Source organism: Lolium perenne, chromosome 1, assembly GCF_019359855.2.
Source record: "Lolium perenne isolate Kyuss_39 chromosome 1, Kyuss_2.0, whole genome shotgun sequence".
Classification (NCBI taxonomy): Eukaryota; Viridiplantae; Streptophyta; class Magnoliopsida; order Poales; family Poaceae; genus Lolium; species Lolium perenne.
Window position 1 is genome coordinate 175,891,956 of NC_067244.2, and position 72,089 is coordinate 175,964,044.

At 41.9% G+C, this 72,089-nt stretch overlaps 2 protein-coding genes and 2 long non-coding RNA genes across 6 annotated transcripts in view; all 4 read left to right on the top strand.

The window, feature by feature from the left end:
- Nucleotides 1-8,456: 8,456 nt before the first annotated feature.
- On the top strand, nucleotides 8,457-11,866 carry LOC127313695 (LOB domain-containing protein 6). 2 transcript variants are annotated; one of them, XM_051344182.2, is made up of 4 exons: nucleotides 8,457-8,700; nucleotides 9,288-9,726; nucleotides 9,851-10,236; nucleotides 11,484-11,866. In XM_051344182.2, the coding sequence occupies exons 2-3, from the start codon at nucleotides 9,307-9,309 to the stop codon at nucleotides 10,202-10,204; spliced, it is 774 nt and encodes a 257-aa protein (XP_051200142.1). In that variant the 5' UTR covers nucleotides 8,457-8,700; nucleotides 9,288-9,306; the 3' UTR covers nucleotides 10,205-10,236; nucleotides 11,484-11,866. The 2 variants fall into 2 exon arrangements, with proteins under 2 accessions (XP_051200142.1, XP_051200134.1); XM_051344174.2 differs by having other exon boundaries at nucleotides 8,458-8,700; nucleotides 11,487-11,866.
- A 9,498-nt stretch (nucleotides 11,867-21,364) lies between these two features.
- On the top strand, nucleotides 21,365-30,907 carry LOC139833369 (uncharacterized). Its single transcript, XR_011749021.1, has 3 exons — nucleotides 21,365-21,654; nucleotides 30,586-30,676; nucleotides 30,762-30,907. It is a non-coding gene; the product is annotated as an uncharacterized lncRNA (long non-coding RNA).
- On the top strand, nucleotides 22,911-25,691 carry LOC127335241 (beta-hexosaminidase 3-like). The gene is made up of 9 exons (XM_051361854.1): nucleotides 22,911-23,053; nucleotides 23,165-23,187; nucleotides 23,302-23,448; nucleotides 23,686-23,745; nucleotides 23,823-23,856; nucleotides 23,991-24,089; nucleotides 24,164-24,223; nucleotides 24,344-24,594; nucleotides 25,348-25,691. Exons 1-9 carry the CDS (start codon nucleotides 22,911-22,913, stop codon nucleotides 25,512-25,514), a joined length of 984 nt encoding a protein of 327 aa, XP_051217814.1. The 3' UTR covers nucleotides 25,515-25,691.
- A 38,154-nt stretch (nucleotides 30,908-69,061) lies between the features above and the next one.
- LOC127305344 (uncharacterized) overlaps nucleotides 69,062-72,089 on the top strand; it is a 3,191-nt gene continuing 163 nt past the window's right edge. The window contains exons 1-4 of one of the 2 annotated variants that reach the window (XR_007853923.1): nucleotides 69,062-69,318; nucleotides 69,427-69,905; nucleotides 70,164-70,278; nucleotides 71,965-72,089. The exon at nucleotides 71,965-72,089 is cut by the window's right edge and continues 163 nt beyond it. This is a non-coding gene — a long non-coding RNA (uncharacterized lncRNA). Of the gene's footprint in view, nucleotides 69,319-69,426; nucleotides 70,279-71,964 lie in introns of both variants that reach the window. The other variant, XR_007853881.1, reaches the window with a different exon arrangement.

Genomic DNA, 72,089 nt, shown 5'->3' on the forward strand with positions numbered 1-72,089 from the left:
AAAGCTTTCTCCCCTAGTTTTGCGATAAACCTGCTAAGTGCTGCCAATCGGCCTGCCAACTGCTGCACTTGGTGCAGATTCTTTGGCGGCTCCATGTCGAGAATGGCTTTGATCTTCAAGGGATTAGCCTCGATCCCTCTGGCTGATATGAAGTACCCGAGTACTTGCCCTCCTGGCACTCCAAAGAAACACTTCTTGGGATTTAGCTTAATTTTGTATCTGTCCAGATTGTCAAAGGTCTCCCGCAAGTCATCGATGAGTGTGGCTGCGTGCCTTGTTTTCACCACGATATCGTCGATGTAGACTTCGATGTTCCTTCCAATCTGCTCCGCGAGGCAAGCTTGCATGCAGCGTTGGTAGGTAGCTCCTGCATTTTTTAACCCGAAGGTCATGACGTTGTAACAGAAAACGCCGTGTGGAGTGATGAATGCGGTTAGCTCCTGGTCCTCCTTCTTCAGTTTGATCTGGTTGTACCCGGAGTACGCATCGAGGAAAGAGAGATGATCGCACCCGGCTGTAGAATCGACTATCTGATCTATTCGAGGCAGTGGGAAATGATCTTTCGGGCAGTGCTTGTTGAGGCTAGTGTAATCGATGCACATGCGGAGGGTGGTTGTGTCCTTCTTCGGCACCATGACTGGATTAGCCACCCACTCAGATTCCTTAAGCTCTCGGATAAATCCCGCCTTGCGGAGTCGATTAACTTCTTCGCCGATCGCTCTTCTTTTAGGTTCGGAGAATCGCCGCATCGACTGCTGTACTGGCTTGGCCGTCGGGTCAACATTTAGGGCGTGCTCAGCGAGTTCCCTGGGATACCTGGCATGTCGGATGGCTCCCATGCAAATATCTCCCAGCGCTCACGGAGGAACTCGATGAGCGCGCTTTCCTATGCGACATCTAGGTCAGCCGAGGTGTTGACCGTTTTCTTCGGATCAGTAGGGTGCACCTGCAGTTTCTTGGTTTCCTTTGCAGTATCGAACTCATCGGATCTTGCGTTTCGATTGTCGGCTGGTGGCTGTGTGTGATCTGTAATGGCGTCGATCGCGTTGAGTTCTTCCTTGGCTCCAAACTTCGAGGCGATCTTCTGAAATTCCCTGTCGCAGTTGTCTGACCGAGCGAAGCTGCCGTGAACGGTTATTGGGGTCCCGTTGTTGCATGGCATCTTTAGTTTCAGGTATGCATAATGAGGCACGGCCATGAATTTGGCAAACGCAGGTCTGCCGAGGATGGCGTGGTACTGAGATTCCCAGTCGACTACCTCGAACTCAACCCTTTCTTTCCTGAAATTACTGGGCGTGCCGAAGACTACGTCCAGCGATGTTTTACCCAGCGAGTAGGCGGGTCGAGTCGGTATAATGCCGTGGAACGCTGTGTCGGATTCTTTTAGCATGTCGACTGTTAAACCCATTGCCCTCATTGTGCTGGCGAATAACAGGTTCAAGCCGCTTCCACCGTCCATAAATACTTTGCCCATATTGTATCCTCCAATCTGTGCTTCCAGGACAAGGGCCGCGTGACCGGGCCTTGGGACGGCCTTCGGGTGATCCGCCCTGCTGAAGGTAATGCTCTGATCTGACCAATCGATAAAATCCGGCGTATCAACCATGGCAACTTCCGCGTATTTTACTTCTCGGGAGAACTTTTTGATTTCTCTTTTCGAAAAGCTGGTTTTGTGGATCATGTTGATCTGTCCACGCAGTGCTGGGTATGCCTCGACTGGTTCATATTCGTCTTTTTCCATTGGCTCGTATGGTTCTGGTACATATGGCTCTGGCTGATGACCATAGGACCTTGCTTTCTCTTCCATTATGCGGACTCTTGATGTGGCTTCAGCTCTAAGATCGTCGCAAAACTGCCGAATCTCTAGGAAGTGTCGGCAGTTCCTTAACAGATGGCTGGACTTCTCCCGACCATCTTTAGGATCGAAATAAGAGTGGAGATAACATGGCGCTTCAAGTTGCTCTGTAGCTGAGAGGCGTGGAGAACGGGTGCGTCCTCTGATTGATGACATGTCATAGCATCGAGAGTGGACTACTGTTCTGCCTTCCTCTTCACGGTGCGAACTCCTTCGTCTCTTTCTTTGTCCAGCTGCGGCGTCGAGATTTTCCCGGTTGCTCTCTTGCATGCTTCTGGGCGAAGCCTTTAAGGTTGCTGCCGAAGGGACACCCTCCTGAGGCACAACCTTTGAGTGGGACGCGCCGGTCCCGGGGAGGCGAAGAAAACCTCCGGAGTCGATGACGAAGTGGACGCCACCAAAAACAGCTTCCGTGTTGCGAGACGATGCCATAGAGTTCGGGTGAAGCTCTTCGCGGCACGGCACGAATTCGAAGGATCCGCAGCGGATCGGATCTCTTGACTTTGCTGGCGTCGGTGACTCGAGTAAGAACGCCGCAGACGTAACTGGTGCTGCCGATGACCTGCCTTGTGCCGACAGATTTCCCACAGACGGCGCCAATTGTCGAGGGTACTCCTCGCCAATGCCCTCCGATAGGGGCTTAGGGTTGATGGAATCCTGTAGGCTGACACGAGACATCGGTTCACAGACAAGCGGGGAGAGCGATTTACCCAGGTTCGGGGCCCTCGATGAGGTAAAACCATTACGTCCTGCCTGTCTGTTCTTTGATTATGATGACAATGGATTATAATGGGGTGCCGAATACTTCGGCTGGGATCTAGTCGAGATTTTTATTGCTAGGGTTACCTAGCTCTAAACTTTTCCGGGCTAAGATTGCTAAGATTGTTCGTAGTCCCTCGGCAGCCCCTCTCCTGGCCTTTATATAGGAGGCCAGGTCCCAAGAGGTCTAACCGAATACGACTAGATTTACAGTAATTTAGATCCAATCTTTCCTTGTTTGTTCGCTTCCTTGTCTTGCCCGTCAAGGAATCTTCTGGTGCGACGACCTAGTGGCCCATCTAGCCTTCGGGTGTCTTCATGGGCCTCCAGTTGGTCAATACAGGATAGGGCAATGTTGGTTACTTGAAGGGTAGTGCCCACGTCAGCGCACGGCAAAGGCGCCGTTACCGTAGGATTCGTTGCCGGCCATGTTTTGCCGTGAGTGCACGCACGGCAAAGGCTTTGCCGTGCATTTAGGCGCCTTTGCCGTGGAATTGGCCGCACGACAATGCCTCCTTTTCCCGTAGTGCATGGTCTTGTAATTAGCGAAGGGTTGAGGGTTTTTGAGTCGAACTAGTGCAACTTGGGCCTCATACATAAAAGCACCACATAAACAAATCTAGATGCAACAATGTGATTATAAAGTTTTTGATAGATCAATTGTGTCCTCGACAATAACAAGTGGTATTAGAGCGAGACCGCAAATGGGATCATGGACAAAAGACGGTGAGGTGATGTTCTCAAGGGAAAAAAACATGCTTTTGTCACAGAGGAGGCTGGATCCTAGCGAAGCGAGATCCAACATTTGGCATCGACAACTCCTCGAGAGGTCTCATCGCGGGACCTCCCCACGTCACCACACCCGCGTTGGAGGTCGGTTGAAACAGAGGAGAATCGTGAGATTGGAGATGACGACATAAACACATGATGTAGATGGTGTATGAATTAAGATGCTTGGCAAAACGTCGTGCATGGCTTTGCGGTCTTCAACATGTGATGGTGTGAGGTCGATTAAAGGCGGTGAATATTGAAGAGTCGACGGGCACGAGGGTGGGCTGATCATCTATAATAGAGTCATGTTGAAAATGAAGCTGGATTTTGATGGAAATTTGTCCTCTGCCGATGGAGGAGCTATGACGTAAGTCAGGCCCATTTCAATGGGATAAGCGAGATAACGTTTCTCGACCTAGAGCTCAATGGTCTGGAAAACGTGAACTGGACAAATTTCAGGTATGACTAGTGGTTTACTATGGTGGGGTTGAGGAGGTGTGGGTTCGCAACCCAAGAGACTCGTCTGAGATAGTAGATTAATGGTTCAAGTCCAAAGTATATGGAGTTTCGTTCATGGTTGCTTCAAGATGGCAAATGGAAAATTCGTTAAATATTTAGTTTTTGAGATATGTGTGAAATATTTGTATGAGTTGCGCTACATTGGAATAATAATTACCGGAGGGTTAGGTGTTTGAACATGTTCGGGGGTTACACTATTTTAAAATTTGGGGGTCTATGTAAGCACAAGCCCATCATTAAATATATGGTGTTTCTGAAGAGTGGTGTTTTGGCTCGCGAGCTCCTTTGACCCACCATGATAAATAGTAAAAACAAATCTGAAGTTTTTCTCAACAAACATGTTCGAGAGTTCTCTGTGCGTGCAAAGTTTCATGAAGAAATAACATTTGTGGTGATCTGAGCAAATAAAGCAAAATCGATGTTCTAAAAATGACTACTTTTAAGCCCCTTAGAGAATTGCCTTTTTTGCACATAGCACTCAGAATGGCATTTCGTCATGAATTTTTTGCACTTAAACTGAACAATCGAACAATATTAATTAAAAAATATTATTATTATTTCATATTTATTTTGAATTTACTGTTCATACATGTGCATATGAGCTTCGGAGCTGAGTTGAATTTCCAGGTGTTTCTCGACCTTTTTTTTTTACTTCTGAAACTACATTAATAGATATTATATATTGTGAATGCTTTCTGAGAACAGATATAATGAGAATATTCTTGTGGTTAAAATAAACAGTTTCAAAGATAGAGCCCACACACCTAGTCCCACGCGACTCATCTTTAGTGGCAAAACAACTATTTTTGCGACGACACTATGTTTTAGACTTCATTTATGAAATTAAAACTTTTGAAAATCCGATGACGATGTGCACATCTAGCTACTAGGTACATTGACTACTGACTAGAGAGTTTGTAATGGTGCGTGGTGACACATTCGGCCATGTTTGCATAAACTCGCATATGTCAAATTAACTCGTTCAGTACGCAGAGAGAAGGTAACATTGTCGACATTATGAGAGTGCCCGGCAACATGAGTTGTGACCATCACGGTATTGAATGTGAGAGGGGGCTGCGCAGGGCTGGGAAAAAGACACATATACATATAGGGCCCTCAATCATGTTATAATCTAGCTACTTGCATTAAATGGTATGATTTACATGTTATAGTAGGCTAGTTGTATTTTTACTTTTTGCTAGTGGTGTTTTTTTATTGGAAGATATGGAGTACTAGTGAAGATTGCTGGTACTCCCTCCGTCTCAGTTTACAGAGCTTGCATGTGTTTCTAGGTTGTTAATTAGGTCAACATAATATTAATTGTGCAATACAAAAATTATATTGCAGAAGTAGTAGAGCTTTTGATGCTTTGGCATGAGAACAAGAAAAAGAAGTTACTGAGACTTGAGAGACTGCACATGGTTAATGATTAGTACCCGTGGGCATGCGTTGTGTTGTAGTGGGATGTTACTTAGGAGTTTCTATTATGTACAAGCACATACATATGACCCTAGCTTTAATATAGTCACGTTCCTATGAGTCAATATGAATAATACACATTCTATAATCACTAGCCGACCACTGTAGCTTGTATTTGTTGAAGTAAACAACAATGAACGTATTGCATCTTTATCTTTATATAAGGTATGAACTGACTATTTGTCTTCATATAACTACGATTCAAATGGAAGGGACTTACGGGGCATGTAAACTCCTATGTTAATTAGTACAATATATCAGTATTTATAGCGACCGTATATTGTATAAGTGGCATTTCCCCAACATTAAGAAAAAAAGTTCTCACCAGAATTTAAATCATGTTAAAAAGTAACCACTACTTGTTTATGTCCATGATTCTTTGTCAAAACTTAAGCGCATAGGAAGCATGCTATGATTAAAAATAATGAATATTCCTAGAACACTAACTAATAACAATAATGTTATTCAGATATTTGGTCGTTATAAAACCCCTTGTGAACACCTTCTCACAGTTTTCCACTTGGACTCGACCCCTTGGTGCGTGGGAACATATTTGGAACGCTTCCAATGGCTTCCAATTATCATATTGTTGTCCATAAATGATATCTTTAATTGATTTGTTCTCGAACCTCTGTCCTGGATTCTGGTGAAACAAGCAAAATAGATGCACGCCAGCATGGGAAAATGGTAATATTGTACTACTACTTTGTAGAAACATTAGGAAAAAAATGCACTCATCAATCATATACATAGGAAGAAAAATGTGACAAATTTCCAATTGTTAGTTACACAAATGAAAGAAATTGAGCAAATAAGCAAAATAGGCATTCTTGGTTATGTCATTACCGCCATAATGGTTGTCAAAACATATACATGCCAATGCCTTTCGAAGACTCTAGCCATTCAACTCTGGAACTAGATTCCTGACAGCTCAATCATCAAAAACGATAGTCATCATCATCCATGTGACAATTTGGTAACAATATACTCTCAAATAAAACAATCTTGCGCAGAGCATAAAAACATCACAACATCGATGGCTTGGAAAAAGGTGTAAGCACCGTATCTCTAGTTCACCAAGATGTGGAGACAACAAATATCTGCCAACTCCCTAATGCAATGGGAAAAAATAAAGTGAGACAACTTCTGTTCCCAAGTGTGATAATCTACCATTTCGATGGTTTGTCCCATACCTCTTCGTTCTTGGTTACAGAACACTCGAGTGAGAGAGATTGAAGAGGTGGTGATACATGGGGGTGGGGTGTTGTGCGGGTCATGGGGATATATAAGCTCGTCTGCTAGGCTTATGTCTACTGGGCCGAATGGTCTAATTGGCATACCACTGGATTTTGGAAACCATGTCTAGTGCACCTCACACGTTTTCTTGGGCAAAACCGTGTGTGATTGCCACCGCAACACACATGCTTCGTCCGAATAGTGGGCAATGCATCACAAACAGCGGGGAATCGCGTGTGTCTATCACCACCAATGGTTCAAAAGGTGTACACATTTTAATTTCTTTAACATGCATGGTTGCGTATACCGAATGCGGTTTCTTCAATCCAAGTGAGATTAGGGGCGCATAAAAGCTGGGCCTATAAAATCGAGGATAATATTTTTGTAGAAAGACGCTAAATGTATGATAATATATATTGAATATCTTTCACAAAAAATTACCATTTGTGTGCACCATCCATCAACATGATGATCTGGGAAAATATCAAAGCCGACAAGCTGAACATTTCCTCCTATGTTTTTTTAACAAAGGTAATATATTAATATCACGAGGATACCAGTTACACCCAGTCTTTATAATAATGAAATGTCCTAAAGACATTACAGATGCACACAACCCTGCTATAAATAAGAAGAAGAAAAACAAAAGATCTCGATAAGGTGATCAAAACCTTGTAACTGTAACGCCCACTGCCACGACAACACCGGGAGTCCGCGTTCTAAAAACAAATACATTCAACAAGGCCATTATCAGACACAACCAATTAAAGCTAGACCTTGAATTTTCACCATGGAGAAAGTCTGCCCTCTCAAAACAATGCCTTTAACAAGGCCATTTCCAGGCACAACCAATTTAGGCCAGAACTTGGATTTTCACCCTGAAAGATAAAACTATGTACTCCCCTGTCGCTGCTGCAAGTCAAGAAACACCATGCAAACTCCTCTTCACCACGAAGAGTCAGTTCATAATTACTAGACCTTAGACTTAAGCCATTATACCATTTTCCGCAACTGTCTTCTCCATGGAAATCAAAAACCGACATGTTCCTTGATGGCAACCTATAGCAAAGCTTCGCGTCACTCCCTAGCGAAACCGTGGGTACGCACCACCGAACCTCATCCGATCCAGCATCTTTACGCATCAGCCACCCAATGGAGATCGTCGGCGGAGCCTTCCAGAACTCATCGCCGGCCATATCAATGAGGGCCGGCCTCAAGCAAAACACCGTTTTGAAACGTGAAGAATCCAAGGACCGCCTCCTTTATTTGGAAAATTGGTAGGCCCCCACATCGCCGTCCACCAGTTTCCAACATTATACCAGAGATCTCAACATGAACCGCCACCACCACCCACACCACGCAGAGACGAGGTGTTGAGCCCTACCAAGTACCCCGAACCAGGCGCATGCTGACCTTCCGGACACATCGATCGCCAAGGTCGACGAAGGAGTCTCGGGCCGCCACCCGGCGTGCATCTTTGTCGGACGAGCCTAGACGGCCATCGCGAAGCTCTGGCTGAAGATCCCACCATTCGAGGAGGAGGAGATCCCCGCCGCCGCCAGTGGTGCCCAGAGATGAGAGCCCACCACCGCTGTCAGCAGGGAGGGGCTTTGCACGCCGGCTTCATCCGGCGGCGGCGGGAAGATGCGGGGGAGGAGGGGTGGGGGTGGCTAGGGTTCGCCCGAGCCACCCCTGGGAGCGCCACGAGTGTTTTTCCGTCTAGTTATAAGCCAGGCTCCAACAATAATGAAGAAAGATACTTGTATCATTTCTTCTGAACCTTCCAACCCCGTACGTATCTTCCTCTCTGCAACATATACCACACGCAGTTCACACCATCTTTTGGTCGTCACTTTCATACTCTATTCTCTCTCCAAAACAAGCAGCTAAGTAGCTATAGCTAGAGAGAGTGGGAAATAAAAAGGCAAGTCGGAACAACGCAGGAGCTAGCCAGATAAATAGGAGGAGGAAGCCGCTTGCGGCAGGAGAAGGCCAGGGGAAGGAAAAGTAGGAGAGAGGTGATTCAGGTCAGCGCGCGGCAGCGGCACGAAGTGAGCAGAAAACTTCGTCCCACGGAAAGGGTGCGTACTCTACTCCACTATCTGGTGTTCACCGTACGTCGGCCTCCGATCCAATTGCTTCTTCCTTCTTTAATTTGCTTCTCGATCTCTTTTAGTACTACGTTCGTTCGTGTCTTCTGCCTCTCTTGGTTCTTTGATTACCTCGCGGGTGCCTCTTTCTTTGTCCCTGGCTTTTCACTAATTCCATGTCTTTGTGATCTTTTGATCCCAGCAAGCACATACATGTGCTTGCAATGTCTAGTGTCTCTTATTGTTGTTTTGATCAAACAGTAGTAACATAAACAAATCGAAGAACAATGAAGTTTTACTGATTAGTCTTGACCCTTTTTTATAGGAAATGTACAGATACGTTTTTTCTAATTTTGTAGAGGTATGGAAGAATAATCTGCACTTTCTTAGAATGGTTTCATGTCATCTGGGCAGTGTGTGCAGATATGGAAAGAATAAATTTATGATTCTTTCCCGTTCCCCATTTCCTTTTGGTGCTTCAATTTCCCATTTCTCATACCAAACTTTCCAGAAGAGAAACCGTCACCTGACCGCCTGTCTGCCCTTTCTTGCTTTGGTTTGGATCTCTCCTTCGCCAGGAAGCTAGGGTACCAATCGATGGCCTCCTCGTCGGCGTCTTCGCTGCCAGGCTCAGTCATCACCGTGGCCTCGTCGGCAGCGGCGCTCGGCGCCGCCAGCTCTGGGGCGGCCGTGACGGGCTCGCCGTGCGCGGCCTGCAAGTTCCTCCGTCGCAAGTGCCAGCCTGACTGCGTGTTCGCGCCCTACTTCCCGCCGGACAACCCTCAGAAGTTCGTTCACGTGCACCGCGTCTTCGGCGCCAGCAACGTCACCAAGCTCCTCAACGAGCTGAACCCGTACCAGCGGGAGGACGCCGTAAACTCGCTCGCATACGAGGCTGACATGCGCCTCCGCGATCCCGTCTACGGCTGCGTCGGCGTCATCTCCGTCCTCCAGCACCAGCTCCGCCAGCTCCAGCAGGACCTCACTCGCGCCCGCTACGAACTCTCAAAGTACCAGGTATATTATACCACGCATCTATATATACATGACCTAGCTAGATCGAAATGTGAACGACTCACTGTATTTGCAGTTATGTATGCTTCGAATTGGGAGTTTATATTGCGTCCCTGTCTGTGTCCAGGCAGCTGCGGCGGCGGCAGTTTCGGCGTGCAACGGGGCACCGGCGATGGCGGATTTCATAGGAAACGCGGTGCCCAACTGCACGCAGAACTTCATCAACATCAGCCACTCCACGGCGATCGGCGCGGGCGTTGGTGGCTTCGGGCACGACCAGTTCGCCGCCGTGCAGATGCTGGCGAGATACGAGGGGGAGGGCGCCATCGCCAGGCTCAGCGTCAACGGCGGGTACGACTTCGGGTACTCGTCGGCCATGGGAGCCGTCGGGCCGGTGTCCGGCCTCGGGCCGCTAGGAGGCGGGCCGTTCTTGAAACCTGGCACGGCCGGCGGGGACGAGCGGCACGCCGCCGGGCAGTAGCGGCGCATTCGATTCATCCATATCTTTCGCGGGTTAGGCTTCTCTTACCGCATATATGCATAATTGTTACTAGTTTGCAGTATTAATTCTTTGGCTCGCGATTGATGTTTATATATTCACTGTTCAAGATCTGCTATCTTACTTGGATCATTAATATATATCATACGGTATAGTATACAGTAGGATTTGCTTAGGAATAAACAGCACAAGCACTGCATGATCAGATGCATGCATGCAAGTCAAGTGGTTTAATTTGCCAATTCGGAACTACGCAATACTGTTTGTGATGCAAAATTATGCTCGCACTATCAAAAATATTTGGTTTGGTACCTTAGAGTCCACCATGCACAACTAAGTAAGTGACACATACTTAGGCTTGTACTTTCAACCCTCGGCTTAAACTAAATGTATCGGCTTTCTGATTGCTTACTAGCTACTGTTGAACAATCACTGTGAAGCTGCTGGCTAGTGGCTACATATATGTGTATACATTCTCTCCAGCAGTGAGCAATGTTTTTTATGCAATATGTGTGAGGATGCTGGATGCATGGCTTGTACATGCAAAAGACATGTAGGAAAATATTTATCGATATTTAATGTTGTTTAATTTTAAGCACCAAAACTAGATCTCTCTCTTATGGCCATAGTAATTAAAATTTATATACATGTCTCTGACAACAGATATCTTAACTTGCACATTACAATAATACTGGACGCAAAGAGTGTGTTCCCGTACTCTACATGCCTTAGGAGTTTGAACGCGTACACAAGTTGATATTTCATGTCGTACATGCATGCATGACTCCCCTTGAAATCAAAGAAAAGACTCATCATCAAAAACATGAGTACTAGTAAAAGGATCTGGCATGTTTGTCAGCATTGTGTACATGTGCTCACCTACAGCTAGCCGGGTCTGGTCGGCCTCTATATTGTGCTACCGTGTAGAAATCAATTTTAAACCGGTCATATTCTCGATCTCTGACAAGGATGAGTAAATTAATTCCGCTGATATGAAAATGCCAGGATGGAGATATTGAAAATAAAATCAAGGTTGTAGTGCTGATATGAAACTGTGTCATGTTTTACAAATATTTCGCCCACATTTGAATATACTCCGAAGACAAAAATAGTACTGTACTTTATTCTGTACCCTTACAACAGTTTATGAAATAGTGGAATTATTTTACCTGGTTTATTTAGAGGTCATTCATAAGTTTTTTGATATATCATGAACTGTTTTTTTTAATTTCACCCGCTAATTCAATTGTCAACATCCCAGCAGATAATATCATTTGAGGAGGGTACCACCAAGAACTGAAGACTAAACTGGTGAAACATCCTGAAGATCATTCATGCATGTCAATCTACTACTCTATCTTACTACGTGCAGAACAAAAGGAGTTCTTGAGTTAAATTAGCACCTTGTTTGATTTGTTTGGTGTCCTACTTTTCTCTTTTGTTCCATCCATAAAGTCGAACCATATATGTATCCTGATTCCCCAGCAGCTGGGATTTGTTTGTGTGTGTGTGTCAGTGTGTGTTGTTTGCTCCATAATATGTAATGCTTCTTTGTTTTCACAGATGGTGTCCATTACTTAATTTTATTAAGTGAGGAGTATTGTATATTACAAAGTTAGTGGATCATGAAACTGTTAACTGTCTGCTTGGCTTTACCTTGACACACTGACACGTATATATATGTGCATGCAATTTTTTGTTAGGGTGGTTATACTATCATGTACTACTCTAATTTATATATAGGCAAGTATACATGGAAGCCTTTGACTTTGACTTCTGATGACCTAGCTAGGCACTATAGAAGATGATGACTTCTGTAGAAACATGAATATGGAGAGACTGCAACTACACTTTGCTTCCTGCAGAGGCGTACATGCATGGATACTGATAGACTACTGCAGTAGCTAGCTAGGTAGCACCGGGACCTCTCTGCTTGGCTGCGTCCTAGGGCAAACGAGGCAATGAGTAGCTAGCATGCATCAGCGTCAGATAAGATCGGAACCACCAGGAAGAGTCATATCCTGATCAGATGCTGGCAAACACAGTCATAGTAATGGGCTAGCTAACATAGTTTCCCACAAAATACTACGGGCTTCTCTGAATCCAAAGAGTTCCATGGGATTGTTGGAGAGTGTGAATTATTGTAATTTTTCTCTATATTTGTGAATTCCGTTTAATTGCTACGTTTGGAGGAAAAGTTCATCCACTCAAATATCTTGTTATGTATACTCTTCCTTTGTTTTTCATGTGTCCTTCACATTTTTCAATGCTCAGTTTCCTAATCCAACGGGATCCATGCGCTTATTTTTATTGCTAGGTCACCTCGGAGTGATCTGTTCCAACTCTATCTGATTCAAAGGCAAAAATCATTCTAATGTTGAGTACACTTAGAGCATCTCCAACATATGATGTAAATTAGGAAACCAAAAAACTGTAATAGCGCTCCACTTTTTGGGTTTTAGGTCAAAAAATATAGGGCACCAGTCCAGATAATGTAAAATAGGTACAAGCAAAATTTCAGATGGTTTAAAATATGGCACTTAAATTTGTCTCTCATATTCATAATTGTGAATATATGTGACACAAAAAGTATCAAACTCATCTCCAAATGATTGTACACAAAAATAAAATACAAATAGTACTTAATTGTTACATCACACAAATAGTGTATCAATTATTACACAAATAGTTCATCAAGTAGAACACAAATCAACACATATACACTCAAAGATCATGACGTGCTACATAGAGTTCGTCTCAGATACTAGCGGTTTGTTGGCCAAACCGCGACCGCCACTGTTGTTGTGTGAATGGCGGGTACGCCATGGAGGGTTCCTCACCGCGCGTAGAGAGAGAAGTGTGTGCAAGGCATGGAGCTTCCGGGACGGTGAGACACGAGTTACCCAGCTTCGGATCTAGCAACGGTGGCGAAATTCTACGTGCTACTATAATTCACTATAAGGGCAACAAGTGCGTGATTACAATGAGAGGATTGATTCTGCCTCAAGGGCTCCCGAGATCCGGCTTATAAAGGCGCCAGGACCTAGGTTACAAGGAGTAGTCCAAGTCGGACTCTACTAGCTCTAACCTCGTGTACTTAATGATCCATCTATCCTATGTCGGTACGGATCTGGCTTGCCAAGTTAGCGACGGATTCGGGCAGGGCTTCTGGTAGGTCATACGCCCATCCACCATCTGTGGGCCACTCGGACTTGCCAGAATTGATCTACGTCATTGGCATACCCATGAAGTATATCCACAACAGTAGCCCCCATAATTTTTCGAGATTCTAGCGTTCCTTCGCTTAGCTCAGGTCACACCATTTCTCCGTCTTATATGTTCAATGGCGTGGCCTTGGAGACGACCGCCGGAGGGACGACGATTGGACGGAATCGACATGAAAGGGTCGAGTGGTGGATCGAGATTCACCGCGGTGGTGGGGCGGTGGTGTCCATCCCAAGCTAGCGGAGATGGTTGGTGAGGAGGGTCGGGGGATGACGGGGAGTGGCAACAAAGCAAATTGTAGGCGGGTTGGTCACCTCCAAGGGGCATGAAGCGTGGTAGGGCGGAGGTTGCGAGTGAATACTTTTAGCTTGGCAGTTGGCCTTCGTGCCACGCAGTGGATTTGTTTTGGAGCATGTGTTTCGTACTGCAAATTTGCAGCACAAGATGCAAAACTTTAGGTCCGAGTTCTTTTTTCTTCACCATGTAGGGACATGGCAACGGAGGAGTGCCCTAAAAATCAGTTTTTGGGCACCATATTTATTTTGCATCATGTGTTGGACATCCTCTTAGGATAGGTGGGTAAATATATTATGAGAGCCAATTTGGATCGTAGTAATTTCAGATGATTTTTGTAGGACTCCAATCATTATGATTTTTTTGGGGATCAAAGCTATGGTGCTACCTAAATTCCTATGGATTGGATTCCTATACCTCAATTCCATTGGAATTTGAACATCCACCCAACTTCTTTTTTAGACTCAAGCCCATAAAATCCATGCAGTGTTCCTGTGTTGTTCCTACGATTCCTCCAAGCGACAATTTGTTTCTCTATGTTTTACGATCCAGTTTTTTGCAAAAGAAAACCCGTGAGATTCTTGTGTTTTTCATATTTCCCTATTTTCCAATCATACGATCCAAAGAACCATTAGGGCTTCTACAACAGGAATATCATAGGATTACAATCTATAGAAATTCTTCCTATGGATTTCCTTCGGATCAAATAAATGGTGTTACCCAAATTCCAATGGACCGAATTCTTATGCCTCAATTTCATGGATCATGAACATCCATTCCCATGTATTTTTTAGACTCAAGTGCGTAGGATCGAGACACTTTTACTATGTTTTTCACACGTTTCACCCAAACTAACATTCATGTGGGTTTCATGAGTTTTAAATCCTTGTTTTGCACCATCAAACTGTGGGATTCCATTTTTTTTCTATTTTTGCGTTTCATCCAACCGACCATTTCTGCATTTTTTGTGTTTTACAATCCTCAGTTTCGCACAGGAAAATTTGTGAGATCTAAAGGGTATGATTTACACTCTGGGAGACTAGGAAAACTTTAGGCCATGTATGGAACACATGAACTGAAAATGTAGGATTATGAAAAATGTTGGAATTGGGAGATTATGTATCTTGGATTCCTACAGGACCCAAAACCACAAGAAAACTTATGGGACTTTTAGATTCATAGGATAGAAAAAACGATGAATATAAAAATGCATGATTGGAATGTAAATCCTACTCCAATCCTATAGGATTTCATACGCACCAAAGTTTGATTGATTCCATCATAAGAAAAATAAAAGGATTATAAATAAGAGGTTTGAGTATATGTTAAATTTATGACAAAATTTAGTGCAAAGGTTTCCTTTGGAAAAAATATCCTACTGGATACAATCCTACAAACAAAAACAACCACTATGGGGAAAAATCCAAAAGGATATAGATCCTGCAAAATTCCTAAGAAAATCCTTCAAATCAAAGAGGCCCTTAGAAGGGTCCTTCAGACCTCATGCAGGAAAAACAAAGAAATTGTAGACATAATGGGATGAACCTCAAGTTATACACCCCCCCCCCCCCCCCTCAAAATGCTACTGAATACCCCATCACATATGATATTAAACATAATTCTAGATTCCTTTTCCTATTCCTTTGTTCCAAACGACACCACCGGAATTTTTTCTATAAGAAATCTACCCTCCAAAAGTTCTATGTTGTTCTAAACGGGGAATTAGTGCTTGTTTGGTTCACATGATTGCAAAAACACGGGAACGGGAAAACACACATGAATAGTATAGGAATTTATGTGCAAAATAAAGGATTAAAAACATGTGAATTTATTAAACTTGGGTAGTTTGGTTTATAGGAATAGAAAAAAAATCCGAATTCCTAATAAAAATGATCAAATTAAAGTCAAATCGCATGAAAATGTATAACTAGGATGCTATTATGCCCCTAATGACATCGGTCTTGTTCTCCGCACATAGGAATTTGAAAAGGGGTCCATGTGGATTATAAATTCCTACTTTTCTTTCCTTTAGCGCCGTTTGGAACGGAGGAAAAGTGTCGGAATTTTGGAGGATATGATTCCTATAGAAAAATCCATGTTGTTTGGAACAAATTAAGGAGCACGAATCTAAAGTTTCCTTTGAAATTCCTATGCAATAGCTATTCCATAGGAAATTTGGAGGAAAACCAACATGATGTCTCACCTCATGTTTTCGTCTACCTGTCTCGATAGTTATTGTGTAATATCTAATTGGCGTTTTTTAAACTTTCCGATTGTTTTGTTCATGTAGGAATCATGATACATGACATCTCAATTCTTGTGTTTTCCTATTCCTAGGTTTTAAGTTCATTTGTTCCATATGGGGCCTTAGAATTGAGATTAAAGGAAATTTTCATGTGCTTTTCCTTTACTCAATTCATTTGAACCAAACGAATGAAGTGCCAACCAAACGAATGAAGTGCCAACATGGAGAAGTTTCCTATTCCTATGATATTCATCCACTTCTCATTATGACCAAGCATGCCCTTAAGCATGGAAGCATATGCATGAGCCATTGGATCCCCATGCTGCATGGAACAACATTGGAAATGGCCTTGGCACTAAATGTATGCGTGCATATTCCGTAGAGAAAATAGCTAGAGGTAGCTAAGCCGTGTCTGCATGCACGGCTGATACATATCGATCGCACGGTGCATGCATGCATGCACACTGGTAAAGTGCATGAGGTGAAAACATGAGGTGAGACATCATGTTAGTTTTACACAATAACTATCGAGACAGGTAAAGTGCATGAGGTAAAGTGCATGAGGTAAAGTGCACGCAGCAGAGCCATGCCAATTGCCCAACCCACCCTAGCCTAGTAGCCGGCCCAGATGGAAGGCTGTGCGAAGTGAGCACTACTACAGTTATAGCGTGGTGTGTGCATGGGCGCACGGAACTAGAGGTCTACATCTGATGTGGGGAAGACTAGCTAGTGCCTAGTTGTGTTGACCGTGCCTGCCATCTTCAGACTTAGGGTACATTTGCTTTTCTATCAGCACCTGTGAAATTCTGAATGACATCCATGGGTGAGCTCTCTCTCCCTCCCTCTTCGTCTCCGCGGGTTCTCAGATCATCTTGGCCGCGCAATCAATGATTACCTGAAGATCGCTTGTTGCAGACAAGTAAACCAGTCAATCGATTCGTCCATGATTTGCAAAATGCTCTCAGCTGCATGCCAGAAAACATCAGCGGCTTAATCAACGCACTGTATTTTGACTATTTTCTGCGCAACGGAATAAAGCTACAGAGGTCATGCACTCACCAGCCTGCTCGTCCGTCGGCTTAATCAATGCGGCGCTCATCGTAGTAGTATATACCCTGTCTAATCGCAGCCGCGCGCCTGTGGTCCGTACGTCGCGCGTCTGAATCTGATTTGACCCGTCATCGGTGGGTGACTGCATCGACCGGAGCCCCTCGAACTTGGCGCTGCATCCGTGGAATGTTGTCACCGTCATGCAGGCTGCTGTAGTCCTGCAAGTCAAATCTTTATAGCATACCAGCGCCACACTTCCCTGCACTGTGTGCTCTAATTGCTGCTACCTGCTAGTGCTAGAACGTCAGACTACGTTGTGGTGCTGCTTGGCCTGGATGCGAATTAGCACATCACAGCAGATGTGCACGGCAGTCTTGCATTGACCCTCGACAAATTTAGAACATCGACCAGTTTAAAGTGACACAAACAGTAGTATAATTCGTTGAAATGAGCATCAGCTCTCATTCTTCTTTTCATCAAAGAAAATACATGCTTGTTCAGTGACAACCGACAGTTCAATTTAGCGGTTGCAGATCAATGACAGGGCCCTCCCTGATGGACCATTCTCTCGGCCGGGTACTCATGGTAGATATACCTGAATGGCTGAATACTACCTGATTGCAGATGAGTTTGTTGGGAGCATTAATCAAATCGGTGCATGGTGTATTCAGATTCAGACATACGGTCAGATTCAGACATAATACGGAGAGACAGGGATCGAGCGAGGAGACCGATCAATCTAGACGTACAGAGCCTGGCCGGAGCGGAAGCGTTCGCATTCAACGCACATCGCATAGTGGGCGCGCGGAAGAAGAGAGCTATACTCCTATAGTCCTGTACTGTATCTCGTGCGTGATGCACGCGTACTCCTTCAGTCTGCAGTGTGAAGGAAGAGTAGCGGTGGAGAGACGCGCGCGTGCTAGAGCTGGCCAGAGAGAGAAGGAGCTTGTGTTGGTGTGGAACCATGAATGCAGGGGTATACATGTAAGCGCATTGAATATCTCCTGCAGAACGTCATTCTTGGGAGGCCTGCTCGGCTTCATTCATTCATCACTCACTTCCCTCTCTGCGTCCGTCCAGTCTTCTGTCACCGCTCTGCGAAATGCCTTCTGCCTCCTCCAAGCCTCCCACTTTTCTCTTCATGCCAGACAATGAATGAAGGTAGGGGAAGGGCATTGAAGTAGACAGTGCCAACGCCAGATGCTTGTGATTATGATCGTCAGCTTCATGCATGAGCTATGCTATGCCATGGCATATGGCAGCGCCAGGCTAGCGCTTGCTAGTTTGCAATTGACCATTCATTCTTGGAGTGTGTCCCTCGTCATGTATGTTTGTCCTTTTTTTTAATTTATCAATGGCAGCTATTTCTCTTGTCTGTGCCAAACCAAATCCGAGATAGACAAAGAGGACAGACGTTAATGTATGCATGGGAAGAAGGTGAGCAGAAGATTACAAGGAGAGGTAACCGGAGAGGAGCAAAAGGGATTGCATGCATGCAGTGAGTGAGTGAGTAAGTGCACTACCCCGCGTATCATGGCGTGTGCTCATCATCGCCTAATCCTCGCTGCTGCGCCACATCGATCCTTTTGCAGATACAGAAAAGATATCGACAGTTTGGCTACCTGCTATTCTCTCTCTTTCTCTGATATGCAAATGATCCAGGGCAAGCGGTGCCTGTGCCGGCGACTGAATCGTCTCGATGCATATCGATCGTACGAGCCTGTCTCCATGTTTTGTTGCTGCTCTGGCCCTCATGGAAAACCTGAGAGCAGCAATGGAAGCGCATGGGCGAGCCAAGACTACCCGAGTTTTCAGGGTTGTTTGGTTCCCGGCCAAGCTTTGACAGGTCTAAGTTTGGCAAGTGTGACAGCTATGAAAATATGACTCTGAATTTTAAAGCTTAAAAGTGTGGAATAAGTTGGCAAAAAATCATTGCACATGACAGATGGACTACTTAGATAACAAAGTGTGGAAAATTTACAATGTTGCAAAAATCAACACGTGTCAAATTGCCAAGCTTTGGCTTGGCAAAGTGGCAGGTAAGCAAACACATGAATCACATACTTTTTCTTTTGTTGCCCTTAAACATTGTTTTTCGTATTAACTAGCATTTGGGAGCGAATCATTTTTGTTGTGTGTTTAAATGTGTTTGATAAATAAATTTATGGTTTTCATAATATTGTTATTCAATAAAAAATAGTAGTATGAGGTTATAGACACCACAAATACTAACAAAGATCTCGTACGATTGCTATGAAGCCACAATAAAAGTAGTTTAAATATGGTGTGAAATATGTTAACCATTTCTAATAAAAAAATTAAAGAAGGGGAAAAAGGTTACCCAATTCTATTAGATAAGGAGGAGTTTGATAGAAAAATAAAAGAAAAGTACAATTGGCAACTGCTCTCTTGGTATTATTTAGCTTAACTTTTTAGCTCCTGCAAGCACACAAAGGCGAGCTTCTTTTTCGATTTTGTCGAGGATGATCATTGGAGGGAATGCTTGTTGTGAAACACCCTCGATCGTGTCCCGCTCATTCCAATATTTCTAATGTAATGTCAGATGGTTAGATTTTGATGTCACATATCCAAATAGAATCCTGCAAATAAAAATAGTAGTATTATGTTATAGACACCACAAATATTGTGTTAAATAAATATCCCTATAGTTACATACTACCTCCTTTTCAAAATGTAAGGCACCCTTGAATTTAGTTGTTCGACAACTTGCAACTATGAGAATGATTTGTATTTATAATATGTTCACAAAAATGAATAAATATATATATGAAATGGAAGAGATTTGCAAGACCCATGTAACAATACCATTTAGACATTCTAAAACCATATACTACTAGCAGTGCATTAAAACCCATGCGAAAAAACATGTCTTACATCTTAATTAGGACGGAAGTAGTAACACAGGTAACACAGATGATAAACAAAAAATAAATGAACCTAGGTGCATACGCACCTAGTGTATAAAAAGAAATGCAAATATTCGTCGTGCTACCAAGGATGATTTAACTAGCACGGTACAGAGATATACCACCAAGGCTGCTATAGAATTTCCCAAATTGACGAGAGCTGTCGAATATTCGCCTTCCTTCCCAGTGCAGCTGATCATGATGATTTAACTAGCCAGCGTCGCCACAGTTTATATTTGTATTGCGGCCCCTGGATGCACATATCTTTGATTGACGAGTGACAATCAAGCCGAACCAAATTTAACCCATCGATGAGTGCGTAGGTGAAGCAAGGGGAAATTTTCAACCAAAATGCGTGGACTAGACCCTCTCGACGGGTTTTGAGTTTTGAAGAGGCTCGACTGGCAATGCTGAAAAATAAGCAGACCGGGCTGGGCTAGAAGTAGAAAAATTTACAACAGAGTATTGGGTTTCGTATGGACTTCACTTCGATAGGGTTCAAGTCCAAAAAGGGCAAAGTGCTCACTACCGCTGAGCGGCATCTTCTATTTGGCGCTCTCAGCTTCCATTTGCGGGCCAGCCAAGGTAGGGTTCTGCTTTTTTTTTGTTCGTATTCTATTTTTTCTCCTGTTTTTCTGCTTTTCTTTTTTATTTATTTCCATTTCAAAAAAATCATAATTTCAAAAATTGTCCGTGAATTTATAAAAAATTAAGACTCAAAAATTGTTACTCCCTCCGGTTCATATTAATTGACTATAATATGGATGTATCTAGACACATTTTGTTCTAGATACATCCATATTGAAGTCAATTAATATGAATCGGAGGAGTAGAGAATTAACAAAATGTTCATGAAAATAAAAATTTGTTCTCCAGTTAAAAACAGTTCGTGAATTTCAAAAAAATGTTTGCGAATTTTGAAATCATTCGTAGATTTGGAAGAAAATTTTAAAAATATATGAAGAATGCTCATGATAGTTGTGAATATTGGGAATTCTTTTAGATAAAACCATAAATGAAAACCAGTATACTAAAAAAAACATATCGAAATCATCTAGAACTTTCCCAAAACCAAAATAAAAACCAGCATGGGCCAGCCCACTTAAGATATTTTTCAAGATGGATAAATAACAAAAAAAAAGTGATTACAAAATTCATAAAATAAAACCAGCATTACTAGAAAAACAATATCGAAAGCATCTAGAACCTTTCCAAAATTGAAAAAAAATAACATGGACAAACCTCTCGTGGAGTGGCTTGGCCTCAAACATGTCCGAGCCTGCAACGTTTTCCATACCTACTTAAGCACTTGTGGCGGCATCGGGTACCTGCGATGGAGGGTGCTGAGCTCTTGTTCTTGAATATTTTCATGTATTTATATGTCGATTTATACATATGTTGATGCTTGATTAACTCAGTCTTATCTATTCCTGCATTCAAGTATTTCACTTCGATTTTTTTGTTAGTGTCTGATACAAGTAAACTATGGTGGTATCAAGACTTAATTTAGAAGTCATAGATGTGAACCATGCAATCTATTTGTTTTTATTATCTTCGACCTTAATATATAGAACTTTATATTCCATTATTCTGCAGCTTCTGTAGATTATTTGTATTTCTAATTTAGCCATTGTTGTGAACTAAAAGATTTTGCTCCTTCAGCATGATGAGCTCACAAAGGCAATGCTAAGGTACATTCCAGTTTGTTTTCTTCTAAGTTTGAAGCATGTTTCATCAGATACCATGGGCAATTATCTAATCCTCTAAAGTCTTATTTATTTAACTGCATCCATATCTATACCTAATAATAAAGCAAAAAGGGTTTTCGTCGTCCGTTTTATTTCTTGCCCCTAATTTTGAATCGAAATTACACACAATTGCCACCGCTAAGTGAATTATGACGGTTCGTCCAAACGAGAAGAGTCGCCCCGAGCCTTTCTTTCTCCTCGGCAGCACACGCATCTCGATCCGCCTGGCTCCATCCTCCGCAGCCTCCGGGAGACCACGCCTGGGTCGATCCCATCCGCCGCCGCTGGCAGGCCAAAGCCATCCCCGGCGCTGGCATGCCAAATCCTTCCCAGTGATGGCCTCATCCCCCTCAGGCACCGGCTACGTTCGTACGTATCGCTCGTGCGATCTATGCTCACGGTGGCAGAGGCCAGCGGGCGGGCGCGGGGACCGTCGACGCTGTCCCCATCCACTGCATCACACGGGCCGGCAGCGCCGTCCCTCCTGCCTCCAGCCGTTGTCATCTCCATTCTGAACTAGCAAGTCTCGTCCTCTGAATTTCGCAAATAGAGAAGGACACGACCGCATCCTCTGAATTTTCCAAACAGAGAAGAGAAGACACGAGGGGAGACCATGCCGCGCCCCGCGAAGTCTCCCAGGCATCGCCGGCTCCCTTGCCGCTACTACATGACTCAGAGCTGAGCTAGCTGCAGCTGTGAAGTCTCGATCTCTCAATTTCTCAAACTCAAAAGAGTCGGCATGCTCGAGCGGTGAGCAGCAGCTGGCTAGCGGCATCTCAACATCTGTTGCAAGGTAGCTTCGAACTACTCTGATTTCCTCTAGAAATTTGTTCTTTCGTATATCCTCTTCCTACTGGACTCTTACTATTTCGTTAGATCGTCTCAATTTGGGAAAGCTCTACAGATTTCTATATTGCTATGAACTAGAGTCATCTTACATAATACAGAGAGGTGAATGTGAAGCTAATTAACATGTGGATTTAGTGTATTTCTGATGTTGATTTATTCAGACCTGGTGTTGAGATCTGTACTAGCGAATTATTTGTTTTCTGATTCTTCGTTACTCTGACTAGAGGTTGAGAAATGTATAAAGGTTGAAGAGCTTGAGAAATGTAGTTCCTATTCATGTGCATATATACCTATTCACATTTTCTTATTGCCAACTGAAACATTTAGTCATCCTCCGATGCTTGCCCATGATGGCGGATGGTGGCCAGTCACCAGTGACGGTTGAAGACAGCTGGGAACATAGAGGCGCAACCGGTGTGGAGCTCCAACAACGGAGGATGGTCGAGGCGGGGTTCCGTGATGCTTACACGCTGGCGCTAGGGATTAAATCCCGGTTGTTTTTGCCAAATTCCGATCGTTTTTCTACCTTCGGGCGCAATATTAAGATTCCGACCAAAATTACGAGTTCGAGGCTTGACTGATTAGTACAAAATACTGCTACTAGGTTTGTGGATAAGTGTACTGATGGTTCATGAAATCATTTGTTCTTGCTGTACTACATACTTGCACTATATTATTTGAGTCCTAAAGGTATAATTTAACATATAAATGGAATTATGTACTAATAAGTACAACAATAAGCATACATTACATGTCTCAAAATTGTGGTGCATTTCTTTGGCTTCAGGGGTATAGGATATCCGGCACTGTCACCATCAGCTACCTGTCAACAACCACTTGATGTCAGCAACGACTTTACATTTAAAGTGATCGATGGAATTCTGTCAGGTAATACACATACAACAAATAGAAATCATGTTATGACATACACCATACCACGCATCAGTCATCTCTTTGAAAGATCCAACCCGAATATACCTGTGTCACAAAAAGGAAGAAAATTAGCACAATATATTAAAATCGGAAACAGCAACAAATGATGGTAAAATGGCCTGAACAAAAATAAATCCATTGGCGCAGAAGAACATGACACAGTGCTAATGTTATTTTTTGTTAACCATTCAGATTTTAGCAAGGTTTTTAAGTTCAAGTTTGTCCATTTGGGAGGGGATGAAGTCAATACAAGTAAGTTTGCAGAAATCTCTTGCTCTTTGCACAATAGCACATCAATCTACATATTCATTATTTACTATGAATTTCAGGTTGCTGGACTACCACACCACGCATTAAAACATGGTATGCACTTTAGATATCCATACACAATTATAAAAACGGATGGCTTTATATGTGCTTTGATAAGCCCTGGTAACTACAGTCCTCAGTATGTGTTTGGTAGTAATCGATTTGGACGTCATTTTACTGATGTGCAGGTTGCTTCAACATGGTATGAATGAGTCGGATGCCTACAGATATTTTGTGTTGAGAGCTCAACAGATAGCAATAAAGCATGGCTACGACATTATTAACTGGTAAGGCAACTGTTATGACTACTACTGCATGTTCAAAGATTCTATCAGTCATTGAATGGTTCTCGTGGTTGTAGGGAAGAAACATTTAACAACTTTGGGGACAAGTTGGACCGCAAAACTGTGGTGCATAACTGGTATTTACTAAGTCCTTCCTTTTGCTAAAAAATACCAGCATCCTTATTGGACAATAAAGTATATAATCGGTGTTCGTGCATCGGACCTTAACTGGTAATTCTGTTATCACTGATTAATAGGCTCGGAGGTGGAGTTGCAGAGCAAGTGGTTTCTGCTGGTCTGAGATGCATTGTAAGCAACCAGGATAAGTGGTACCTAGATCACTTGGATGCTTTATGGCAAGGATTTTATATGAATGAACCATGGACAAATATCTACAACCCGGAACAACGGAAGTTGATCCTTGGTGGTGAGGTATGCATGTGGGGTGAACACATAGATGCATCTGACATTCAGCAAACCATTTGGCCCCGTGCTGCGGCAGCTGCAGGTATAATGAGCAAAGTATTCATTTTCATCTTCTAATTATATCTAAATAATACTATATATTTACCAGAGTTCTGTATGCTATATCAGGAACTAAATAAAAGATTTTTGTCGTATATATGCCATGGCACAATATAATATAACTTGTAGTGTTATGGTTGATCATCAATTCATCACAAACTAGCGCGATCGCATCTAGTCCTTCCTGCTGAATAGATATAACATCTCCGCTCTGTAATCTGTACATGAGTATACCAAGCAGAATGATGTTCATTGAGATTCAGTGAATCATTCTGTCGGAATGGAAATCTTCACATAAAGCATGTGGTCTAATATGCTGCATGGTATTCAAAGGATGGGGAGGCACAGCCCACACCGTGGGCATAAAATCTTCGAAGAAAACTAATATTTCATTTTTGTAATCAATGAGAGTATACACTTTGACAACTAATAGGATAGTGCTACTGTATAGTCAAGCACCACATATATGCATCATGAATATGAGAGTATATTAATATGCTTTCCTTTTTAGTTGAAGGCTTACAACATAGTACACAAGCTTAATTCTGGCAACTTGTTATGTATTGCGTTAGAAGTAACCAAAGGAGAAAAACATATGTGTGGTCTTATAAATTGTAGCTTAGAAAAATATACGTTAAGCATGCTACTTAATGCTGTCAAAATACAACATAAAACACATGAAAGCTACCTCTCCATCATGTTGCTTTGACTCACAAATTCACTTGCTATTTTGAAGAGCGGCTGTGGACACCCCTTGAGAAGCTCGCAAAGGACCCATCAACAGTCACTGCAAGATTGGCACGTTTTAGGTGTTTGCTGAACGAAAGAGGGGTCGCTGCTGCACCGCTGGCTGGCTATGGCCGCACGACACCATCAGAACCAGATTCTTGTATAAGGCAGTAGGATATTTGGTAAATACCATTCATACAGGAATAAACATCGTTCCCGGGCATTCTTTTCGCTGCTTTGGGCAATTAAAAGCCCAGATATATGTAATTGGGGAAGCTCTGTGCTGCAAGGGGTGTTCAATAATATTGCATTCCCCTTTTAGGTGGTAATAACTGTGCCTGGTTTGCGATATGTGCTCCTGTTTTACTTTTGGTGTACTATTTCGAGCATACTTAATCGAGCGAGAAAATCCACCAAAACCAACAACTAACTGGACAGATAACTGCCTGCAACATTCAAATGGGAACATATCACTAACATTTTTTATTTATTTATGAAAGGAAGGATATAGCACTTAGAGATCGATACTGAATAATACCAGTAGAATCACTGGTTCCATGTCACAGCACGCCAGTAGAATCATACTAGATGCGAAGGCATCAGGTGCATGGGAGCATCTTCCCTAAACAAATTTCTACACTATGTACTGAATACTGTAGGATGAAAAGAGCAATACCTAGTGATCAGCCAAACAAACACTGGGGCGGAAAGCAGTTCCCGCAGCTGGGACTAGCAGGGGAGCGCGAGGCGCCCCGCGGCCGTGCCGTGCGCGAATGCGTGGCCGTCGAACAGTGGGAGGGAGCGGAGGCGTAGCCACCTCAGGCCGCCGCGCGCAACGGAGGTCTGGCGCTAGGTCTGCCTCCGGGTGCGGCCTAAATCGGGGACGTGGACTTTCTAACTCAGGGCTGGTGTCTGCTATATCTGGATCGTCCATGTTGCCGTCGAGATCGGTTAGTTGATGCTACTTGAAAGTTTCTCTTTTTCCCCCCTAGATAGAAGAGACAACATATGAAGTTTAAACTTCCTAATTTTTTTAAAGAAAAACATATGAATTTCATACTTTTTAATCAACAAAACATTAAAGCAGCAACGAGGACACCGCCTTAAGGGAAAGGCGTATTAGGGTGGCTCTCGAAGTGTGAGAGCTGTTGGCGTGCATGATGCTACTTAAGCAATTCATTTTAACAGAAACGGTATGGCTTTAGTGAGAAGAACTCGGAAATCTCCGGTCTCTTTTGCATCTCTCTTATACCTTTTTTTCGATAAAAAGCACTTTATCACTTCTCCCTTCTATCTAACGACAATAATCATCACAAATCCCATCTTAATCTAGCGATTCTACTAGCAAGGGGACAATACATTTGGTATAGTTGGTCCTCGGCTGCGACACCGTGACAAGAAAATCTTTGGGTTGTTAGGGGAATGAGGCACGATTTAATCGCGCACACTTTCATACGACGATTAGAAATTTGTATTAACATCAATACGTCATTGATCGTTCATTTATTATATTAATCAACAATGTAACAAGAAAGGAAAATGTTTGGTTGATATATCTATAACCATAATCCGTGGCCCTAGATCCTTGAATACAACGATTTAACCATACCTTGATCAAATGATTCTAGCGGTGCACTACGAAGTTCGACCTTATTTTCCTCCAACATATTCACATATGAGGTAGGAAACGTGTACAAATTGTAGCTATGTGAAAGATAACCGAACAAAGTAAAGCATTGATACCTAACTTGACACAAAAATTCTAGGCTGACATTTAGAATCTTTTTAGGTAATAGAGATTTTGTTTTCCTCTATTCACATTCATGCATAACTAATCGCCTTGCTTGGTGGTGTTGTATTTTTTAATTTTCCATTAATTTTCGATTAGTTTTTTTTCCATTAATTTGAATAGCAACATAATGTGTAGAACCGAATCTGCGTCATTCAGGCCGACGTATATATACATTCAGGTCAAAAGGAGCACGAATGAACAAAGATATGTGGGGGATTCGACACGCGTTCTATCCATGCATATTCAACGGTCCTTTTTTCATTTTGGTACTGTTGATGGGACAGCAATACTCTGGCTCAGCTACGCCATCTTTGATCATGTTCCCAAGAGTAGCATCGAACCAATGCCTCAACTTTTTTTGCGCATTAATTCAAGAATATGTTCAATATAATTATTATAGACGCCCATAGTGGATTTGCATCTACTTGTCCAGTCTAATGGTCTCCTCCGAATCATCTGCCTCGCGAGAGCTTTCAGTGCCCCGTATTTTTATCCGTCACAGCCCATCATTGCTCGCCTATCCCTAGTTAGTTGTCCGATCAAAAAGCTATGCCGTTTGCAAAATGAACTTGACATGCAAACATGAGAATCATAGCCTATCTAGTTAGTCTCTCTTCATTGCTCTGGACCACACCTTTTAGAATGGTTTTGATATTTCGTTTCAGTAATATTTTCTGTACGTGCTAGATTTTTGAAAATTTTGAGAGATTCGCATAAAATTTCAAAATTGTTGGCGAGATTTAGAGCTTGTTCTTCATATTGTTCTCAAAATAATAAAGAAAATAAGGTTTCTTGTTCGTCCGTCTATTTTTACCTTTAATTTTTGTCAAAATTACTGGACTGCCACCGCCAAGTCAAGACATATTCCTTTGTTTCGTCCGTACCGATTGAATTTATCGTTTTCCCAGGCCCGTGGCACTGACTCGTGGTCCATAAACTGTTGGCCCGGCCAGTGTCGGTGGTCGATCGATAGCCTATCTCCTTCTCCCGATCGGTAACCTACGTATATCCGGCCGTGAGGGTTTCAAATAAAAAACGGTCATATATACCTCGCTTGACCAACTCTATCTGCACGCGAACTCGCGATCAATCGATCGACTTTTGTGAGAGGTACGTTTTTCTAGGTTGCGGATCAGATCGAAACAAAGTTCCGTGGCGGCGGACCTGCTAGCTAAACTGGACGGGGAACCAGGCAGATCAAGGATGACGCCGAGGTGTAGGACGATAGCTGCAGAACCTGATCCTCGACTCAGTGATCGCCAAGATGGGGAGAAGGACAAGCCGTAGATGATGTTCAAGGATTTCCATAAAAAATTCCTACGCAATCTACTGGGGCGTCCTCCTCCTTATGCGTTAGATATCCCGATCGATGGCGGCCGGTGGCGTTAAACGGCGACTTCCTGAGCACAATCAAGAAAGGCAAAGTGGAGCGCTGTGGGTCACGCAGCAGTGGCCAGGTGAGACCGTCGACCTCGACCTCGACCACCTCGCTCGCCGACCACCACCCATCATGTCGTCCAGCAACAACGCCCGCTGGGTGGCCACCAGCGTCGGCATCTCCTGGTCGTAGAACACCTCAGGCCGACATGAGCGCCACGTGCACACACGGGACCTCAGGAACAAACAGTACCAGGTCATCCTCTATTCCTCTTCCATCCACCGCAGATCCCATATGTTTGCCTGCTCGGCGCTGAGCCTGTTGACCGTGAGGCCCGGCAGCGGCCGCACGTCCCTGAGCACGTAGCGCGCGGCGCGGAAGCATGCGAACTGCCGGTAGCCCTGACCCGGCTCCAAAAGGAGATCATGTTCTGGCTGCTGGCTGCCACGTCAAAATACTGGGAGGAATTTGTCGCAGATCCGCGAGCAAATGAAGTTTAGTGTGGCGGATACATGGGTCTCCCGGCCTCCTGGGAGCAACAAGCTAAAAAGGAATGGGCTGCTCATTTGTCCATCAGGTGTTCGGGGAGCGTCAACTTCTGGTGGCGTTGAGGGCGTATGTGCGTGCCGCCGCCAAGGCAGCTGTGGCAGCCTGCAACGGTTTCAAGTTGGAGGTGCGCCTGCCATCCGTCAAAAAATCTTGATTCTCATGTGCCCTCCTGCTCGCAAGAATTTTAAAAAAATTCTCCAACAAATCAATCGTGGTGCTACAGAGGATTTGCTATGGTGGCACTGACCTAGGAGCTGACATATTAATTGATATACCCATGGAAACGATTTGATCAGTTCATGATTTGCTCGTGGAGAACACTGACATAGGGATGGTGGAGAGTAATTCTTTCTTCCACTTGTTCTCTTGTGATGAGACACTCAGGATTAGGAGTGCCTTCATCTAAATGTCCTGCTAGATTATCTTGGCTACTTTCATCGGTTCCAGTTATAACTCGTATCTTATTGTAACAACTTCTGCAGGCTCTGAGAGGAAATAGTGTTGTGATTATCTATATTTTTGGTTGCCCAAACAGAGTGGAAGATATACATACGTCTTCTTGGATCATGCCTACGGAAGAAACTGCGGTGATCAATGTCGATGCAGCATATATACAAGCGCTGACCAGCGACTTGGCCATCGGGGCAGCGGTACGCGACCACGACGGCTCCGTCATGCCAAGACACGGGAGAAGCTAATAAGGCCATATCGATCCAAGCCGGCCTGCCGTTGGGCATCGAGGTTGGTCTTCACCAGTCTATACTTATATCTCTGGCTGCATAACTGTTGTCAATGCGTCAAGGAGCCATGTCCCGAACCTATCTAAGCTCTAGAACGTGTGCAAGAATATTTCTGATGTTGCTATGCGTTTGCCTGGTTGTGTGGTCCAATATACTAGCAGAAAGTTTAATCCCTTTTCACTGCAATTGAGCTCACCTAGCTATTTGGTCTGGAACTTGTAACTTTTGCTTGGCTTCCCTATTGTTATTTCTGAACTCGATGTGGGCGAAGGTACAAAACTCTGAAAAGTGAGATATTTATGAGCTTCCCCTGTTTGACTCCTCCTGCAATGATGCATCGTCTTTGTTTGCTTCCTCTATTTTCCGATCATGAGCAAGGTAAAGGCCTTCGAGGAGTGAGATGAGGCATTGACGGCCACCTCATTACGGAGCGCGCGTCATGGATGTGCTGAAACTGTACCTGCAAGAACTTTGTGCCTTTTTTCCCGGTGCAACGCACGGGCATGTTTACTAGTATGTAATAATCTTCTTAAGACTTGCTTATTCAATCAAGTACATAACAAAATATCATTTTTGATGTGCATGCTTCACACGCTGAATCCTTAGTGTGGTGTCTAAACTAAGATCTATTTATCTTTAGTTTTCTACAGAAGTAAGCACATGTTTTCTACAAAAGTAAGCACATGTTTTCTACAGAACTAGGCTCTACTTATCTTTTGTTTTGTACACAAGTAACCAACTCTTTCTGTACGGCTATTAAGCATTTGGTAATTGTTTTTCTTGCAGCAGCCAGTTGGTATGCAAGAATATACCAATGTGAATAGATGGTGCTCCATTAGGTGAATGAGAATACTGCTCTGATGGCAAAACACCCATGGTACGTGCTCCATTCGTGGATGTAGAAAGTAGAACTTGCTATTGGAATTTACTACCAGATAATTTATTTATGTTTTTGTGTACAGTGAAATTATTTTTGATGGTTTTTAAGCAACAACACAGAACACAGCAAGGAAAACAAGCAGTAGCGGCGACGGAGAGCTGATGTACCATTTCTGCATGCGGAAGCTTGTAGAGATATCCCAACTACTAGAAGAAAATGTATAAGATTTAGAGGATTTTTCCTAGTTAAGTTCGTAATTATTTCATGAAAATGTACAAATCAGATATAAAGTACTGCTGTGCTCAATCAATAAAGTTTTTTTCTTCAAAAGAATGCACTGTACTTTTCTATTATATTATCGTGTCTGATAGCATGTACATTACTATCCTAATACGTGGAAGGAATCTGTCTCGAACAATAAAATAAATGTTTCTATTTAAAAAATAAAAATGACTTGAGATTCTTTGGGACACAAGAACATACCGTAAAGACGATTTGTGGCGGAAATTAGCACAATGTCTTTATAGTGATATACGCGCTTTATAGACGTCTCATGCCATATAAAGACGCTTCTAATGCGTCTTTACAGAATTTGTGACGGTGCATAAAGAGACGCTTCTACGACGCTTTACATAAGCGGCTCTACAAGTGTGTAGGGATGCTTTAAAGCGTTTTAAGCACCTAAATTGAGCGTCTCTATGTGTCGTTTATGTTGTAGTGACGTAACAGTGAGGTTGTCAATCTCACCGGCTTGCTGTAACAAAGGATTAGATGTATAGTGTGGAAAATGATGTTTGCGACGAACAGTAAGAACAAGTATTGCAGTAGATTGTATTCGATGTAAAAGAATGGACCGGGGTCCACATTTCACTAGTGGTGTCTCTCCAATAAGAAATAGCATGTTGGGTGAACAAATTACAGTTGGGCAATTGACAAATAAAGAGGGCATAACAATGCACATACATATCATGATGAGTAGTGTGAAATTCAATTGGGCATTACGACAAAGTACATAGACCGCTATCCAGCATGCATCTATGCCTAAAAAGTCCACCTTCGGATTAGCATCCGCACCCCTTCCAGTATTAAGTTGCAAACAACAGACAATTGCATTAAGTATGGTGCGTAATGTAATCAACACAAATATCCTTAGACAAAGCATTGATGTTTTATCCCTAGTGGCAACAGCACATCCACAACCTTAGAACTTTCCATCACTGTCCCAGATTAAATGGAGGCATGAACCCACTATCGAGCATAAATACTTCCTCTTGGAGTCACAAGTATCAACTTGGCCAGAGCCTCTACTAGCAACGGAGAGCATGCAAGATCATAAACAACACATATAGATTGATAATCAACATAACATAGTATTTCATATTCATCGGATCCCAACAAACACAACATGTAGCATTATAAATAGATGATCTTGATCATGTTAGGCAGCTCACAAGATCGAACAATGATAGCACATGAGGAGAAGACAACCATCTAGCTACTGCTATGGACCCATAGTCCAGGGGTGAACTACTCACACATCAATCCGGAGGCGATCATGGTGATGAAGAGTCCTCCGGGAGATGATTCCCCTCTCTGGCAGGGTACCGGAGGCGATCTCCTGAATCCCCCGAGATGGGATTGGCGGCGGCGGCGTCTCTGGAAGGTTTTCCGTATCGTGGCTCTCGGTACTGGGGTTTTCTCGACGAAGGCTTTTTATAGGCGGGAAGGGCAGAGTCGGAGGGCTGACAGGGGCCACACACGCTAGGGCGGCGCGGGGCCCCCCTAGGTCATGCGGCCCTAGTGTGGCGGCGCCTCGTCGCCCCACTTCGTATCCCCCTCGGTCTTCTGGAAGCTTCGTGGAAAAATAAGACCCTGACGTTGATTTCGTCCAATTCCGAGAATATTTCCTTTGTAGGATTCCTGAAACCAAAAACAGCAGAAAACAGCAACTGGCTCTTCGGCATCTTGTCAATAGGTTAGTGCCGGAAAATGCATAAATATGACATAAACTGTGTATAAAACATGTGAGTATCATCAATAAAGTAGCATGGAACATAAGAAAATTATAGATACGTTTGAGACGTATCAAGCATCCCCAAGCTTAGTTCCTACTCGTCCTCGAGCAGGTAAACGATAACAAAGATAATTTCTGAAGTGACATGCTATCATAATCTTGATCAATACTATTGTAAAGCACATGAGATGAATGCAGCGATTCGAAGCAATTGTAAAGACAATGAGTAAACAATTGAACCATATAGCAAAGACTTTTCATGAATAGTACTTTCGAGACAAGCATCAATAAGACTTGCATAAGAGTTAACTCATAAAGCAATAAATTCATAGTAGAAAGCTTTGAAGCAACACAAAGGAAGATATAAGTTTCAGCGGTTGCTTTCAACTTCAACATGTTTATCTCATGGATAATTGTCAACATAAAGCAATATAACAAGTGCAATAGGTAAACATATAAGAATCAATGCACAGTTGACACGAGTGTTTGCTTCTAAGATGGAAGGAAGTAGGTAAACTGACTCAACATAAAGTAGAAGAAAGGCCCTTCGCAGAGGGAAGCATGGATTACTATTTTTGTGCTAGAGCTTTTATTTTGAAAACATAGAAACAATTTTGTCAACGGTAGTAATAAAGCATATGTGTTATGTATAAGATATCCTATAAGTTGCAAGCCTAATGCATAGATTACCAATAGTGCTCGCACCTTGTCCTAATTAGCTTGGATTTACATGGATTATCATTGCATAGCATATGTTTCAACCAAGTGTCACAAAGGGGTACCTCTATGCCGCCTGTACAAAGGTCTAAGGAGAAAGTTTGCATTGGATTTCTCGCTTTTGATTATTCTCAACTTAGACATCCATACCGGGACAACATAGACAACAGATAATGGACTCCTCTTTAATGAATAAGCATTCAACAACAAATAATATTCTCATAAGAGATTGAGGATTAGTGTCCAAACTAAAACTTCCACCATGGTTCATGGCTTTAGTTGGCGGCCCAATGTTCTTCTCTAACAATATGCATACTCAAACCATTGATCATGATAAATCACCCTTACTTCAAACAAGACGAACATGCATAGCAACTCACATGATATTCAACAAAGGTAATAGTTGATGGCGTCCCCAGAAACATGGTTACCGCTCAACAAGCAACTTATAAGAAATAAGATACATAAGTACATATTCAATACCACAATAGTTTTTAAGCTATTTTCCCATGAGCTATATATTGCAAAGACAAAGAATGAAATTTTAAAGGTAGCACTCAAGTAATTTACTTTGGAATGGCGGAGAAATACCATGTAGTAGGTAGGTATGGTGGACACAAATGGCATAGTTTTTGGCTCAAGGATTTGGATGCACGAGAAGTATTCCCTCTCAATACAAGGCTTAGGCTAGCAAGGTTGTTTGAAGCAAACACAAGTATGAACCAGTACATCAAAACTTACATAAGAACATATTGCAAGCATTATAAGACTCTACATTGTCTTCCTTGTTGTTCAAACACCTCACCAGAAAATATCTAGACTCTAGAGAGACCAATCATGCAAACCAAATTTTAACAAGCTCTATGTAGTTCTTCATTAATAGGTGCAAAGTATATGATGCAAGAGCTTAAACATGATCTATATGAGCACAAAAATTGGCAAGTATCAAATTATTCAAGACATTATACCATTTACCACATGTAGCATTTTCCGTTTCCAACCATATAACAATTAACGAAGCAGTTTCAACCTTCGCCATGAACATTAAGAATAAAGCTAAGAACATATGTGTTCATATGCACCAGCGGAGCGTGTCTCTCTCCCACACAATGAATGCTAGGATCCAATTTTATTCAAACAAAAACAAAAACAAAAACAAACAGACGCTCCAAGCAAAGCACATAAGATGTGACGGAATAAAAATATAGTTTCACTAGAGGTGACCTGATAATTTATCGATGAAGAAGGGGATGCCCAAGGCATCCCCAAGCTTAGATGCTTGAGTCTTCTTGAAATATGCAGGGATGAACCACGGGGGCATCCCCAAGCTTAGAGTTTTCACTCTCCTTGATCATATTGTATCATCCTCCTCTCTTGACCCTTGAAAACTTCCTCCACACCAAACTCGAAACAAACTCATTAGAGGGTTAGTGCATAATCAAAAATTCACATGTTCAGAGGTGACATAATCATTCTTAACACTTCTGGACATTGCATAAAGCTACTGAAAGTTAATGGAATAAAGAAATCCATCAAACATAGCAAAACAGGCAATGCGAAATAAAAGGCAGAATCTGTCAAAATAGAACAGTCCGTAAATACGAATTTTTCTGGGGCACTTAACTTGCTCAGATGAAAATGCTCAAATTGAATGAAAGTTGCGTACATATCTGAGGATCACGCACGTAAATTGGCAGATTTTTCTGAGTTACCTTCAGAGAATACTACTCAAATTCGTGACAGCAAGAAATCTGTTTCTGCGCAGTAATCCAAATCTAGTATGAACCTTAATATCAAAGACTTTACTTGGCACAACAATGCAATAAAATAAAGATAATGAGAGGTAGCTACAGTATTAACAACTTCCAAGACTCAAATATAAAATAAAAGTGCAGAAGTAAAATAATGGGTTGTCTCCCATAAGCGCTTTTCTTTAATGCCTTTCAGCTAGGCGCAGAAAATGTGAATCAAGTGACATCAAGAGACGAAGCATCAATATCATAATTTTTTCTAATAATAGAATCATAAGGTAACTTCATTCCCTTTCTAGGGAAGTGTTCCATACCTTTCATGAGAGGAAATTGATATTTAATATTACCTTCCTTCATATCAATAATAGCACCAACAGTTCGAAGAAAAGGTCTTCCCAATATAATGGGACAAGATGCATTGCATTCAATATCCAAGACAACAAAATCTACGGGGACAAGGTTATTGTTAACCGTAATGCGAACATTATCAATCCTCCCCAAAGGTTTCTTTTTAGAATTATCAGCAAGATTAACATCCAAATAACAATTTTTCAATGGTGGCAAGTCAAGCATATCATAGATTTTCTTAGGCATAACAGAAATACTTGCACCAAGATCACATAAAGCATTACAATCAAAATCATTGACCTTCATCTTAATGATGGGCTCCCAACCATCTTCTAACTTCCTAGGAATAGAAGTTTCAAGTTTTAGTTTCTCTTCTCTAGCTTTTATGAGAGCATTTGTAATATCTTTCGTAAAGGCCAAATTTATAGCACTAGCATTGGGACTTTTAGCAAGTTTTTGTAAGAACTTTATAACTTCAGAGATGTGACAATCATCAAAATCTAAACCATTATGATCTACAGCAATGGGATCATTGTCCACAATATTTTGAAATTTTTTAGCAGTTTTATCACAAGCAGTTTTAGCAGTTTCAGGCAGTTTTGCACGCTTTGCATTAGGAGTAGAAACATTGCCAACTCCAATTATTTTACCATTGATAGTAGGAGGTGTAGCAACATGTGAAGCATTATCATTACTAGTGGTGGTAATAGTCCAGACTTTAGCTACATTACTTCCTTTAGCCAATTCTTCTTTCTCCCACCTAGCACGCAATTCGGCCATCAATCTAATATTCTCATTAATTCTAACTTGGATGGCGTTTGCTGTAGCAAATGACTTAATATCTTTATTTTCATTCGGCATAACTTTAAATTTCAAAAGATCAACATCAGCAGCAAGACTATCAACTTTAGAAGCAAGAATATCAATTTTACCAAGCTTTTCTTCAACAGATTTATTAAAAGCAGTTTGTGTACTAATAAATTCTTTAATTATGGCTTCAAGACCAGGGGGTACATTCCTATTATTGTTGTAAGAATTCACATAAGAATTACCATAACCGTCACTATTATTAGAAGGATATGGCCTATAGTTGTTACTAGAATTATTCCTATAAGCATTGTTGTTGAAATTATTATTTTTAATGAAGTTCACATCAACATGCTCTTCTTGAGCAACCAATGAAGCTAAAGGAACATTATTAGGATCAACATTAGATCTACCATTCACAAGCATAGACATAATAACATCAATCTTATCACTCAAGGAGGAGGTTTCTTCAACAGAATTTACCTTCTTACCTTGTGGAGCTCTTTCCGTGTGCCATTCAGAGTAGTTGGTCATCATATCATCAAGAAGCTTTGTTGCGGCGCCTAGAGTGATGGACATAAAAGTACCTCCAGCAGCTGAATCCAATAGGTTCCGCGAAGAAAAATTCAATCCTGCATAAAAGGTTTGGATGATCATCCAAGTAGTCAGTCCATGGGTAGGACAATTTTTAACCAAAGATTTCATTCTTTCCCATGCTTGGGCAACATGCTCATTAGCCAATTACTTAAAACTCATTATGCTACTTCTCAAAGATATAATTTTAGCAGGAGGATAATATCTACCAATGAAAGCATCCTTACATTTATTCCATGAATCAATACTATTCTTAGGCAAAGATAGCAACCAATCTTTAGCTCTTCCTCTTAATGAGAAAGGAAACAATTTTAATTTTATAATGTCACCATCTACATCCTTATACTTTTGCATTTCACATAGTTCAACAAAATTATTAAGATGGGCAGCAGCATCATCAGAACTAACACCAGAAAATTGCTCTCTCATAACAAGATTTAATAAAGCAGGTTTAATTTCAAAAAATTATGTTGTAGTAGCAGGTGGAACAATAGGTGTGCATAGGAAATCATTATTATTTGTGCTAGTGAAGTCACACAACTTAGTATTTTCAGGAGTACCCATTTAGCAATAGTAAATAAAGCAAACTAAATAAAGTAAATGCAAGTAACTAATTTTTTGTGTTTTTTAATATGGAGAACGCAAACAAGATAATAAATAAAGTAAAGTAGGTAACTAATTTTTTTGTATTTTTGATATAGAGAACAAACAAAGCAGTAAACAAAATAAAGCAAGACAAAAACAAAGTAAAGAGATTGGAAGTGGAGACTCCCCTTGCAGCGTGTCTTGATCTCCCCGGCAACGGCGCCAGAAAAAGAGCTTGATAGGCGTGAAGCACACGTCCGTTGGGAACCCCAAGAGGAAGGTGTGATGCGTATAGCAGCAAGTTTTCCCTCAGTAAGAAACCAAGGTTATCGAACCAGTAGGAGTCAAGAAGCACGTGAAGGTTGATGGTGGCGGATGATAACCCACAAGTATAGGGGATCGCGGCAGTCTTCGAGGGAAGTAAAACCCAAATTTATTGATTCGACACAAGGGGAGACAAAGAACACTTGGAAGCCTTAACAGCGGAGTTGTCAATTCAGCTGCACCTGGAAACAGACTTGCTCGCAAGAGTTTATCAGTAGTAACAGTTTTATAGCAGTAGCAGTAGTGAAAGAACAGCAGCAGAGTAACAGAGACAGCAGTAGTGATTATAGTAAACAGCAGGATTAAAATACTGTAGGCACGGGGACGGATGACGGGCGTTGCATGGATGAGAGAAACTCATGTAACAATCATAGCAGGGCATTTGCAGATAATAATAAAACAGTGTCCAAGTACAAAGCAATCAATAGGCATGTGTTCCAATTATAGTCGTACGTGCTCGCAATGAGAAACTTGCACAACATCTTTTGTCCTACCAGCCGGTGGCAGCCGGGCCTCAAGGGAATCTACTGGATATTAAGGTACTCCTTTTAATAGAGTACCGGAGCAAAGCATTAACACTCCGTGAACACATGTGATCCTCACATCACTACCATCCCCTCCGGTTGTCCCGATTTCTGTCACTTCGGGGCCATTGGTTCCGGACAGCGACATGTGTATACAACTTGCAGGTAAGACCATAAACAATGAATATCATGATGAAACAATAACATGTTCAGATCTGAGATCATGGCACTCGGGCCCTAGTGACAAGCATTAAGCATAACAAGTTGCAACAATATCATCAAAGTACCAATTACGGACACTAGGCACTATGCCCTAACAATCTTATGCTATTACATGACCAATCTCATCCAATCCCTACCATCCCCTTCGGCCTACAGTGGGGGAATTACTCACTCATGGATGGGGGAAACATGGCTGGTTGATGGAGAGGCGTCGGTGGTGATGATGGCGATGATCTCCTCCAATTCCCCGTCCCGGCGGAGTGCCAGAACGGAGACTTCTGGCTCCCGAGATGGAGTTTCGCGATGTGGCGGCATTCTGGAGGCTTTCTGGCGACTTCGACTTCTCTCCGTGCGTTTTTAGGTCGAAGGCAATATATAGTCCGAAGGAGGGCGTCGGAGGCCGGCCGAGGGGGCCACACCACATGGCCGCGCGGGGCCCCCCTGGGCCGCGCCGCCCTATGGTGTGGGGCCCTCGGGCCTCCACCTGACTTGTCCTTCTGGCTCCATCAGTTTTGTGGGAAAATAGGGCCTTCTGCATAAATTCCGAGGATTTTCCTGAAAGTTGGATTTCTGCACAAAAACGAGACACCAGAGAAGTTCTGCTGAAAACAGCGTTAGTCCGTGTTAGTTGCATCCAAAATACACAAATTAGAGGCAAAACAATAGCAAAAGTGTTCGGGAAAGTAGATACGTTTTGGACGTATCAACTCCCCCCAAGCTTAGCTTATTGCTTGTCCTCAAGCAATTCAGTTAACAACTGAGCGATAAAAGAACTTTCACGAACACATTTGCTCATATGATGTATATATTCTCATGCTATGGCTAATACTTAAGCAGTTCAATGAGATGCATACAAATAAGATCATCTAACAGCTATGTCAATCATGGAGAGGTACCAACAATTAATAATAAGCATCATGAATCATGTATATAAGCAGGATTGCAATGTTCATAAGAGAGTATGATAAAGTGGTATCTCGCTTGCCCATATTTGATCGGCAAAACATAAATGCCCAGGCACCTCTGGAGTTCAAAGAAAGACTAGAAGTAGTGATTGTCAAAGATAAAAGTATCAAAGTTATACCACAATCAATCATATTTTGAGACAAGCATATTATACTAAGAATGACAGTTGTGCTCTCAAGATAGTGCTCAAAGAAAGAATGGAGACACAACATAAAAGTAAAAGATTGACCCTTCGCAGAGGGAAGCAGGGATTAACATGCGCTAGAGCTTTTCATTTTTAAAATAGGAGTAAAATTATTTTGAGAGGTGTTTGTTGTTGTCAACGAATGGTAATGGGTACACCAACTACCTTGCCAACCGGACTTCCAAGAGCGGCTCCCATGAATTATTTTTATGTTTATGCGGCACTCCTTCCAACCTTTCTTTCACAAACCATGGCTAACCGAATCCTCGGGTGCCTGCCAACAATCTCATACCATGAAGGAGTGCCTTTTTATTTTAGTTTTATTATGATGACACTCCCCCCAACCTTTGCTTACACAAGCCATGGCTAACCGAATCCTTCGGGTGCCGTCCAACAATCACATACCATGGAGGAGTGTCTATTTAGGTTAATTAATTTGGGACTGGGAATCCCATTGCCAGCTCTTTTTGCAAAATTACCGGATAAGCGGATGTGCCACTAGTCCATAATGAAAGTCCGTCAAGAGTAAATGACAAGGTCGAAAGTTAAACACCACATACTTCCTCATGAGCTATGAAACATTAACACAAATTGAGAAACATTTTGAAGGTTTTAAAGGTAGCGCATGAGAATTTACTTGGATTGGTTTGAAATGCCATGCATAGGTATTTATGGTGGACACTTTGGAACAACTTGGTTTTCAGGTGTTTGGAAGCACGAGCAGCATTCCCGCTCAGTACAAGTGAAGGCTAGCAATAGACTGGGGAGCGACAAATCAAGAGAGCAGTAACTGTCATAATCATGCTTGCGGCAAAATAAATTAACGGAGACATAAAAGTGATACAAGAACTCTGAAGCAATGTAAATCATCGAGGCTTAATTGACTTTTGTTCAGTCATATGCATGCGTGAGCATGTGCCAAGTCGATATAAATGAATTATTCAGAGGAGGATACCACAATGCCATACCTACTTATGAATAAAACAATGCAAGCAAACATCCATGACATGCTACTCATATTAATAAATTGGAGCTAAATATGAGAGATCATGAACTACTAGACTTTCTCAAATAACATATACCTCACATGAACCAACTAAGCATGCTCACATGGATGAGTATATGTACAAAAATGAAAACAAATAGAGTTCATACCAGCCCCTCACCACAATTCAATTGTCGTAGATCGTCATTATTGCCTTTCACTTGTGTAGCTTGGATAATATGAAATGAAAACTACGCTCCAGCCACCGAAGCCCATTGAACTCATGATGAAATTTACAAACCAAAGAAGAACAGCAAATATTTTTGGTATTTTCGAATTTGAGAACAAGAACAAAAGGAAACAAGCAAACAAAGCAAAATCTTTTTGGGTTTTCTTATAGCAAACTAGCAATAGCAAATAAAGCGAAACAAATGCAAGAAACCAAAGCAAACAAATGGTGAAGAGAAACAACAGAAATATTTTTGGTCTTTTTGTGTTTTGGGAAAGAAACAAAGCAAAAACAAGAAATAGCAAACTAGAAGGCTCACATAAACACAAAGCAGCAGAAATTCGTCATACTTGACAGAAGTACAGTACTCGATTTTTAATAAATTCTTCCACTGCTCAAATCGAAAAGTGTTCAACTAATGAAAGTTAGATAACAACCTGGGGAACATGCAAAAAAATTGGCTTCGCAAAATACTGTTCTGGCTATTTTTGAGAATTTTTTCGGTAACAGTCCAGAATCTGTTTTCAGGCAGCACTTCCCCAAATATCATCTCCCTCTCATTAGAAAACCACTCAAACAAACAAAACAAGTATATACAAGTATCCAGCAATCATAATATGCAAAGAATGAGTGATGCCGGTATACCTCCCCCCAAGCTTAGGCTTTTGGCCTAAGTGGAGTTCAACCCCAGCGAGGGTCGCTGTTCCTCGCCGGTGGATAATGCATGGCGTAGTCATAGTAAGGTTCCTGTGCAGAAGAAAAGCGTGGAGGCTCCCCATGCCCAAAATGTTGATGCGAGGAACTTGCTGCATCGGATGATGAGTCGAGGTGTTCCTCGGCCTCCTCCGTATTGTCTCTTGCATGATGGCCTCCTCCCTCTACGTGTGCATTCAGTGCACCTTCCGTGACCGACCAATCTTCCCTGGAATCAAGGTTAAATAGAACAGGCGCAGGCAATCTTACTAGTTTTTCAGTTTTCTTAGTTATTCTCCAGACTTTCTTATAAAATGTCATCTTGTAAAGCAGGTTACCCAAATTAGATGAAGCAGAAACAAATTCATGTTTAATCATAGAGACTATGTCAAGTTTTTCTATAGAAAGTGGAATATCAAGATGATGAGGTTCTACATTATGCAAAGCTAGTAAACGGGAGGCGATGAGACCTCCACAAATTCCACCTTTCTCACGGTTGGTAGTAAGTCTATAAGCTATCAATGCCCCCAAATTATAAGCCCTACTACCTTGCAGTGCCGCAGCTAGAAAAGCTAAATCCTGGATAGATAGTTTACCACCACTCTTTCTAGCAAGAACACATTTAGTAACGAAATAGGCAAAGTAGCGGATAGCTGGGAGTTGAATGCTAGTAATTTTACCACCATCCTCTGAGAAACTCCTTCCATGACAAATCATCTCGAAGAGGCTTATGAGCTCTCGCGGCGATCCCCTTATCTTCTCGCATGATCCCCATTGCGGTACTCTAATTGCTGCACAAAAATCACTGAATGGCAAGTTGACAGCTTTATTATAAATCTTATATTGAACCATGGGGTTAGATCGCGACCAATTAAACTTAAAGTCCTGCACAACAGACATAGTCAATTTTGCATATTGGCTAGGTTCTCCATCAACAAAATCACTCAACCCTGCACGAGAAATTAGACTCTGAACATCTTCCAGTATTCCTGCGCTTCTCATGAAATCTGTGCACGGGTAGTAAGAGGGGTATACTCCCTCTTCACGGTTCACTCTCATGACTTGTTGCACCTCCAATTCTTTTTGGTTTAGTTGATATCTATTCCATTCCATTTTCTGAAATTTTTCAACAAACAATATAAAATTTGATTTGGTGACATATAATCAAGGGGGACTACTATAGGAACTTGCTAGAGTACTAATCATGCATCAAAACTAGTTTATACAACTTAGAACAAGCATGCAAGCTCACCGAACATGTTACCTACAACAGCAAAATATTTAAGATATACTCAACCAAACAAAATTCTATTTGGATAATCGGAGGAGTCACATACCGGAGAGCAAATGTGCCAAATTTCAGACAGAAATCGGGGCTGAGCAAAGAGATCGAAAAATCCTGAGCTCTTGAGCAAAAACGCGAGTGAGAGAAAGCTGGTTCGAGTTTTTTCGGGAGAGAGAAGATTCTGGGAGGAAAAGATGAAGTAGTGGGGCAAGGAGGGGCCCACACCACAGGGTGGCGCGCCCCCCTCCTTGGCCGCGCCGGCTGGTGGGGTGGCCCCCTGGGGTGCCCCACAGGTCATCCTCTGGTGCTCCCAGGTGCCTCTTCGAAAAATAGGACCAACGGTATAATTTTTGTGAATTTTTGAAAACTTTGAAAAATGCACATTTCTGGGTATTAAGTTTATTATTACTGGCCAGGAAAATTTTGAAATCTCTAATTAACTAAGGAACTTTTCAAATCAAAAGCGCTACAGCAAATAAGACAAGTGGAGGAAGAAAGAGATGTTGTTTACCTCCTCTATGCATATAAAAGGTATTCGTTAACAAGGTTGATCAAGTCTTGCCACCGAATAATTTTTACATAACATAAGAAGAAATAAACCTCAAATCAATCATGTTACCTTGAATTGTATTGATATGGATCCAATCATAAGATTTTGATAACCTTCTTTAGGTTCATATATAGGACAATCGATAGTTCCAACTTTGATAGTTCTCACATTAGAAATAGTATTGACTCCACATACTTTATCAATCCTCTTGGGGAAATAGACGGTATGCTCCTTATCATCAACATTGAAAGTAACCTTTCCTTTATTGCAATCAATAACAGCCCCTGCGGTGTTAAGAAAAGGTCTCCCAAGAATAATAGACATATTATCATCTTCAGGCATTTCCAACACAACAAAATCAGTTAATATCAAGCAGTTATTAGTAACTTGAACAGGAACATCCTCACATATACCAACAGGAATAGCAGTAGATTTATCAGCCATTTGCAAAGATATATCAGTAGGTATCAACTTATCTAAATAAAGTCTCTTATAAAGAGAAAAAGGCATAACACTAACACCGGCTCCCAAGTCACATAGAGCAGTTTTAACATAATTATTCTTAATAGAACAAGGAATAGTAGGTATACCTGGGTCGCCCAACTTCTTTGGCACTTTGCCATTGAAAGAGTAATTAGCAAGCATAGTGGAAATCTCCTCATTGGGGATTTTCCTTTTGTTAGTAACAATATCTTTCATATACTTTGAATAAGGAGGCAGTTTAATAGCATCAGTCAAAGGGATTTGCAAGAATAAAGGTTTCATCCAATCACAAAATTTATTATAGTGTTCTTCTTCCTTTGATTTTAGTTTCTTAGCAGGAAAAGGCATTTGCTTTTGCACCCAAGGTTCTCTTTCATTACCATGTTTCTTAGCAATAAAATCTTCTTTAGTATACTTTTTATTTTTATTATGCTTGTCAGGTTCATCTTCAACCTCTTCTTTATCAGAAGCATCATTCTTATCATTATCATTATCATTATCATGTTCATTACCACTTTCAGTTTCAGCATCGGAAATAGAAATACTATTAGGATCATTAGCAGGTTCAGAGGATTCTACAACATTTTTATGTTTCTTCTTCTTTTTCTTCTTAGATGGAGCACTAGGTTCAATGCGTTGAGAATCTTGTTCAATTCTTTTGGGATGCCCTTCAGGATATAGAGGATCCTGGGTAGAGACACCACCTCTAGTTGTTACTTCATAAGCATGTTTCTCTTTAGAATTATTATTTAGCAAGTCATTTTGCACTTTAGTGAGTTGATCAATTTGAGTTTGAATCATTTGAAAATGTTTAACAAGCATCTTAACATCATTGGAGGTTCTCTCCACAATATCGTGCAAATTGCTAATAGCTTGAGAATTTTCCATTAGATGATTCTCTACTCTCATATTAAAATTTTCTTGCTTAACAATATAATTATCAAACTCATCTAAGCATTGTGAAGGAGGTTTTGAATACGGAATATCTTTCCTAGTAAAGCGTTGAAGGGATTTTACCTCAATCATGGGTGAAGGGGGAATTATCTCACATATATCTTCTATAGGAGGTAGATTCTTCACATCTTCGGATTTAATACCTTTCTCCTTGAGAGACTTCTTAGCTTCCCGCATATCATCATCATTCAATTCAATTAAACCCCTCTTCTTCAATATTGGCGTTGGAGTTGGTTCAGGTGTATTCCAATCATCATGATTCCGGCTTATTCTAGACAATAAATCTTGACTTCTGCGGAGTTCTTTTCCTGAAAACACAACCAGCACAACTATCCAAATATGCTCTAGATTCAATGGTTAGTCCACTATAAAATATATCAAGTAGATCATTCTTTTCCAAATCATGTCCAGGTCGAGCTCTGATAAGAGAACAAAATCTTGCCCATGCCGCAGGCAATTTCTCTTCATCTCCTTGGTCAAACCTATAAATTCTCTGTAAAGCAGCATGTTGAGCACTAGCAGGAAAGTATTTTCGAAAGAAAACATCACGCAAATCATCTGGACTTTTAATAGAACCAGGAGGCAAATTATTATACCAAGTTTTAGCATCATCCTTTAATGAGAAAGGAAAAAATTTAATGACAAAGTAAATACGCATCTTGTCATCATCAGAAAACAAGCTACTCAAAGAAGAAAGTTCATTCATGTGCTCTATAGCACTTTCTTTTTCAGTACCACAAAAGGGTGCTTTCTCTACAATAGCTATATGAGATAGATCAAGAGAAAAATCATAATCTTTATCCTTAATGCATATAGGAGATGTGGCAAATTCAGGATCAGGAGACAGCTTATGTCTAACAGTATATTGTGTAAGAAACTTTTTAATGTTTCTTGCATCAGCAGTAGCATTGCATCTATTAATTAAATCATCATTAAGCTCCACATAATCTTCATCAGGATCATCACTAGAATAATCAAGTTCAGGTGAACTAACAGGTGTAGTGGCATTTTCATTAGGAGTTTCAGCATTTTCAATTTGTCTAGACCTAGCAATTGTAGCATCTAGAAAGGATCCCAGTGAACCACTATCATCAAGCACAGCAGAAGCATTATCAATATTATGAGAGTTTTTAGATTCAGCAGAAGTACCACCAAGCGAAGCTTGTGGCAGTGAAACAAGTTGACTTATCACAGATGGTGAATGAAGAGTAGCAGAGGTACTCAGAGTTGTACCTTTTCTTGTAGTGGATGGTAATATGGCGACTTTAGAATCGCGAGCTTTACCCATGATGGAGAATTTGCAGCGAACAATATCAATCCAAGTGAACTTCCAAATAAAGATATGCTCCCCGGCAACGGTGCCAGAAAACAGTCTTGATAACCCACAAGTATAGGGGATCGTGGCAGTCTTCGAGGGAAGTAAAACCCAAATTTATTGATTCGACACAAGGGGAGACAAAGAACACTTGGAAGCCTTAACAGCGGAGTTGTCAATTCAGCTGCACCTGGAAACAGACTTGCTCGCAAGAGTTTATCAGTAGTAACAGTTTTAAAGCAGTAGTGAAATAACAGCAGCAGAGTAACAGAGACAGCAGTAGTGATTATAGTAAACAGCAGGATTAAAATACTGTAGGCACGGGGACGGATGACGGGCGTTGCATGGATGAGAGAAACTCATGTAACAATCATAGCAGGGCATTTGCAGATAATAATAAAACAGTGTCCAAGTACAAAGCAATCAATAGGCATGTGTTCCAATTATAGTCGTACGTGCTCGCAATGAGAAACTTGCACAACATCTTTTGTCTTACCAGCCGGTGGCAGCCGGGCCTCAAGGGAATCTACTGGATATTAAGGTACTCCTTTTAATAGAGTACCGGAGCAAAGCATTAACACTCCGTGAACACATGTGATCCTCACATCACTACCATCCCCTCCGGTTGTCCCGATTTCTGTCACTTCGGGGCCATTGGTTCCGGACAGCGACATGTGTATACAACTTGCAGGTAAGACCATAAACAATGAATATCATGATGAAACAATAACATGTTTAGATCTGAGATCATGGCACTCGGGCCCTAGTGACAAGCATTAAGCATAACAAGTTGCAACAATATCATCAAAGTACCAATTACGGACACTAGGCACTATGCCCTAACAATCTTATGCTATTACATGACCAATCTCATCCAATCCCTACCATCCCCTTCGGCCTACAGCGGGGGAATTACTCACTCATGGATGGGGAAACATGGCTGGTTGATGGAGAGGCGTCGGTGGTGATGATGGCGATGATCTCCTCCAATTCCCCGTCCCGGCGGAGTGCCAGGACGGAGACTTCTGGCTCCCGAGACGGAGTTTCGCGATGTGGCGGCGTTCTGGAGGCTTTCTGGCGACTTCGACTTCTCTCCGTGCGTTTTTAGGTCGAAGGCAATATATAGTCCGAAGGAGGGCGTCGGAGGCCGGCCGAGGGGGCCACACCACATGGCCGCGCGGCCCGCCCCCCGGGCCGCGCCGCCCTATGGTGTGGGGCCCTCGGGCCTCCACCTGACTTGTCCTTCTGGCTCCGTCAGTTTTCTGGGAAAATAGGGCCTTCTGCATAAATTCCGAGGATTTTCCTGAAATTGGATTTCTGCACAAAAACGAGACACCAGAGCAGTTCTGCTGAAAACAGCGTTAGTCCGTGTTAGTTGCATCCAAAATACACAAATTAGAGGCAAAACAATAGCAAAAGTGTTCGGGAAAGTAGATACGTTTTGGACGTATCAGCGGAGTGTAGTGCGGCGCAACACCAGGGATTCCGGCGCCAACATGGAACCTGCACAACACAATCAAAGTACTTTGCCCCAACGTAACAGTGAGGTTGTCAATCTCACCGGCTTGCTGTAACAAAGGATTAGATGTATAGTGTGGAAAATGATGTTTGCGAAGAACAGTAAGAACAAGTATTGCAGTAGATTGTATTCGATGTAAAAGAATGGACCGGGGTCCACAGTTCACTAGTGGTGTCTCTCCAATAAGAAATAGCATGTTGGGTGAACAAATTACAGTTGGGCAATTGACAAATAAAGAGGGAATAACAATGCACATACATATCATGATGAGTAGTGTGAAATTCAATTGGGCATTACGACAAAGTACATAGACCGCTATCCAGCATGCATCTATGCCTAAAAAGTCCACCTTCGGGTTAGCATCCGCACCCCTTCCAGTATTAAGTTGCAAACAACAGACAATTGTATTAAGTATGGTGCGTAATGTAATCAACACAAATATCCTTAGACAAAGCATTGATGTTTTATCCCTAGTGGCAACATCACATCCAAAACCTTAGAACTTTCTGTCACTATCCCAGATTAAATGGAGGCATGAACCCACTATCGAGCATAAATACTCCCTCTTGGAGTCACAAGTATCAACTTGGCCAGAGCCTCTACTAGCAACGGAGAGCATGCAAGATCTTAAACAACACATATATGATAGATTGCTAATCAACATAACATAGTATTCCATATTCATCGGATCCCAACAAACACAACATGTAGCATTACAAATAGATGATCTTGATCATGTTAGGTGATACGTCTCCGACGTATCGATAATTTCTTGTGTTCCATGCCACATTATTGATGATATCCACATGTTTTATGCATACTTTATGTCATATTCGTGCATTTTCTGGAACTAACTTATTAACAAGATGCCGAAGAGCCAGTTGCTGTTTTCTGCTGTTTTTGGTTTCAGAAATCCTAGTAACGAAATATTCTCGGAATTGGACGAAATCAACGCCCAGGGTCCTATTTTGCCACGAAGCTTCCAGAAGACCGAAGAGGAGACGAAGTGGGGCCACGAGGTGGCCACACCCTAGGGCGGCGCGGCCCAAGCCCTGGCCGCACCGACCTATAGTGTGGGCCCCTCGTGACGCCCCTTTACCTGCCCTTCCGCCTACAAATAGCCTCCGTCGCGAAACCCCCAGTACCGAGAGCCACGATACGGAAAACCTTCCAGAGAAGCCGCCGCCGCCAATCCCATCTCGGGGGATTCAGGAGATCGCCTCCGGCACCCTGCCGGAGAGGGGAATCATCTCCCGGAGGACTCTACGCCGCCATGGTCGCCTCCGGAGTGATGTGTGAGTAGTCTACCCCTGGACTATGGGTCCATAGCAGTAGCTAGATGGTTGTCTTCTCCCCATTGTGCTTAATTGTCGGGTCTTGTGAGCTGCCGAACATGATTAAGATCATCTATCTGTAATTCTATATGTTGCGTTTGTTGGGATCCGATGAATAGAGAATACTTGTTATGTTGATTATCAATTTATATCTATGTGTTATTTATGATCTTGCATGCTCTCCGTTACTAGTAGATGCTCTGGCCAAGTAGATGCTTGTAACTCCAAGAGGGAGTATTTATGCTCGATAGTGGGTTCATGTCTCCGTGAATCTGGGGAAGTGACAGAAATCTCTAAGATTATGGATGTGCTGTTGCCACTAGGGATAAAACATTGGTGCTATGTTCAAGGATGTAGTTACTGATTACATTACGCGCAATACTTAATGCAATTGTCTGTTGTTAGCAACTTAATACTGGAGGGGGTTCGGATGATAACCTGAAGGTGGACTTTTTAGGCATAGATGCATGCTGGATAGCGGTCTATGTACTTTGTCGTAATGCCCAATTAAATCTCACTATACTCATCATAATATGTATGTGCATGGTCATGCCCTCTTTATTTGTCAATTGCCCAACTGTAATTTGTTCACCCAACATGCTGTTTATCTTATGGGAGAGACACCTCTAGTGAACTGTGGACCCCGGTCCAATTCTCTATACTGAAATACAATCTACTGCAATACTTGTTTTACTGTTTTCTGCAAACAATCATATTCCACACAATACGGTTAATCCTTTGTTACAGCAAGCCGGTGAGATTGACAACCTCACTATTTCGTTGGGGCAAAGTACTTTGGTTGTGTTGTGCAGGTTCCACGTTGGCGCCGGAATCTCTGGTGTTGCGCCGCACTACATCCCGCCGCCATCAACCTTCAACGTGCTTCTTGACTCCTACTGGTTCGATTAATCCTTGGTTTCTGCGAGGGAAACTTGCCGCTGTGCGCATCACACCTTCCTCTTGGGGTTCCCAACGGACGTGTCAACTACACGCATCAAGCAAATTTCTGGCGCCGTTGCCGGGGAGATCAAGACACGCTGCAAGGGGAGTCTCCACATCCCAATCTCTTTACTTTGTTTTTGTCTTGCTTAGTTTTATTTACTACTTTGTTTGCTGCACTAAATCAAAATACAAAAAAATTAGTTGCTAGTTTTACTTTATTTTGCTATCTTGTTTGCTATATCAAAAACACAAAAAAAATTAGTTACTTACATTTACTTTATCTAGTTTGCTTTATTTACTGTCTTGCACTCTATATTAAAAATACAAAAAAATTAGTTACTTTTGTTACCATGTCTAGCTCTGAACCTGTTACTTCTTCGCCTGAAGAATTAGTCTTCACTTTTAAACAAGGGGATGAGGAGAGTTTTAAGGATGCTTGGTCTAGAATTTTTACTTCTTATCGTAAAACTGAACCTCAAATGACTCTAAGTTTGCTCCTTAGTAATTTTTATTTTGGTCTTATGATTCGTTATAGATATGCTTTGGATGCTTTAGTGGGAGGAGATTTCCTTCATTGCAATGGGGATCAAGCTTTTAATGCCATAAAGAAGTTGGTTGCATCACATGATTCAGCTAATAACTTTGATTCAGCCCTTATTAGCATTTATAATAGATTAAACAATCTCGAGATAAGTACATCTCGCTTGGATGACAACTATCACCATGTTCGTAATCGTCTTGAACAAGTTTTAGTGAACTTTAAACCTTCATTATGGGATCCTACTGTTAAAATTGTTATCGGTGATCAAACTCTTCGTGCCAACTGTGATATTATGTCTGAATTTTGCCTTATACCTGAGAGCATTTATAAATCTTTGAAACTTTGGGGAGTTGATGAAGGAGGAGAAGAAATAACTCTCATTGATAACTCTGTTATAATTCCTAAGGGAATAGCCGCAGGTGTGCATACAACCATTCTTGGAAGAACAATATCCATTGATTATCTTGTTATTGAATGTGTAGGGACAGGAAAAATCACACTCGGAAGATCCCTGCTAAAACTATTGGGAGCAGTCATAGATGTGGGAGAAGGCATCCTGGATTTCACCTCTATACCGGGGGGGAATCATACATTTCCTAAATCAAAGAGAAAGAAAAACAACAAGAAAGGTAAGGGTAAAGCCCAAGGTAAGGATGATGCACCACCCTCCGATAATACTTGATACACACTTTCTGCGCCTAGCTGAAAGGCGTTAAAGAAAAGCGCTTATGGGAGACAACCCATGGTTTTTACTACAGTACTTTGTTTTTATTTTGTGTCTTGGAAGTTGTTTACTACTGTAGCAACCTCTCCTTATCTTAGTTTAGTGTTTTGTTGTGCCAAGTAAAGTCGTTGATAGTAAAGTTCATACTAGATTTGGATTACTGCGCAGAAACAGATTTCTTTGCTGTCACGAATCTGGGCTGTTTTCTCTGTAGGTAACTCATAAAATTATGCCAATTTACGTGAGTGATCCTCAGATATGTACGCAACTTTCATTCAATTTGAGCATTTTCATTTGAGCAAGTCTGGTGCCTCGATAAAATTCGTCAATACGAACTGTTCTGTTTTTGACAGATTCTGCCTTTTATTTCGCATTGCCAGTTTTGTTATGTTCGATGGATATTTCGATTCCATTGACTTTCAGTAGCTTTGTGCAATGTCCAGAAGTGTTAAGAATGATTATATCACCTCTGAACATGTATATTTTGATTGTGCACTAACCCTCTAATGAGTTGTTCTAAGTTTGGTGTGGAGGAAGTTTTCAAGGATCAAGAGAGGGAGATGATACAATATGATCAAGGAGAGTGAAAGCTCTAAGCTTGGGGATGCCCCGGTGGTTCACCCCTGCATATATCAAGAAGACTCAAGCGTCTAAGCTTGGGGATGCCCAAGGCATCCCCTTCTTCATCGGCAACATTATCAGGTTCCTCCCCTGAAACTATATTTTTATTCCATCACATCTTATGTGCTTTTCTTGGAGCGTCGGTTTGTTTTTGTTTTTGTTTTGTTTGAATAAAATGGATCCTAGCATTCACTTTGTGGGAGAGAGACACGCTCCGCTGTAGAATATGGACAAGTATGTCCTTAGGCTCTATTCATAATATTCATGGCGAAGTTTCTTCTTCGTTAAATTGTTATATGGTTGGAATTGGAAAATGATACATGTAGTAATTGCTATAATGTCTTGGATAATGTGATACTTGGAAATTGTTGTGCTCATGTTTAAGCTCTTGCATCATATACTTTGCACCCATTAATGAAGAAATACATAGAGCATGCTAAAATTTGGTTTGCATATTTGGTCTCTCTAAAGTCTAGATAATTTCTAGTATTGAGTTTTGAACAACAAGGAAGACGGTGTAGATTCTTATAATGTTTACAATATGTCTTTTATGTGAGTTTTGCTGCACCGGTTCATCCTTGTGTTTGTTTCAAATGACCTTGCTAGCCTAAACCTTGTATCGAGAGGTAATACTTCTCATGCATCCCAAATCCTTGAGCCAACCACTATGCCATTTGTGTCCACCATACCTACCTACTACATGGTATTTCTCCGCCATTCCAAAGTAAATTGCTTGAGTGCTACCTTTAAAATTCCATCATTCACCTTTGCAATATATAGCTCATGAGACAAATAGCTTAAAAACTATTGTGGTATTGAATATGTACTTATGCACTTTATCTCTTATTAAGTTGCTTGTTGTGCGATAACCATGTTTCTGGGGACGCCATCAACTATTCTTTGTTGAATATCATGTGAGTTGCTATGCATGTTCGTCTTGTCTGAAGTAAGAGAGATCTACCACCTTATGGTTAAGCATGCATATTGTTAGAGAAGAACATTGGGCCGCTAACTAAAGCCATGATCCATGGTGGAAGTTTCAGTTTTGGACATATATCCTCAATCTCATATGAGAAAATTATTAATTGTTGTTACATGCTTATGCATAAAAGAGGAGTCCATTATCTGTTGTCTATGTTGTCCCGGTATGGATGTCTAAGTTGAGAATAATCAATAGCGAGAAATCCAATGCGAGCTTTCTCCTTAGACCTTTGTACAGGCGGCATAGAGGTACCCCTTTGTGACACTTGGTTAAAACATGTGAATGCGATGATCCGGTAGTCCAAGCTAATTAGGACAAGGTGCAGGCACTATTAGTATACTATGCATGAGGCTTGCAACTTGTAAGATATAATTTACATGATACATATGCTTTATTACTACCGTTGACAAAATTGTTTCATGTTTTCAAAATCAAAGCTCTAGCACAAATATAGCAATCGATGCTTTTCCTCTATGGAGGACCATTCTTTTACTTTTATGTTGAGTCAGTTCACCTATTTCTCTCCACCTCAAGAAGCAAACACTTGTGTGAATTGTGCATTGATTCCTACATACTTGCATATTGCACTTATTATATTACTCTATGTTGACAATTATCCATGAGATATACATGTTACAAGTTGAAAGCAACCGCTGAAACTTAATCTTCCTTTGTGTTGCTTCAATGCTTTTACTATGAATTATTGCTTTATGAGTTAACTCTTATGCAAGACTTATTGATGCTTGTCTTGAAGTACTATTCATGAAAGGTCTTTGCTATATGATTCACTTGTTTACTCATGTCATATACATTGTTTTGATCGCTGCATTCACTACATATGCTTTACAAATAGTATGATCAAGGTTATGATGGCATGTCACTCCAGAAATTATCTTTGTTATCGTTTTACCTGCTCGGAACGAGCAGAACTAAGCTTGGGGATGCTGATACGTCTCCGACGTATCGATAATTTCTTGTGTTCCATGCCACATTATTGATGATATCCACATGTTTTATGCACACTTTATGTCATATTCGTGCATTTTCTTGAACTAACCTATTAACAAGATGCCGAAGAGCCGATTCTTTGTTTCGGCTGTTTTTGGTTTCAGAAATCCTAGTAACGAAATATTCTCGGAATTGGACGAAATCAACGCCCAGGGTCCTATTTTGCCACGAAGCTTCCAGAAGACCGAAGAGGAGACGAAGTGGGGCCACGAGGTGGCCACACCCTAGGGCGGCGCGGCCCAAGCCCTGGCCGCGCCGACCTATAGTGTGGGCCCCTCGTGACGCCCCTTTACCTGCCCTTCTGCCTACAAATAGCCTCCGTCGCGAAACCCCCAGTACCGAGAGCCACGATACGGAAAACCTTCCAGAGACGCCGCCGCCAATCCCATCTCGGGGGATTCAGGAGATCGCCTCCGGCACCCTGCCGGAGAGGGGACTCATCGCCCGGAGGACTCTACGCCGCCATGGTCGCCTCCGGAGTGATGTGTGAGTAGTCTACCCCTGGACTATGGGTCCATAGCAGTAGCTAGATGGTTGTCTTCTCCCCATTGTGCTTAATTGTCGGGTCTTGTGAGCTGCCGAACATGATCAAGATCATCTATCTGTAATTCTATATGTTGCGTTTGTTGGGATCCGATGAATAGAGAATACTTGTTATGTTGATTATCAATTTATATCTATGTGTTGTTTATGATCTTGCATGCTCTCCGTTACTAGTAGATGCTCTGGCCAAGTAGATGCTTGTAACTCCAAGAGGGAGTATTTATGCTCGATAGTGGGTTCATGTCTCCGTGAATCTGGGGAAGTGACAGAAATCTCTAAGATTATGGATGTGCTGTTGCCACTAGGGATAAAACATTGGTGCTATGTTCAAGGATGTAGTTACTGATTACATTACGCGCAATACTTAATGCAATTGTCTGTTGTTAGCAACTTAATACTGGAGGGGGTTCGGATGATAACCTGAAGGTGGACTTTTTAGGCATAGATGCATGCTGGATAGCGGTCTATGTACTTTGTCGTAATGCCCAATTAAATCTCACTATACTCATCATAATATGTATGTGCATGGTCATGCCCTCTTTATTTGTCAATTGCCCAACTGTAATTTGTTCACCCAACATGTTGTTTATCTTATGGGAGAGACACCTCTAGTGAACTGTGGACCCCGGTCCAATTCTCTATACTGAAATATAATCTACTGCAATACTTGTTTTACTGTTTTCTGCAAACAATCATCTTCCACACAATACGGTTAATCCTTTGTTACAGCAAGCCAGTGAGATTGACAACCTCACTGTTTCGTTGGGGCAAAGTACTTTGGTTGTGTTGTGCAGGTTCCATGTTGGCGCCGGAATCTCTGGTGTTGCGCCGCACTACATCCCGCCGCCATCAACCTTCAACGTGCTTCTTGACTCCTACTGGTTCGATTAAACCTTGGTTTCTTACTGAGGGAAACTTGCCGCTGTGCGCATCACACCTTCCTCTTGGGGTTCCCAACGGACGTGTCAACTACACGCATCATTAGGCAGCTCACAAGATCGAACAATGATAGCACATGAGGAGAAGACAACCATCTAGCTACTGCTATGGACCCATAGTCCAGGGGTGAACTACTCACACATCAATTTGGAGGCGATCATGGTGATGAAGAGTCCTCCGGGAGATGATTCCCCTCTCCGGCAGGGTGCCGGAGGCGATCTCCTGAATCCCCCGAGATGGGATTGGCGGTGGCGGCGTCTCTGGAAGGTTTTCCGTATCGTGGCTCTCGGTACTGGGGTTTTCTCGACGAAGGCTTTTTATAGGCGGAAGGGCAGAGTCCGAGGGCTGACGGGGGCCCCACACGCTAGGGCGGCGCGGCCCCCCTAGGCCGCGCGGCCCTAGTGTGGCGGCGCCTCGTCGCCCCACTTCGTATCCCCCTCGGTCTTCTGGAAGCTTTGTGGAAAAATAAGACCCTGGGCGTTGATTTCGTCCAATTCCGAGAATATTTCCTTTGTAGGATTTCTGAAACCAAAAACAGCAGAAAACAACAACTGGCTCTTCGGCATCTTGTCAATAGGTTAGAGCCGGAAAATGCATAAATATGACATAAAGTGTGTATAAAACATGTGAGTATCATCAATAAAGTAGCATGGAACATAAGAAATTATAGATACGTTTGAGACGTTGATACGCGTACAGCACGCGTCCGTTGGGAACCCCAAGTGGAAGGTGTGATGCGTACAGCGGCAAGTTTTCCCTCAGTAAGAAACCAAGGTTTATCGAACCAGTAGGAGCCAAGAAGCACGTTGAAGGTTGATGGCGGCGAAGTGTAGTGCGGCGCAACAGTAGGGATTCCGACGCCAACGTGGAACCTGCACAACACAACCAAATTACTTTGCCCCAACGTGACAGTGAGGTTGTCAATCTCACCGGTTTGCTGTAACAAAGGATTAGATGTATAGTGTGGATGATGATGTTTGCAGAAAACAGTAGAGCGAGAATTGCAGTAGATTGTATTCGATGTAAAGAATGGACCGGGGTCCACAGTTCACAAGTGGTGTCTCTCCCATAAGATAAATAGCATGTTGGGTGAACAAATTACAGTTGGGCAATTGACAAATAAAGAGGGCATGACCATGCACATACATGTTATGATGAGTAGTGTGAGATTTAATTGGGCATTACGACAAAGTACATAGACCGCTATCCAGCATGCATCTATGCCTAGAAAGTCCACCTTCATGTTATCATCCGAACCCCCTCCAGTATTAAGTTGCAAATAACAGACAATTGCATTAAGTATGGTGCATAATGTAATCAACAAATACATCCTTAGACATAGCATTGATGTTTTATCCCTTGTGGCAACAGCACATCCACAACCTTAGAACTTTCTGTCACTGTCCCAGATTTAATGGAGGCATGAACCCACTATCGAGCATAAATACTCCCTCTTGGAGTTACAAGTAACGACTTGGCCAGAGCCTCTACTAATAACGGAGAGCATGCAAGATCATAAACAACACATAGATAGATTGATAATCAACATAGCATAGTATTCCATATTCATCGGATCCCAACAAACGCAACATGTAGCATTACAAATAGATGATCTTGATCATGTTAGGCAGCTCACAAGATCGAACAATGATAGCACAATTAGGAGAAGACGACCATCTAGCTACTGCTATGGACCCATAGTCCAGGGGTGAACTACTCACACATCACTCCGGAGGCGACCATGGCGGTGAAGAGTCCTCCGGGAGATGATTCCCCTCTCCGGCAGGGTGCCGGAGGCGATCTCCTGAATCCCCCGAGATGGGATTGGCGGCGGCGGCGTCTCTGGAGGTTTTCCGTATCGTGGCTCTCGGTACTGGGACTATTCTCAACGAAGGCTTATGTACGCGGAAGGGTAGGTCAGGGGCGCCACGAGGGGCCCACACGCTAGGGCCGCGCGGCCAGCACCTGGGCCGCGCCGCCCTAGTGTGGCGGCGCCTCGTCGCCCCACTTCATTTCCCTTTCGGTGTTCTGGAAGCTTCGTGGAAAAATAGGCCCCTGGGCATTGATTTCGTCCAATTCTGAGAATATTTCCTTACTAGGATTTCTGAAACCAAAAACAGCAGAAAACAACAATTGGCTCTTCGGCATCTCGTTAATAGGTTAGTGCCAGAAAATGCATAAAAATGACATAAAGTATGTATAAAACATGTGTGTATCATCATAAAACAAGCATGGAACATAAGAAATTATTGATACGTTGGAGACGTATCAGCATCCCCAAGCTTAGTTCCTACTCGTCCCGAGTAGGTAAACGATAACAAAGATAATTTCTGAAGTGACATGCTATCATAATCTTGATCAATACTATTGTAAGCACATGTAATGAATGCAGCGATTCGAAGCAATGGTAAATACAATGAGTAAACAACTGAATCATATAGCAAAGACTTTTCATGAATATTACTTTCAATACAAGCATCAATAAGTCTTGCATAAGAGTTAACTCATAAAGCAATAAATTCAAAGTAAAGGCATTGAAGCAACACAAAGGAAGATTAAGTTTCAGCGGTTGCTTTCAACTTGTAACATGTATATCTCATGGATATTGTCAACATAAAGTAATATAATAAGTGCAATATGCAAGTATGTAGGAATCAATGCAGAGTTAACACAAGTGTTTGTTTCTAAGATAGAGAGAAGTAGGTAAATTGACTCAACATAAAAGTAGAAGAAAGACCCTTCGCAGAGGGAAGCATTGATTGCTATATTTGTGCTAGAGCTTTTATTTTGAAAACAAGAAACAATTTTGTCAACGGTAGTAATAAAGCATATCTATTATGTAAATTATATCCTACAAGTTGCAAGCCTCATGCATAGATTACCAATAGTGCCTGCACCTTGCCCTAATTAGCTCGGATTAACATGGATTTTCATCGCAATACATATGTTTTAACCAAGTATCACAAAGGGGTACCTCTATGCCGCCTGCACAAAGGTCTAAGGAGAAAGCTCGCATTGGATTTCTCGCTTTTGATTATTCTCAACTTAGACATCCATACCGGGACAACATAGACAACAGATAATGGACTCCTCTTTAATGCATAAGCATTCAGCAACAAATAATATTATCATAAGAGATCGAGAATTGTTGTCCAAAACTGAAACTTCCACCATGGATCATGGCTTTAGTTAGCGGCCCAATGTTCTTCTCTAACAATATGCATGCTCAAACCATTCAACTCATGATAAATCTCCCTTACTTCAGACAAGACGAACATGCATATAAACTCACATGATATTCAACAAAGTGTTGATGGCGTCCCCAGGAACATGGTTATCGCTCAGCAAGCAACTTAATAAGAAATAAGATACATAAGTACATATTCAATACCACAATAGTTTTTAGGCTAATTGTCCCATGAGCTATATATTGCAAAGACAAAGAATGGAAATTTAAAGGTAGCACTCAAGCAATTTACTTTGGAATGGCGGAGAAATACCATGTAGTAGGTAGGTATGGTGGATACAAATGGCATAGTGTTTGGCTCAAGGATTTGGATGCACGAGAATTATTCCCTCTCAATACAAGGCTTAGGCTAGCAAGGTTATTAGAAACAAAAACAAGTATGAACTGGTACAGCAAAACTCACATAAAAGACGTATTGTAAGCATTATAAGACTCTACATCGTCTTCCTTGTTGTTCGACCCTTACTAGAAAATATCTAGACCTTAGAGAGACCAATCATGCAAACCAAATTTTAGCAAGCTCTATGTATTTCTTCACTAATAGGTGCAAAGTATATGATGCAAGAGCTTAAACATGAGCACAACAATTGCCAAGTATCACATTATTCAAGATATTATACCATTTACCACATGTAGCATTTCCCGTTTCCAACCATATAACAATTTAACGAAGCAGTTTCAACCTTCGCCATGAACATTATGAGTAAAGCTAAGGACATATTTGTCCATATGCAACAGCGGAGCGTGTCTCTCTCCCACACAATGAATGCTAGGATCCAACTTTATTCAAACAAAAACAAAAATAAAAACATACAGACGCTCCAAGTAAAGCACATAAGATGTGATGGAATAAAAATATAGTTTCACTAGAGGAACCTGATAATGTTGTCAATGAAGAAGGGGATGCCTTGGGCATACCCAAGCTTAGATGCTTTTGTCTTCTTGAAATATGCAGGGATGAACCACCGGGGCATCCCTAAGCTTAGAGCTTTCACTCTCCTTGATCATATTGTATCATCCTCCTCTCTTGATCCTTGAAAACTTCCTCCACACCAAACTCAAAACAACTCATTAGAGGGTTAGTGCATAATCAAAATTCACATGTTCAGAGGTGACATAATCATTCTTAACACTTCTGGACATTGCACAAAGCTACTGAAAGTTAATGGAATAAAGAAATCCATCAAACATAGCAAAACAGGCAATGCGAAATAAAAGGCAGAATCTGTCAAAATAGAACAGTCCGTAAAGACGAATTTTTTAGGTGCACTAGACTTGCCCAAATGAAAATGATCAAATTGAATGAAAGTTGCGTAAATATATGAGGATCACTCACGTAAATTGGCAGATTTTTCTGAGGTACCTATAGAGACTACTGCTCAAATTCGTGACAGCAAGAAATCTGTTTTTGCGCAGTAATCCAAATCTAGTATGAACCTTACTATCAAAGACTTTACTTGGCACAACAATGCAACAAAATAAAGATAAGGAGAGGTTGCTACAGTAGTAACAACTTCCAAGACTCAAATATAAAACAAAGTACTGTAGTAAAATCATGGGTTGTCTCCCATAAGCGCTTTTCTTTAACGCCTTTCAGCCAGGCGCAGAAAGTGTGTATCAAGTATTATCAAGAGATGAAGCATCAACATCATAATTTGTTCTAATAATAGAATCAAAAGGTAACTTCATTCTCTTTCTAGGGAAGTGTTCCATACCTTTCTTGAGAGGAATTTGATATTTAATATTGCCTTCCTTCATATCAATAATAGCACCAACAGTTCGAAGAAAAGGTCTTCCCAATATAATGGGACAAGATGCATTGCATTCAATATCCAAGACAACAAAATCAACGGGGACAAGGTTATTGTTAACCATAATGTGAACATTATCAACTCCCCCCAAAGGTTTCTTTGTAGAATTATCAGCAAGATTAACATCCAAATAACAATTTTTCAATGGTGGCAAGTCAAGCATATTATAGATTTTCCTAGGCATAACGGAAATAATTGCACCAAGATCACATAAAGCATTACAATCAAAATCATTGACCTTTATCTTAATGATGGGCTCCCAACCATCCTCTAACTTCCTAGGAATAGAAGCTTCACGTTCTAATTTCTCTTCTCTAGCTTTTATGAGAGCATTTGTAATATGTTTTGTAAAGGCCAAATTTATAGCACTAGCATTAGGACTTTTAGCAAGTTTTTGTAAGAACTTTATAACTTTAGAGATATGGCAATCATCAAAATCTAAACTATTATAATCTAAAGCAATGGGATCATTGTCCCCAATGTTGGAAAAAAATTTAGCAGTTTTATCACAAGCAGTTTCAGCAGTTTTAGCAGGTTTCGGCAGTTTTGCAGGCTTTGCATTAGAAGTGGAAACATTGCCAACACCAATTATTTTACCATTGATAGTAGGATGTGTGTCAACATGTGAAGCATTTGCATTACTAGTGGTGGTAATAGTCCAAACTTTAGCTACATTGTTATCTTTATCATTTTCTTCTTTTTCCCACCTAGCACGCAATTCGGCCATCAATCTTATGTTCTCATTAATTCTAACTTGGATGGCGTTTGCTGTAGCAAATGACTTAATATATTTATCTTCATTAGGCATAACTTTCAATTTCAAAAGATCAACATCAGCAGCAAGACTATCGACTTTAGAAGCAAGTATATCAATTTTCCCAAGCTTTTCTTCAACAGATTTGTTAAAAGCAGTTTGTGTACTAATAAATTCTTTAAGCATGGCTTCAAGTCCAGGGGGTGTATTCCTATTATTGTTGTAAGAATTCCCATAAGAATTACCATAACCGTTACCATTATTATAAGGATATGGCCTATAGTTGTTACTAGAATTATTCCGATAAGCATTGTTGTTGAAATTATTATTTTTAATGAAGTTCACATCAACATGTTCTTCTTGAGCAACCAATGAAGCTAACGGAACATTATTAGGATCAAAATTAGTCCTACCATTCACAAGCATAGACATAATAGCATCAATCTTATCACTCAAGGTGGAGGTTTCTTCAACAGAATTTACCTTCTTACCTTGTGGAGCTCTTTCCGTGTGCCATTCAGAGTAATTAACCATCATATTATCAAGAAGCTTTGTTGCGGCGCCTAGAGTGATGGACATAAAAGTACCTCCAGCAGCTGAATCCAATAGGTTCCGCGAAGAAAAATTCAGTCCTGCATAAAAGGTTTGGATGATCATCCAAGTAGTCAGTCCATGGGTTGGGCAATTTTTAACCAAAGATTTCATTCTTTCCCATGCTTGGGCAACATGCTCATTATCCAATTGCTTAAAATTCATTATGCTACTTCTGAAAGATATAATTTTAGCAGGAGGATAATATCTACCAATGAAAGCATCCTTACATTTAGTCCATGAATCAATACTATTCTTAGGCAGAGATAGCAACCAATCTTTAGCCCTTCCTCTTAGTGAGAAAGGAAACAATTTTAATTTTATAATGTCATCATCTACATCCTTATACTTTTGCATTTCACATAGTTCAACAAAATTATTAAGATGGGCAGCATCATCATCAGAACTAACACCAGAAAATTGCTCTCTCATAACAAGATTCAATAAAGCAGGTTTAATTTCAAAGAATTCTGCTGTAGTAGCAGGTGGAGCAATAGATGTGCATAAGAAATCATTATTATTAGTGGTTGTGAAGTCACACAACTTAGTATTTTCAGGAGTACCCATTTTAGCAATAGTAAATAAAGCAAACTAGATAAAGTAAATGCAAGTAACTAATTTTTTTGTATTTTTAATATGGAGAACGCAAACAAGATAGTAAATAAAGTAAAGCTAGCAACTAATTTTTTTGTATTTTGATATAATACAGCAAACAAAGAAGTAAATAAAATAAAGCAAGACAAAAAAAAAGTAAAGAGATTGGAAGTGGAGACTCCCCTTGCAGCGTGTCTTGATCTCCCCGGCAACTGCGCCAGAAAAAGTGTTGCTGGCGTGTAGTTGACGTGGGAGTTAGAGATCTTTGTGGTGTAACTTTTCTTCAGATCCCCGGCAACGGCGCCAGAAAAAGTGCTTGATACGCGTACAACACGCATCCGTTGGGAACCCCAAGAGGAAGGTGTGATGCGTACAGCGGCAAGTTTTCCCTCAGTAAGAAACCAAGGTTTATCGAACCAGTAGGAGCCAAGAAGCACATTGAAGGTTGATGGCGGCGAAGTGTAGTGCGGCATAACACCAGGGATTCCGGCGCCAACGTGGAACCTGCACAACACAACCAAATTACTTTGCCCCAACATGACAGTGAGGTTGTCAATCTCACCGGCTTGCTGTAACAAAGGATTAGATGTATAGTATGGATGATGATGTTTGCAGAAAACAGTAGAGCGAGAATTGCTGTAGATTGTATTCGATGTAAAGAATGGACCGGGGTCCACAGTTCACAAGTGGTGTCTCTCCCATAAGATAAATAGCATGTTGGGTGAACAAATTACAGTTGGGCAATTGACAAATAAAGAGGGCATGACCATGCACATACATGTTATGATGAGTAGTGTGAGATTTAATTGGGCATTATGACAAAGTACATAGACCGCTATCCAGCATGCATCTATGCCTAAAAAGTCCACCTTCAGATTATCATCCGAACCCCCTCCAGTATTAAGTTGCAAATAACAGACAATTGCATTAAGTATGGTGCGTAATGTAATCAACAAATACATCCTTAGACATAGCATTGATGTTTTATCCCTAGTGGCAACAGCACATCCACAACCTTAGAACTTTCTGTCACTGTCCCAGATTTAATGGAGGCATGAACCCACTGTCGAGTATAAATACTCCCTCTTGGAGTTACAAGTAACGACTTGGCCAGAGCCTCTACTAATAACGGAGAGCATGCAAGATCATAAACAACACATAGATAGATTGATAATCAACATAGCATAGTATTCCATATTCATCGGATCCCAACAAACGCAACATGTAGCATTACAAATAGATGATCTTGATCATGTTAGGCAGCTCACAAGATCAAACAATGATAGCACAGTTAGGAGAAGACGACCGTCTAGCTACTGCTATGGACCCATAGTACAGGGGTGAACTACTCACACATCACTCCGGAGGCAACCATGGCGGTGAAGAGTCCCCCGGGAGATGATTCCCCTCTCTGGCAGGGTGCCGGAGGCGATCTCCTGAATCCCCCGAGATGGGATTGGCGGCGGCGGCGTCTCTGGAAGGTTTTCCGTATCGTGGCTCTCGGTACTGGGACTATTCTCGACGAAGGCTTATGTAGGCGGAAGGGTAGGTCAGGGGGCGCCACGAGGGGCCCACACGCTAGGGCCGCGCGGCCAGCACCTGGGCCGCGCCGCCCTAGTGTGGCGGCGCCTCGTCGCCCCACTTCGTTTCCCTTTCGGTGTTCTGGAAGCTTCGTGGAAAAATAGGCCCCTGGGCGTTGATTTCATCCAATTCCGAGAATATTTCCTTACTAGGATTTCTGAAACCAAAAACAGCAGAAAACAGCAACTGGCTCTTCGGTATCTCGTTAATAGGTTAGTGCCGGAAAATGCATAAAAATGACATAAGGTATGTATAAAACATGTGTGTATCATCATAAAACAAGCATGGAACATAAGAAATTATCGATACGTTGGAGACGTATTAGACGTATCAATGAGTGAGTTAATACAAACTATTATTTTAATTAAGTGGGGTTGATCTAAGGGTGCTAATTCTTCTGTGTTACTGTGTACAATATTTTGGTGGACATCGAAAAGTTCAAGTTTACTCTTTTATATGTAGTGCAGATTTTGGTGGACATAGAAACGCTGAAGTTTGCTCTTTCTCTCCATGCACTCTGTTTTCTCAAGATGACCTTGTAGAGTGTTATAGGGATCTCGCATCGCCACAAAATCAGAAATACCAGTGATTTCATCTCTTTATAGTAGACATCCACTCTGTGATTACGTGTCCGGCACGCTGCAATCTGTTTAAGAGATCTCCTTGATATTATTTCGCACGTAACTACCAGAAAACTCCACACAAGCAAGGTTCACTATCTTCGAATCAGTGAGACTGTGGACCTGGAAAATCTGATCGCATTGCACTTCCCAATCAACATGCATACATGGGTCTTCATTTACCTTGAACATGGAAACCTGCAACTTGATTCTTCCTATATTATCTCAATAATCTTTGTCATGATAGTCATGGCGACTACCATCATCACCATATGCAACATCACGACCGTAGCAATACCATCATAGTCATCAAACTCATCACCATGATCAGGAGCAACTGGCTCATGTGGGTCAAAGTTACATCCACGAGGGTTGTGGCCTCACGCTCTATCATGTCCTCCTCGCTACGTTCCACCACGAACATCAGAAGCACACCCACAAGGAGCAGCTCTAGCGCCTCCCGTATTCCAATGAGCTCCATCATAGATGTTGAATTCATATTCAAAAGCTTCATCGCTCCAGGTTGGACGGAATTCCCGTAGCCAACTTCACCATGTGGATTTTGATAGGGTCTCATCGGTGTCGAACCACATCACCATGTACTATAAGATGCGCACTAAGCATCCCCCCATGGCTTGACAAATGATCTTTTTTATTGCTGTAGCTCCACACACATGACCAGACCACCATATTCTCCATGATTTTCTCTTTGACCACCCAAACCTGATGCTTCCATGTTAGTAGGGCTGAAAGTGGATTAGGATTTTTTTGTAATCACAAAATCTCACCTCTTAGTTCCCAAAGTTCCTATGAGTTCACATCATACCATTGTTCTCTTGGTTGTGTAAATAAAATTGAAAGTACATGAAGCCCACATGTGTAGCTTTGGTAATTAATAACAATTCCTATGGACTAATGGTTGCATTGAGTTATGTTTGTATAATTTTTCCAAAGATATCTTGAACCATATGTTGGATTCAATGTTAAATGATAATATGAAGTGACGACCAAGGCATTAATCAACGAGTGATCCAATTATCCAAACATTGTTCATGATTGAAGATCTCTAAGGTCTAGAGCAGTCTTGGTGCATGAGCTTGTAGCCCCTCATAACTCAATGGTTTGACCAAATGCCCCTAAAAGGATGGGGGAGATGGGGCTTTCTAGTGGTGACAACCTCCCTTGGATAGGTGTGAAAAAGATTCAAAATTACTCAGAATTTTCATGGCTTCTCTGGGAGAATATAAGTAGCCAACTCGATGAGTTATTGGAGAGCTTCTCAGAAATTTGGAAAATCATTGTTAGCTTGGATACCCCCCACTAAACGGTCATTACTTTGGCTACAAAACTTCAAATGATGCAAGGTATTTTTGGTGCAAAGTAAATTTGATATAGTTTTAGTTGGTATACCCCAATAGCCATGTATCTCATGCAGATGGTTCTAAAAAATACGAAAGTTCAGAGGCAATATTGATAGCAGTAGATTCACTTGAGATTGGTTGTTGATAGCTTGAATTTTTTTGTGGATAACTTTGTTTTCCATTGTTGGTGGCTTCCATTGACCTTGTTCATGAGTTCTAACAACAACAAACTAGATGAAAGCTAGCATAGTTGTATCATCAAGGTTGAGGTTACAAGATGTAAGTGAGCATTCATCTGATCACTTATTTGTTTCACATGGATTATTGTTTGTTTTCATGCATGGAAAACAAGAGCTTCACCCTACACTTACCACCCAATATGTATCTATCAAGATCAACCCGAACAAGTTGGATATAAATTTGACTCGCTGATTAATTTGCAGAAAGCCCGGTGAAGATTATGAACTCGGTGATCCCCTCACCTAGGTGTATCCCTCCCAGGAGTGACAATATATCGCATCCTTGCTCCAAGAATAAAAAGGTTGACCCTCCACCGGTATCCATGCATATGGAGATTCAATCCATCAGCGTTCCTCCATCCAGAGTGTCGCTCTAACGGCGGAGAGTGGTGCATCCTTACATCGCACATATGTGGATAACTCTGTGAGGGAGAAGAGAGGGAGAGAGAGAGGAGAGATTCATCCAAAGGGTTGTTGTGTTCATCAGGAGAGAGAGCCTACCCCTCTTTATATAGGGGGTGAGGGAGGGGACGGGCTTGTCCTCTGCATCCCCCCAAGGGAAATCCTAGCCGCCTCAGAAAAGCCTAGGGCACTCGTTGGACACCTAGGTGTAGGCATGCAGCATTGGGGGAGCCCTTAGGGCTTAGGGTGCCATCTACATCGTACCCATATAGTCCCATGCTGCCAGTCAAGGAGGGCTCAGGCGTTTGTCCATCCTTACGGGCTCCCCGCACTCCTCTGTTACTTTACACTAAAGCTTAGAAGCTTATGTTTGTCTCATAAAATTTACTGAAACAATTTCGTAAAATTACTTAAATTATTTTGGTAACCCATAACATTTCTGAAGACTCGGGAATATTTTCGGTAGTGTCTAACACTCATAGTATGTCTTGGATCAATTCCAGTGTACCTCAAGACTATTCCATTGACACCAAAATGGCACAGATACTTCATGAAACTATTTATGTGATGCCGAAACTATTCCAGATGTTGAACCTATTTAAGCATGTCACCCAACGGTTTTAGTAATATGTGGACATGACTTTGAACCTGATTCGGATCATTAACCAACATTGGACATCCATATTGATTCCCACGTACACACGAATAAATTTCGTGTGAACCTTGTGTCTGTGTAAATGTTAATCCCTATCACCTCAAGATACATATGATAACCCGAGGAGAGACTTCGTTATCCCCATGATCCAAATCCTTTGATCACTATACCCGCCATCATCGTTCCGGTATCATTATCTTTGCTCGTATATGTATTCTGGTATCCATGAGATCAATATCACAAAGTTTCTGCGTAGACGTAAGGTGATAGCATAATATGGAGAGGGCTCGGAGTGTATCTCTCCATCATCATGTGAATAAATATATCGATTCTGACTTATCCAAGTACCAGGCATACTTTTAAATGTACCACATCAATGTTGCTATAATTTCCTAGTTAGAACAATGTCTGTCAACAATCACGGCGCACCTTCCGGTATGAGGATACTTGATATTCCCATGGTCTAAGGACTTGTACATAAGTTCATAAGATTTATTATACCGACGATGCATGATGATAATATCTCGTAGTATAACAAACACTTTGGATTGGTTCATTACCATTGTTATGCTGACAATGTCCTCTCATAGTGGATGGTATCCTTGTTACATTAATAGGACGCGATCATCATACAACATATATGAGATAGTCCTAGAGGTGGGACTAGGAAGAACGTGTTGTTTAGATCTCTATACGTGCTTGTGAGTTTTCCTTCGTATCTTGTTTTGCGAGAAAAGATTAGATATATTAAAACGCGGTTCTTATAGGAAGATCTAGAAAAACAACAAAATTACAAGTTGGTCCAGCTAGATCTCGAGGATATCTAAAGGTATAATTGTTGCACCCCCATGGGGCTCTCACAGCGATTTCAGCTTCTCCACCGTCGGATCACCCCATCTTTGCCCCACTTTGCATCTCATCCGTTTAAAGTGAGTGTTCCAATTGGCCCTCCCACTAGCTAACCCCATGCAACAGCCGTTTTTTACCCACCTCAGACTGCGTGTGGGTCCCACCATTGGCCGGGTCCACTCGTCGGTGATTGTGGGTGCGGTTTGGTCCAGTCAGGCATCGCGTGGGAGATCTCCACTCCCAGGGGTAGAGTAGTCATTTGACATGGGTGGTTGTGCGTGAGACAAAATCAGAGAGCCCACCGACCAAACCCTACCCATTCGTTCGCACCAGCCGCCTCTCTCGTCTTCCTCCTCTCCCCTCGCGCCCCCATCCCGCCGCCACCTCCCCCTCCTGCGCCTCCTCTCCCAATCCCCTCCTGCGCCGGTAACGGGCAGCGCGGGCGACCGGCGGCGCGGCCGACCTCGTCGCGGGCGACCTCCGCAGGAGCCGGCATGAGAGAGGTCACGAGAATGGCGCTGCCTGTGGTTTCTCGGGCGCGCGGGGGTGCCGCCGCCGGTGGAAGCGCGAGCACGCGCGAGCAGCCCCGCCAAGGCTACCGATGGAGGATCAACGCTGTGTCGCGGACCGGCGCCGCCGGTACAGGCGCGAGCACATGGGAGCAGAACCGGCCCTGCAGGTCGTCGACCATTCATTTTGGCAAGGTACATATCCCACACCCTCTCTTTTCGAGTGCTACTCGTCTCTATTTTCGTGGTCGCGGCGGCCGGGCAGCATGGCGCGTGCGGCGGCAGAGCGCATGGTGCCTGCGGCCAGATCCCGCAGTTCCCTGCGTTGCTGGTCCGATTTTTTTTTCTAGATTAATTGGCTAGCTAGCTCCATATCTAGATCTGTGGCTTGTAGTGTGATTTTTTTGCTAGATCGATTGCTAGCTAGCTTCATTACCTAGATCCATGGCTATGTGATTCTTTTGGTAGCACATGCTCAAGCTCTTGGCTAGATTAGGTTGCCGCGTGATTTTTTTCCTAGCACATGGTCAGGTTCTTTTTTTTGCGATACATGGTCAGGTTCTTGGCTACATCAATTAGCTAGCAAGATCCATTATCTAGGTCCGTGGCTCTATGATTGTTTGAGTAGCACATGCTCAAGTTGTTGGCTTGCTTGGTCTAATTTGACTCTATATTATGGACATGTACCAGAGAAGATACGTGACTTGAAGTTGATATTTGGCATGATGGCATCGACACTTGAGGTGATTTATCTTTCTTTTCTAGATTTCCTCTTAGATGACCGCTGCAATGTCACTTGTTTATTTGGTATGCAACTACTAATATCACTGAATTGTTGTTTTCTTTTTCAGTGTTGAGCTTTCTAATTATCATTGATCATGGAGGAATACAAACTGACAAATACAAGAGCCAGGTGAACATTATTCCTAACTGAGCATTTTTTAACTTATTTTCTCCCTTTTTGGATTTTCTTCTCAAATGTTATTTATTTCTCTGTAATGAAGCACTTTTACTATTGAATGCAAAGTTAGTTGATGTAAAGGATCTTATTTTCCCCTTTGGGGTCGACGGTGTACTACAAAATTGCTCTAGAATATTGCTGGAATAGTTCTTATTGTTATATAAGAAGTGCAGATTCAGCGACATGTTTTAGCAGTCTGTGGTCTAACATGTTTTTGAAATCTAAATGTTTCTTCTTTGTGGTGTTCTTTAGGTGAGCAACAGTGTTTTAGCAGTCCAATTATGTAGTAGCCTATACAAGTTCTATAGATCAGCAGAAGGTTATGAATTTAATGCTTTGGCATGTTACTGCTAATAGGAAATGCATACGGTGAGATTTACTTTTCCCAACTTCCTTTGCATCTTCGCATATAAATGAATATGGAGTATTTTTTTTTCAACGTGCATCAATTAAATTTGCAAGTTAATCAAGTTTTCAATTTATTCGCAAAAGAAAAATTTGAAATTGTTGCCAAACAGAGGATAGGCTTGGGTACCTTTCATTTCACTGCTGGACATGATGCACATTCCATTAGAGCATATCTACAAATAATTTCAGGCTACTGTTTGTGTTTCCCGTTAATTTCAGGTGCTCACGTGATGGTGCTCACAGGTGCGGTATTGCAATGGTCAGCGGCAACATTACATGCCGTGTGCAGATCAAAAATCTCCAGCACCTATCAGTTGGTTCCCTCGAGCCCCAGGTATTGTTTATGGGGTCTGCTCCAGTACAACCCCCCCCCCCCCCCCCCCCACCCCTCCGAAACTCAGTTTGGGCCCATAAGCCCAAATCCAAACCCATGTACAATCCCAGTATACATCTATGTATGGGTACCGTGTATTTTTAGTTGGCACCAACAACTCTGCGATCTCCATGTTTAGCCAATTTCCACTCCACGTTTGTGGATCTGCCGGCCGCTGTCCAGCCCTCGCATCTCCAAATCCTCGCAGACCCCGTCCGGCCGCCCGCCAGCGTCATCTCCGGTCATCATCGTAACTTCATGGCCGGACAGGCCGGCTGCATGTCCGACGTAGACCCAACAGTCCCGCCACTTCTCCAAACTATCTTGGCGTTCGTGGACTGTTGTGCTTAAACATGTACTCTACACTGATGACAGTGTGTGTTTAAGAATTTTTCAATCAATCTTGATGGAATTGTATAAGTGCTGGGTTAGCAGCGTGTGACTGCATCATCTACAGTGTGTTCAACTTGTGTAGCAGCATGAGAGTAGAGATGCAATGTGTATAGTCGCTGCGTAAACGTTTTTGGACTGTCCGTCAATATAAACACAAGACTGTCCGTCGGGCTTCGTTCTCAACAGCCCAGACTGTCCGGCGAGTAGGTGGCCAGACAGTCCGTCGGACCACCGCGTCGCCGCTGTAATTTCTGCACACCACCAGGTCACCGTTACTGTATGTCGTCGGTCATCACCACCCCACCATTAATAAACACCACCGTACAACCTGATCGTGCTGGCAATCACCGCTGGTTGTGCCTACTGGCCGGCACGCCGTTGTGTTTCTGTAGCTCCCGCGGCCATGAATGCCATCGCTCGGCAAAACCACCTTGGATTAGACGATGACGGTGTGGTACTCGTACTTATACGTACCTTGTACAATTTATTTGGGCCATACGAGTTTTGTACAGGGCTACTTATACCCGTTGTGTTTTAGTAACGAAGAGGTATCAAGCGATCTCAGCCGTCCTTGTGATTGAGTTTGCTCTGAGTTTGGGGGAGGGGGTTGTACCGGAGCAAATGCCATTGTTTATACTACACAACATGAATAAATTTTATCATGGATATGTAGTATATCACATTGTTATTTTGGCAACTCAACCCCATCTCCCCGCTAGGTAATAATTTGTTGCCTATGATCTAGGTTGTTATGATGAATATATTGCTTAGATAAGGGGACCATGCTTTTTCCAGGATATTACTAAATATTTTTCTCTGAATAATTGGTTGTTTTTCTTATGAAAATTAGTGTAGACTATATACTCTGTAAGTGTAGAACTTTGGAACATTGGTGAGATAGACTAAAAAGGAAGTGCTACTTCTCCGTAAGTATATTGTTGTGAAAAATCCACTTACTAAAACAGCAGTTCTACCTTCAACCACAATTGTGGGCGTTGGGCACATCAACACTGACCTTCAACAGCAGTTAGTTAAAATTAATCAATTATATGTACAGGGAGAATCCAAGAATTATTTGCTATGGTAATAATTGTTATATTGAGATGTCAGAAATGATCTTTAGCTTACACACCATATAGATTAAAATGTCACTTTACCTGGCTGTTTTCTCTTCTATTACAGTACAGATAGCACAGTTATGTATACCAACTTGGACTATTCATCTGTAATAAAACTTATGCTTTTCTATTTCAGAGATTAATTGAGACTAGAGCTATGAAGTGTTCTCTTTTATTTCTTGGTCAGATTGTTGGATGTCAGGTAATATAATTTTTCTATTTCATCGATTGTTATGCTTGTTTTCCTATAATGAAGTTGAT

What these genes read in the sequence shown, in the direction of transcription:
- LOC127313695 (XM_051344182.2), top strand. Translation starts at nt 9,307, where the DNA reads ATGGCCTCCTCGTCGGCGTCTTCGCTGCCAGGCTCAGTCATCACCGTG. An exon ending in ACGAACTCTCAAAGTACCAG is followed by an intron (nt 9,727 to 9,850) that starts GTATATTATACC and finishes GTCTGTGTCCAG; the next exon opens with GCAGCTGCGGCGGCGGCAGT.
- LOC127335241 (XM_051361854.1), top strand. Translation starts at nt 22,911, where the DNA reads ATGGCGGATGGTGGCCAGTCACCAGTGACGGTTGAAGACAGCTGGGAA. An exon ending in GCGCTAGGGATTAAATCCCG is followed by an intron (nt 23,054 to 23,164) that starts GTTGTTTTTGCC and finishes TACTGCTACTAG; the next exon opens with GTTTGTGGATAAGTGTACTG. An exon ending in GATCGATGGAATTCTGTCAG is followed by an intron (nt 23,449 to 23,685) that starts GTAATACACATA and finishes TTAACCATTCAG; the next exon opens with ATTTTAGCAAGGTTTTTAAG.